The sequence below is a fragment of the Vigna umbellata genome, chromosome 8 (genome assembly GCF_029865625.1).
Source record: "Vigna umbellata cultivar VRB3 chromosome 8, Vumbellata_1.0, whole genome shotgun sequence".
Classification (NCBI taxonomy): domain Eukaryota; kingdom Viridiplantae; phylum Streptophyta; class Magnoliopsida; order Fabales; family Fabaceae; genus Vigna; species Vigna umbellata.
The window spans coordinates 46,529,849-46,601,937 of record NC_142172.1 but is presented as its reverse complement, the minus strand read 5'-3'; the positions used below and the strand labels follow the sequence as shown (position 1 = coordinate 46,601,937).

The 72,089-nt window shown below is 30.8% G+C and overlaps 6 protein-coding genes and 1 non-coding gene across 10 annotated transcripts; 1 reads left to right on the top strand and 6 right to left on the bottom strand.

Moving 5' to 3' along the window:
* Positions 1-455: 455 nt before the first annotated feature.
* On the bottom strand, positions 456-527 carry TRNAC-GCA (transfer RNA cysteine (anticodon GCA)). The gene has a single exon. It is a non-coding gene; the product is annotated as a tRNA-Cys (tRNA).
* Positions 528-6,873: 6,346 nt separating this feature from the next.
* LOC124834265 (uncharacterized) lies at positions 6,874-8,428 on the bottom strand. The gene is made up of 2 exons (XM_047308929.2): positions 7,719-8,428; positions 6,874-7,635 (listed from the first exon to the last, which is right to left on the bottom strand). The coding sequence occupies exon 1, from the start codon at positions 8,314-8,316 to the stop codon at positions 7,852-7,854; it is 465 nt and encodes a 154-aa protein (XP_047164885.1). The 5' UTR covers positions 8,317-8,428; the 3' UTR covers positions 6,874-7,635; positions 7,719-7,851.
* Positions 8,429-15,075: 6,647 nt separating this feature from the next.
* On the bottom strand, positions 15,076-16,936 carry LOC124834257 (uncharacterized). Its single transcript, XM_047308917.2, has 4 exons — positions 16,777-16,936; positions 16,084-16,280; positions 15,929-15,995; positions 15,076-15,784 (listed from the first exon to the last, which is right to left on the bottom strand). Exons 2-4 carry the CDS (start codon positions 16,221-16,223, stop codon positions 15,467-15,469), a joined length of 525 nt encoding a protein of 174 aa, XP_047164873.2. The 5' UTR covers positions 16,224-16,280; positions 16,777-16,936; the 3' UTR covers positions 15,076-15,466.
* A 4,927-nt stretch (positions 16,937-21,863) lies between these two features.
* On the bottom strand, positions 21,864-25,144 carry RPL15 (ribosomal protein L15). Its single transcript, XM_047308904.2, has 4 exons — positions 25,005-25,144; positions 24,603-24,930; positions 23,551-23,702; positions 21,864-22,385 (listed from the first exon to the last, which is right to left on the bottom strand). The coding sequence occupies exons 1-4, from the start codon at positions 25,062-25,064 to the stop codon at positions 22,167-22,169; spliced, it is 759 nt and encodes a 252-aa protein (XP_047164860.1). The 5' UTR covers positions 25,065-25,144; the 3' UTR covers positions 21,864-22,166.
* A 12,724-nt stretch (positions 25,145-37,868) lies between these two features.
* On the top strand, positions 37,869-40,520 carry LOC124834233 (zinc finger protein JAGGED-like). 2 transcript variants are annotated; one of them, XM_047308893.2, is made up of 5 exons: positions 37,869-38,236; positions 38,372-38,466; positions 38,973-39,104; positions 39,408-39,495; positions 39,700-40,520. In XM_047308893.2, coding segments are annotated over exons 1-5 (798 nt in total). In that variant the 5' UTR covers positions 37,869-38,234; the 3' UTR covers positions 40,181-40,520. The 2 variants fall into 2 exon arrangements, with proteins under 2 accessions (XP_047164849.1, XP_047164843.1); XM_047308887.2 differs by lacking the exon at positions 37,869-38,236 and having other exon boundaries at positions 38,349-38,466.
* Positions 40,521-59,677: 19,157 nt separating this feature from the next.
* LOC124834222 (Regulator of Vps4 activity in the MVB pathway protein) lies at positions 59,678-64,434 on the bottom strand. 3 transcript variants are annotated; one of them, XR_007028467.2, is made up of 7 exons: positions 64,276-64,434; positions 63,656-63,788; positions 63,454-63,557; positions 61,750-61,921; positions 61,505-61,645; positions 60,049-60,546; positions 59,678-59,879 (listed from the first exon to the last, which is right to left on the bottom strand). XR_007028467.2 is itself a non-coding variant. In XM_088097574.1 (7 exons), exons 1-7 carry the CDS (start codon positions 64,323-64,325, stop codon positions 60,172-60,174), a joined length of 1,008 nt encoding a protein of 335 aa, XP_087953700.1. In that variant the 5' UTR covers positions 64,326-64,434; the 3' UTR covers positions 59,893-60,171. The 3 variants fall into 3 exon arrangements, 2 of the variants coding, with proteins under 2 accessions (XP_087953700.1, XP_047164830.1); XM_088097574.1 differs by lacking the exon at positions 59,678-59,879 and adding an exon at positions 62,810-62,842 and having other exon boundaries at positions 59,893-60,546; XM_047308874.2 differs by lacking the exon at positions 59,678-59,879 and having other exon boundaries at positions 59,893-60,546.
* Positions 64,435-66,635: 2,201 nt separating this feature from the next.
* LOC124834202 (caffeoylshikimate esterase-like) lies at positions 66,636-69,735 on the bottom strand. The gene is made up of 8 exons (XM_047308850.2): positions 69,398-69,735; positions 69,220-69,249; positions 69,001-69,130; positions 68,300-68,446; positions 68,073-68,203; positions 67,402-67,539; positions 67,075-67,173; positions 66,636-66,993 (listed from the first exon to the last, which is right to left on the bottom strand). The coding sequence occupies exons 1-8, from the start codon at positions 69,683-69,685 to the stop codon at positions 66,784-66,786; spliced, it is 1,173 nt and encodes a 390-aa protein (XP_047164806.1). The 5' UTR covers positions 69,686-69,735; the 3' UTR covers positions 66,636-66,783.
* Between the last annotated feature and the right edge of the window lie 2,354 nt (positions 69,736-72,089).

The window sequence follows — 72,089 nt, the reverse complement described above, 5'->3', positions numbered from 1 at the left end:
TTTCATCAACATTTATAAAATACAAGTGTCCACAATTATAATGGATGAATTTGTTTATTTAAAAATATACTTTGAAGTGATTGTTTAAATTTCATGAAAAAAATGATGTTGAGAAAAGAGTTTTACTATTTAAAAACAAGTAGTTTCAATTTAAAAATACTTTTTATAATTGTAATAAAGAAAAAAGAAGTAATTTTTATTTTTTCAACGATTTGGTCTGTGATCCTTTTTGTTTCCAAAAATACTTTATTTAAAGCTTAAATAAACTCATCAACCAGTATGAAAAAAAGTATTATGTTCTATTAATATTATCTATAACGTAAGACGTGATATTAAATAAACTTTTTACTATGAAATTATTTTATATTACTTTTCCACCTTTGGCGAAACAATTTCTGTGGCCCACTGATTACATTTAAGAAACAGTAAAGAAAAAACAATTAAACTAAAAGAAAAGGGCCCAACCGGGTTCGAACCGGTGACCTCTTGATCTGCAGTCAAATGCTCTACCACTGAGCTATGGACCCCTTGGATGGGACTAAATTATTTTATTCTTGTTAATAAATATTTATTACATTTATACGGATTTCAAAATTATTCATCACGATAATCTATAAATATAGAATACGAATTAAAGATAAAGTTGCAGAATATGAATTAAATGAAAAAGAAAAGATTGAGAGAATTATGAGAAAGATGCGAAAAAGAAAAAACGCAAAGAAAAGGAGACAACGGCAGAAGGAAAACGGGCTAGAGAGGCGAGGAAACTGGACCGCGAATCGCGACACACTGTTTTGTTTGTGTCGAGGGTTGACGTGCGTAACAAGATATCGTATTTTTAATACATACAAATTATTAGATGACTTGGAAATTGAGTTATAACATTTCGAATTTCAAACAATATCCCACAGCTAATTATACATCGATGATCAACAAAATTTGTAAATCAATAACAATATTCTTTTAGTTTTGGCAGACGTCGATTTCTTACATGATAGGGATCGATTTCTGTATTAAGATTTGGCAGACGTCGAGAGAGGTGCACCACACAAGCATATAAGATCACTGCTTTTAGTAACAAAAGAAAAAAACCGCAGCTACAGTACAACACTCGGTAATCATAGTAATCATATAAGACCCAATTCTACGCAGGCAAGGGACCCACAATTTATTACTGCACCAGTGCTCAGGCTTCGATAATGAAATCCGTCTACCATGTTCATGTTCTTGTCTCTCTCTCTCTCTCTCACCAATCACTCGCTTCTTTGCTGTATTAATGGAGTGTGTTTATTATCATTACTCTACTACATCATTCTTATGTTACATTGTTTACATTTAAAATGAAGAAATATATCTATAACGGGAAACAAAACTTGAGTTATAAGTGAGAGGTAGCCAAAAATGGTGAGTGAATGGAGATGATAAAGAGAAGAGGAACAGAAGGTGCAGGTAGAGCAGAAAAAAAAGGATGCGTCACTTCCGATTGAGAATGAGATTAGACTAAGCACACCATCTTGACTTTTAGTGTCTGATGTTTGCACAGCAACAACACTATTTAACTGACACAAACGTACGAACGCTAACCAACCCTAGATCCTTCTTCCCATTCTCAATCACTTGTTACTGTCTTTATGCTTAATTAACCAAATTATCACCCCAACCATTAAATATCTCAGTACGATCAAGTCGAGATATATGAAATCTGAACGCTGCCCTGCAATTTCAGGCAGAAACTAATGAATGTAAAGTTCATGGTTTTTAGCTTTTTCTACGTACGTTTTTGCCTTTTTCTCCTTGGAATTTACCCTCTTTCTATTCCCCACCATTTTATGGAAATCATGAACTGATAAGACGTCTTCACTTGCCGGTTGCTCTACAAAAAGGATATCTTTCATCTTCCATAACACTATTTCATTACAAAACCTTATCTTCTTAAGTATTAAATTACGCATTATAGTTCTATTTACTGCTACAACAGGCCACATTTTACAGTCATAAACACATCATATTCTGGGATATTGACAATATTGTAAGGAACTTTTCTCAATATCGCCATTTATTGTTGCCCGCACTAGCAATAACATTATACAGCTAAAAGCTACAAAAGGAAAAAAAAGAAAAAGAAAAAAGAGTGGGTATCATTGTAAAATGAAAAAAAAAATGTTGATTTCTATAAGGTTATTTGCACTGTATTATGTTTCTTAATTCAAAGGAAAATTAAATATATTTGACTTTACACTTAGTGATTAAATTCTACATAAATTAAATATATATTTAAAATTTAATATATAAATAGATGTAAATATTATTTTACAAGTTAGTTTTATAAAATTAGATTATTTGAAGTCTAATTTTTAGAATGATATAGATTGTTATTACTAATTCAATAATTTTTATAAATAATAAAGGCTAAAAAGTTAATTAATAGCAGTAAATATAATAAAAAGATAAAAGTAAATATAATAAATTATTTTTCTATCATTTAATTACTCAATTAACTACTTATAAATTATAACTTTTTATACTTTTATACACTTAATTTTTCTAAATCAATAAAATATCATTCACTATTTCAACATAGAACAAAGTAAGTTTTTTATTAAAAGACGAAAACAATATTTTTAAAATTAAACAATAAAAGATTCTTTGTTGCTTTAAAATTTTATAGAAACTATAATATTTGTTCACTTATGTTAATGTTATCATTAATGATTTTTCTTTTAGGAGGGCTAGAGAAGTTAAGCAATTATTTATGATATATTTATATATCTTGTTTTGTGGATGACCACGAAATGACAATTTTAACATTACAAATAAATGAAATAAAATTTAATTAAAGAAGAAGGATAACACATCTAAAAATTAAATAAAACTTTGTTCTTTATTAATGCAATAAAGGGATGAACTCACCCCTGACCCCGGTCCATTTACAACGTGGCTTTGTGCTGGCCCGTTATAAATCCTTCAAAAGCCCATACAATTTATATTGAATACAACCTTTAATCACGAGGCTTCTTCCTGCACTCCATAATTTTCATTCTACACCCCAAAATTTTTCAAAATGGCCAAATTAACATTTGACTTTGAGCAGAGAAAAACCTTACCTTGCTGTCTACTTCAGCACCGCACCTCCTATACCCAGCAGCCCCTGCACCTCCTATTTTCGCTGTTCTGATTTCATCTTCCATCATTTTCTCTGATTTCATTTTCCTTTACCATTGAAGCTTCTGTTAGAACGATGTGAGACTTCCAACAGCTTCCATTACAGGGAAGACACATCCACTGAAGCAGGAAAAGATATCCCCGATCACCTGCACTTCCATTGTCTTGGTTGGCCAAGGTCTGGTGACCTCCATTTCAAAACCTTACTCGGTGAAAGGATGTGAAAGTGTTTTGGTCGGCGAACACACGAACAGTGAATGGCTGTGAAAGGGGTTTCGGTTGGTTGTAGGAGTAGAGAAGAAAATGCAAATGAATTAAAGTATTTAATAAATATATATAATTTCAGAGGCAAAATGGAAATTAAGAAAAAAATTGGAAGTGGAGGAAGAAAACACTGGGGTGCAGGAAGAAGTGTTTAAGCACCCATAAGTAAGGCCCACAGTTTGGAACTACAAACATTTTAGAAAGAAACAAATATTAATGTTTGCAAAGTCTTTGAAATTTTGTAGGTCCAACAGTGTTTACATAATTTCAACCCTTACCATGAAAAAGTATCCCTGATATTGCTTTATTAACCACGTTCAAAATTTGATGAAATCAGTCGTAATTGTTATATAGGCAAAATAATCAACTGTAAATAAATACATTTTAAATTTGACATATGTATTTAGTTTATGGAATTTAAAAATTTTAAATCAATATCTAAAACGTCTATTATATCTAATAATTTAATTTATACAATAATAATAATGGGTTTAAACATATATTTTAAAGTAAGAAATTAAATTTAATACTTAAATATATTAAATCACAAAAGTTTTCATATGTTAAAATAATAATTTACTCATATAACTAACACAATTTCATTGTTTGTTTTGATTGATATTTTTTATTTTATTTGACACACAACTTACTAATATAATATATATCTTTTAATATAACATATTTAAATTTCTTTTAATATAATGTATATTTACTAAATAAACATCGCAGACACAAGATTAAAAGTAGTGTTATGTTAAAATTACTATTATTTACACATGAAACGTATTTATTATTTAAAAAAAATAAAAAATATTAGTTTAGATTTTTTTCAAAAATTATTACATATAAACTTCCTGTGTTTAAATTAAAATCTATACGAGTTGATAAAATATTATTGTGGACAACTGTATATTTCGCAAATCATAAATTAACATATCCCTAATTTAATATAAAAAGAATACCAGCAAAAGTTATCTTCTTAAATAATATGGCATAAGAAGAAGTTATTGTGAACAAAATAGAATGTCTTCTACGAAAAGGTTCAAAAGTTTATGGAAGAAAGCCTTATAAGAGCACTTTCGAAGCTTGACTTAGAGGAATATACTTTTTGGGAAAATCCGGAACACTTTTTCTTCCGAGAATTATTTTATTAATATATAAATAAATAAAGATAAGTATAAAACATTAAATAAAAAAATCATTATCAATGTTTAAAGACAATAAAGAAATAATTTTATATGAAAATTTATATAATATATAAAAAACATTCTTAACTCTTTGATTTCAATTATACTCATACTTTTTAGAATAAAAAGTTTAATTATATCGATAAAGATTACGTATCAACGAATCTTGAACAAACACATTTAAAAGATGAAATATTTCTTTTAATCCAAAATCTTAAAATAATCATTTTATAAGTCTTAATATTTACTTATATATTATTTTTTTAATTTGTTATTATTTTCAAGACTTCTTACTCGTATTGAAGTTGTAACAAATCCTTATCAGTGCTACTGTTCGGCGCTTACCAAATACCAAAATTGTGCTCATGAGGAGAATTTTAAAGTTACTAAAAGATTTGTCTGAGATTTTCTAAGGCATTGCAAATTATGGAGTCTAGTACGAAAGATTGCAAGAAATTAACTTTCATGGATTTTCTGATAGTGACAGGTCCAATCGAAGATATTGACAAGTACACAGAAATACTATTCATAGAAATCTTTTGAGTTCAAATGAAAAAGAAGTCCATATTATCAACAACAACAGAAGTACAAGTTATTGCTATTGCAGGACTATTAATCAAGGAAGGAATATGTATTAGACCACCACTGGTTTATTTGCAGACGGAGAAAAAGAAACAGTAAGACAATCAAAGCACCATTATTTTCTTTAACATCAACCTTGTTTTCACTGAAACAAAAAAAAGAAAATCTTAAGAAAAGTATGTTGGATAAAATTCTCCATGATGGAGTAAGAAATATGAGTGTTAAGTGCCATGCACGATGTTCTGATTAAGTCAACTAGTAATCACAGAATAATGGGCGACTCGAGTTAATCTTAATTAGATTCTAGATGTAGTTATGCCATTTGAAATTTCACACTCAAAATGCAAACCTTTAGAAACGTGTGCTAACGAAGTCCATATATTAAAGTTTCGTGGACCTTACGCATCCAACTACTTGCCTAGTAATTAAAACGGCGTGAGTGAATAGTTCCTAAAGAAGTTGATCCAGTTGCATGGCTATCTCTGCCGACAAATAATTGTGGCCTTGAGTTTAGCTTGTGAGTGAAGTGTTCGCTTGGCTTTTGCCAGATACGGTGGAAAGATTTGGAGGCAAAAAAAAATTAACCCATCAAATTGTTGGTTGGTTATTGTATTCTTGTACCTATCACTTTCCCACGTCGTGTTATAAACAGAAGGGTGGTTGATCCAATCATTGTCTCGTCAGTGGTGACTTGTTTCATAATTGAGTTTCTGTCAAATACGAGGCTTCCGACCAATCCTCGGCATCTGAGAATGAAGGCTCAACAAGTGAGAACACATAAGAATAAACCAACAATTATAGTCGCATTCATGTTCCCATCCAACACATTAGATAAGACACTGACCCTTCCCACATGGAACTACAACTAGTGCTTGATGATAAGGCTACAAACTCCTTTCAGTGCCTCAATTAGGAACCTTTGCTACAACAACAAACATTATGCGATCAGCTGCAGCTTGCAAAACCAATACTCCTTCCATGATTTGATCTGAAGAACGTTTTCAATATAACTGCTTTTTCACCTTCTATGTCAAAACAGGATCATGTCAAGTTATCGATTACGTTAGAATAATGTATACCTGCTGTCAGAATATGAAATCAACTGCCAGATGTTTCACACTCACCCTAGACTGCCCAAAGAAACAGGGCACTCAACGTTGACAATTTCGTATTCACACCACATTGAAGTCCTGAACCATTATCAGAATATCGAGGAGCTTGAAATTTTTATTCTATATTTAATTCTAAAACTTGTTTATTTTGCCACCTATGTCACGTGTGGTCGCAGCTGGTAACTAGAATTTTGAAAGTTCTTCTTTACCTTCTACCTCTGTCCCCCCTCCCTTTATCATCCATTAGCTAAAGAAATTGAATAGCTTGGTTAGTGATTTGATATGCATATACACATTTGAAATCACAGAAAATTAGACAGAGTACGCTGATGTTTTGTCCTGTAGCTCTCTTCTTGATGTTTGTTTCATTCATTGGATTCCACTTAAGAAAAGGCTATTTCTGAAAAGTTAGATTCGTGATCACTAGCATGCTTATTAACTGGTTTGGTAGGGAATGACATTTTTTCCTGCAGTGAAATATGTCGACAATAGAAATGACAAACTGACATAACTTTGGCTTGTCCCACAAAATTAGCAAAACTCAGTAAATAAACCAGAAAATTGGATTGTTCCAACTTCAACAAATTTCCTTACTGGTCTCTTCCGTCAACAATACTTAAAAAATCAGAAGTACTTATACTTTAGTTTTTAGCGTAATAAAATCACGAGATCGTGTGTTAAAGATAAGATTCTCAAAGATAAGGAAAGGAATAATGTCTCAAGCTAAGTTTCTCCCCTACACGTCTAAAACAAGGGTCATGTTGTCTGACTCCATCCAGTAGCATTTCCAGGATTTGACAGGCCTAGAGATTCGTTTACTGCTAGAGATAGATATTCTTCGTTACAGTATTATGCTCTTTCAAGAGCCAGCATAGGATTTGGACGCATGCACCTTTACAACAAAGAACATTGTTGCTTTTACCAAATTGACCACCGAACAGTAAACAATAACACCGAGACAGAGAGAGCAATCGGACATTAATCTTGTTGAGAAGCCAGACAGGACAATCTGAACCAACAAAAAACAACCGTCTTGTAGCTGAGTTTTCTCTAGTAGAAATGCCGGGGTTTCCCATTTCCACATTCTTCGTGTGATGGGGATCCGGTTTCCAAATTTTAATGCTTTTTGTAACTTCCTATTATCCCACACACACGCCAAGATTTTCTAAGTGGAATACCAAATATTCTGCTGAAACATTTTGACATACTTTCCGATATTTCACATCTGCTCACGCGTACTATGATTGGAACCGATGGCAGCAATATTCGTGAACGTTTTTCCGTATTCATATCAGATTTGGGGAACTTTTTCATTTCCCACTAATTATCTGGAAATCATCACCCAGTTACAATTGCGAATAAGAATATGTACAAACTCAAATAGAAAAATTTACAGTAGGCGGTCACAAACCTTGATCAGCCAAATTAGCATTATAGGGAGAGAATTGAACATATAATTGAAAGAAAGCACTGAAATTCCATCCCTAACTAAGGGAAACACAAAGACGATGAGGCTTGAGAAACAGTGTTGTTTACTACAATCTCTACCCCCAATCAAACCTCTTTCTATCGAGGGGAATTGGGATTTGATTGTTGAGATTCCAGATGTCATCATCCCAAACAACATCATTGTAGAGGTCAGTGAAAGCATCACCCCCCAGGAAGTCCATGTCCCAAGCAGGGACCCAGGTGGAACCCCACGACATTTGCTCATCAACCACACCTCTCAACCAAGGGATATTCTGATTATTCTCCTCCCAATTCCAACCCATCATGCCACAGTCTCTTGCTCCTTGTTGGTGCTGTTGCTGCTGCTGCTGCAAGAACCCACCCACCATGTCTCTAGAACTTTCCTTTCTCTCCTCGTCCTCCACCACACTCTTCCCCACCTTCTGCTCACCCTCTTTCTTCACTTTCTTCTTCCCCGTTGCCGTGACATCTTCAACAATGGGAGGATTGTTCATGGGCATAACAACAGCGTTCACAGTCACACCTCTCTGCCTCTTCATGTTGGTAGGGAAATTACAAGGAGTCAAGCGATGGAAAAGCGAAACGAAACAGGTGGTATTTATAGAGGGGGGGTTACATTCGGTGGCAGCAGTTATGGAAATCTAGAGTGTGGACAATTTTGTAATCAAGTTGTGGTGGTGTGATGTGATGTGAGCAGTACCATGGATTTTTTTTTGGTCATGAAATGCATATTCATTTGGGTTACCGGCACCATCCTTTTGCTCTAATTTTGGAACATAACGACAAAAAAAAATCCCACCTTTTAGACAACGTAGGGGTCAAGTACCAAGTGCCGTAAGTAAGTTAGAAGCAAGTCAAACTCTTGATCTGGTCCATTTGTTTCATAGGTAGGCGTAGGCCTAGTGCAATGAATTTTTCGGTGAAAATGAGGTCCCTGTTTCTTTTTTTTATCAACCAGCGGTTCTATTTTTTTAATTTATTTTTACGGTTATCACTGTTTGCCTAATGAATCGTGTTGGAATCATACATCCACATGAGGCTGTTGCAAGTTGTTGCAACTTGCCTCTCTCTTTCATTAAATTGTTCTCTTTTCCCTTTTCTAAAGATACTTTGTTAAAACTTGCAAGAAATCGAAGGAGTGCTGTCAATTTTTCTTTCTCGGGAAGGTAAATCTTGTTGGGATGGAAGTTTCAAGTTTCCATAAACCATCACCGTTATTATTACATATACTACTTCTTTTCTTTTCCGTTATTTTTAAATTTTAAGATAACCTTTTTTAATTATACTATTAATTTGATCGATTTTAGGGAAAACAAATTTAAATAACTGGAGAACAAAATATAATAGCACAGAAATATATATTAAAAATTCAAAGAGATCAAGTAAGTCATTCGTGTAAAATTGCATTAAATTTCTTAATTTCAGTAAACAAACTTAAACAATTCTGAAAAAGAGGATACTCTAACGCCTAAAGTATGACTTTAAGTATTTAAAATTTAAAAGCTTACTTAAAAAATACTCTTATCTCTGATACAAAAAAAACTGTACTGTAATATAAGCAATTAATTAAGTAACGAAGATAAGACAAATAAAATCAGGAATTCATACTAACTTTTTAAAGAAAATTACTATTAATAATTTAATACGTCCATTTACTCTACTTAATTGGTAGGATTACTAACTTATTATAGAAGACGTTAAGATATTAAGGTCCGAAACGTTTTGTATTTTCTCTGTCTCGTAATAAGTGCAGCTTAATTTTTTTCACACACATTAAAACAAAAACAGTTATGTTACTTATAAAATATTTTTATTTTCCAATAAATATATCACTTAGGATCCTGAAAAAAAAGGGTAATAAATCACTGCGAATAATTTGTTTTTCAACTTTAAATGTCTAAACAAGGATCTCCCGCTTTTTCTATTGTTATCACTATTTTCCTAATATGGAAATAATCTATTTTTAATCTTTAAAGAGTTTATATGATTTTTATAGCTGTTATTTTTATAAAAAAATTCACCAACTCTAGTGATAAGTATCTCAGACAAAATATCTAGTTAACCTGAAAATATGCTAAAATGGTTAACACAAAGAAAATAAGAGAAATTAAAAGAAATCAAGATAGTATTAAGTAGTAGATAAAAATGGATGAAAATCTGAAAAGATGTGGCCATGACAGAGAGTATCTATGATTAATGGAGAGTGGGAAGAAGCAGCATCAATGGAATTGAATTTTTTGAGAAATAAATAAATATAAAAACAAAATAAAATATCTCAACACACAGATTTTTCTTTGAGAACATTTTTATAAAAGATATGTTATATGAAAATATTAAAAAAAAAAGATAGGAAGAATAGTATTTTAGTAGGTGAAGTGTGGTATAGGTAGCAGTGCAAGGGCAGGCCTAGTCTACAGCTTCAACTGTTGCATGCATGCTCTCTTTGCTCCACCGTCGGCATAAAGGCCAAATTCAATTGTGGGCCATTTTCCAAATAATCTCATAAAGCAGCTGGAAAGTGGATCCACCCTTTTCCACTCTTTCTATTCTTAATATCTTACAACTATATTTAACTTCTCTCATTTCGGTGGGTCAACCATGCACAAACCTTCCATCATTATTCACCTAATGGATTCTCATCTTCCCCCATTAATTAATAAATTACTTACACTCATTGAAACAAATATGGTTTAGTTAAAAAAAATTAACCTTTCAATTGTTTAATATAATTTTATTTTTTGTTAATTCATTTATGTGTTAAAAAGAAAGAACAAAATTATAATGTTTCATAATTTCTTTTTAACCATCTACCCTTTTTCTCCTCTTTGGTCTCTTCCTTTCCTCTTCACTAACTAACTTTAAACTAACGATTCAAAAGCAAACGTTTTTTGTTTTGTATAGAAAAAAAATATAATTTATAAGAACGAACAAAATTCCATTGCTTGATAAAAATGTTTAAATAATTTTTCTATCATTTTCGTTTGTTTTAAAAGTTAGATTCCGACATTTCTTCACGAATATTTTGTGAAAACTTTAGACAAAAAAGTATTGTTCTGTGAAAAATATATACTTTTTAATTTTAAATTCCTAAAGAATAAAATAAAAAACTTACCATGCACGTGGGATATATTATAAACTTTGAACTAATCTCTGACGTGTGTTTTTATTTTATAGTATAATGAATATTTTCAACGATGATGGCGGACGACATGCATGCACAGTAAAGCTCATAGGTAGATTTATGTTAAAGTATTATACAGCTGTAAGGATGGTGGAATCGAAGGAAGCAATTCCATAGATTTTGGACATTGTTTGCAATTCCTACACTTAATGCTCTCCTTTTCATTGCAACTTCTCCTCTGCTTACTTTTCTCTTATTGTTTAACAATAATTGATAAGGAAAAATTAAATCAAATTTATTTCTTCGAAAAAGTCATATTAAATACTTTGAATTTAATACTCTTTCATTAAAAAAATTATTAAATAATGATAAATTTTAGTGACTAAAAATATATTTAGAAACTAATGTCTTTATTATAAAACTCTTCATAACTAATGTGAGTTGACTAGTTTAGATTTTAATTGTTACTAATTTAGAAATTAATTATAATATATTTTTTATATAAAAATATTTTAATTATCAATAAATTTTCAATTTAAAAAATTTTCATTATAATTATTTTTAATTACTAAAATTGTCATTATATTTTTTTTATTTTTTGTTATTCATATGAATAAAAATAATTTGGCATATCTCAAATTACTTAACCAAAAGATCTTGATTTTTTATGTCACGTCAAAATCTATCACTGATTTAGAGACGTAAGGGGTATTCTTATAAATTTTGTAACGAATATTTTTCATTAAATATCTAGTACTAACAAATCATTAAACATTTTAAATTATTGGAAACTAAATATCAAACAATTAAAAATTGAATTAGCCTATTTCCTTTTAGTAAGTACCTAACATTCTTGATGATTGTCCTTTTTGGATTGGAAATTATGAGTTTTAAGTGGAACAGAGGGAGCAGTAATGATGATATACAGTAGCATTATTATACCATGGTGGCACCATGATATAAGTGAAACACCATAAATGAGGAAAGTTGGATACAGACACAAAGCCTTAAGAAATTAAATGGAAATGCCTCTATGGTTGTCGAACGGTGAGAATACAGTATCAAAGTTGTAATCATACATGCTATCTGTGATCACAAGATTCATATGCCCTGACAGATCATAGTGCTCTCTGTTCCTCAGAGGCACGAATTCATGGAACAGTAAGTGGGCCAGAGTTATTACACACAAAACCGTTCAGACAGAAAGTGACGCTTGTAATGAATCTCTGTTGGACCGAACAACCATTGTCAGATTGTGGGCTTCGCTTCACGGAAACCTTATTCAGTTTCGGCCCATTATGTACGAATTTTCTTCAGAGTGGGCCCAACAGTACCATCTTATTTAACAAATCTTACCCGCGTTGTCACTGGTTCAAAAACCGTTTTTCACTCAAAGCAAATATTCTATTTGACACCCTAGCGGTTAAAATCTTTAATTTCGTTAGCCGTTAAAAATATTAGTTCTTAAAATAAATTTTTTTAATTTATTATACAGATTAAGACGTACAAATTTTCAACCACTCATTAATTAATTAAAATGCTTTTCCTAAAATTTAATTTTTCATACCAGAAATAGATAGGTGATTAGTGAGAGCGCATCCCAAAGATACCCGAAAGCATAAATTCGGCGATAGTTACTTCCATTGTTTAGCATTTTGTCTGATTAGATAACCATCTTTTTCGATCAACAATGTTATTTTCAATTCTTTATTACACACAGCGAAACGAAAAAAAATTATTTTGGTTTTAGAAAATCAAACAAATTTTTTATAAATGTTGTCTCTGTTAACATAATACATAATAGGATGTAGTGTAATTCAATCACAGCTAGCCACAAAGGTGATGATGATACGTCAATGAGTATGTCTAGTTCCTGCAAAGCTACCTCTTTTATTTATCAGTTTTACCAAATCCAAATTAAGAACTGTGAATTTAAAAATTAAGTTTCTTCGAGGAGGAAAAAAAGTAGCTTGCTTGAGCTCTTTCTCTTGCAAACAAAAATGATGATTCTTTTAGATTTGGCTTTCTTAAAAAGGATTTGGGACTGCAAGATTGTCAATAATAAGAAAATGAGTTTTCTGTTTAGAATAAACTTTCTCAATAAGGTATGAGATGGTGGAGATATTAATCTTATTTTGTTACTAGAATATTTTTATAATTATTCTGATTTTTTTAGATTATAATATTTTAAGATAATTTATTACCGTGATACATTTCTATAATAATTTATTTGTTTCCTATATATTATTAGGTTTACTATTTATGATACTTAAGAATAAAATATCATTTCACTGAAAATTATAACAATTTTAATAATAATAATAATGATGATGATGATGGAAGAAATTTTCTTGACAACCTGCTCATGAATCACCCCTACCATTATAAACAGGGTAAAAACAAGATGATAATTTCAAAATTGAATTTTGTACTGAATTTTTTGTGTTATATTTAAATATATTGATTACAAATTTTATGATACTTGAAATTTTTATATATACTACTGATTTTGGTAAAATTTAAGGATAAAATATTATTTCACAGAAAATCATAACAATTTTAATAATAATAATAATGGAAGTAATTTTTTGAAACTTGAATCACCATTACTATTATAAATAGGTAAAAACATGACGATAATTTTGAAATTGGATTTTTTTTTAATTTACTTTCAAAACATATTAAATTTTGTTAATATATAAAAAAATAATATATTTTAAAACACACTACCGAGAACAACACTAAAATATTTAGCAGAAAATCTGAAATTGATAATTTTAAGTATTATGATAATGATAACAATGCTTCTAATAAGGACTCAATGACTTATGGAATAACCCAACCATAAATCTTCAAACTCCAGCCTAAAGGAGTAGCAATGGAATAATTTGTTTCCTATGTTAGTTTGCTTATTTATTAAAACCTTTCATAAGTTAATATCACTTTCATATGTATTTACCGCAATGAAAAAAAAAATCAATAATAGAATATTATCTCACAAAACTTCATATATTTAAATATTTATATATGGATTCATACTCTCAAGTAATAACCAATAACTTCAACCTTAGGATAGTTAAAAATATCTGGTTATGATGCATTGTATGGCAATGAGCCTGGGCTTGGGTATGGAGAAGCTTGTATTTATTTTTTTAAATTCATACATTTGACAACTGATGGATGTCGTGTTCAACTTTGAACCGGAAACTTTCATTCAGAACTGCTGGGTATTAATTTAGATTAATCCAAACATAACGTAGACTCATTTTCTTAAAAATGAAACAAGTTTATTCATCAAAATAAAATTAATATCTGCACCGTATAAAATCAGCAATATCCACCTATCACTCGCACTTCAATTAAAATAAAACGTTTCACATCCTAATTGGAAAAAGGTGTTAGAAGATAAGTATGTCAACCATCAAACTTGTAGAAATGACTCTATAGTGAGTCACAAATATAGATATTAGATTGAAACAAATAATTTTCTTTATGCAATTTTACAAGACTATATTCTCATTTCTTATTAATTTAATATATTAATGAATAAGCACAAAAATTACAAAAAAGTTACAAAATAATTAGGATAAATAAATATGCTCATCACTCATTATCACAAAAACTTTGACAAAAACTATTTGTGGAAACCAAAGTAAACTTAACATATAGAAAAAGAAACATTTCTTATGAGTATTGAATAGGATCACGCAGTCTTTTTCTTTCTTTTTTTAAAGAACATGATCTCAACCATTAAACTAAAATCCCATTTATATAAAACATTAGTAAAAATATAATTGAGAGAGAGAATAAAGATAAATGGATACTGAACCCTATTTTATTAAAGTGCAAGTATGTGGTCATCTTTCCAGATGCATATTAATCACTGCACCTAGTTAATACAATTCCTCACCCTGCTCTCAATCAAGAAATAAACGGTTGCGTTGAGAACAAGGACAATAGATTCCAGACAGTTTTGGGAACGCGACAACAATAAATAGCAAATTAGACAAATGTGACCGGCACAAAAAAGCCCTTTTTTTACTTTGACAATGCCCCCATCCCCAATTCTATTTCTCTTTAATTCTTTCACACTCTTTAATCCATGGCGTAGAGCATAAGCAAAGTCAGAGAGGCGTAATTTTAATTGAATAATATTATCTTTAGGACACAGTCAACCTCATTACAAAAACATCTGAACATTCTCATATAAAGCATTTTGTACAAATTTTCGATCTTAGCTGCTAGTAGTTACAATTTGAAGACCCATAAAAGAAAATCAAAATGAAGTTTACCATTCTCGTATAGACTTCTACTTACAAAGGAAGAGAATGGTATCTAAGCACACCTGCAATCCCAAATCAGTCCTCTATTTTATTTGGATACAAGATAATAGACCCAGTTGACATTTACACGTTATCAACTGAACATATTTACAATCAAGATAAAATTTATCTCTTCCTCTAGACTCAAAGATCCAAAAATTACTTTTGTCCGTGCGTGTTGTATGAAGTCTCGGTTATGTTTTGAACTGAATCTAATATTAAACTTGTGTGGTATGAGAAGAAGATCTATGCCAGGGCAGGGATGCTGCAATTTCGCCTATCCCTATCAAGGCAATCAAATCCCTCAATTCTCACGGCAGGATTGTCACCAAAATTAGCTCGAACACAGCCTCCCTTCCTTGCTGAGGATGAGGGAGATGGTGGGAGACCTGATGCAGTCGGAACCACCACCCACGACTGCGGTGAGAGCGGAGAAAAAGTCTCATCTCCAAATCGAGCATCCTGAATCAAAGGGTTAGTTGCTCTGCTAGGCGGCGACCCGCAGAAAAAAGGTGGCGAGGAGGCTGCCACAGGCCAAGAGTTCTCTACATCAAAATCACCATCCTGGAAAACCATCAACAAACAAAATCAATTAAATCTGAGCACAACCTTCATCACTAATAAATAAATTAACCTAAACCACACGACTCACAACAGAAGAGAAAACAAAATAATAACAAAAAAAAAAACATTAAAAAAAATATCTACCTTTGTGAGTATGTTGTCCAGAGGATTTGAACCAGAGGAGCTTGAATCACATGGCTCGACCTGGCAACTGCAGAGAAACAAAGGATGCAAAGTTTAGTAATGATAGAAATAATACTTTGAAATACAATAAGGAGAAGAAAGGAAAGCAGTTATACCTGAGATGCCATCGGAAGTTTCTAGCAGGGTGATCGTTGACGGGAAAGTTGAAGAGGCCGAGGCGGCGGGGCTTGGGGCAAACCACGCTAATCTCATCGTGGGATGGAACGACCGCGTTTTGGATGGCAAACTGCTTCATCTTCGTCCTTCGATTTTTATCTACGTATTTAATTAACAACTAAAACCTGCTCCACACCTATAGACGTAGCAAAGGAGAAAATAATTAGAAGAGGACATCAAACGAAAACTCAAAAACCGAAAGCAATAAACAAATCAAGCCTGTCAAACCAAATTCTGTAATATATTAAACGAGATCCTACGAGCACATGTAACTATACCAACAACTGAAGGTTGAGATCTAGTAAAATAGATAAAGGAAACAACAAAAATAAATTATAATCACGCGTAGAGTTTCTGAAATCTCAATCACCTAGCTCTACCATAGCTATACACCTCACCTACAGATCTAACAAAAACAATACAAAATTCGCGTATGCAAATAAAAAACCGTATATGAATTGATTCAACATAAATCGAGCGAGATCTAGAAAAGGAAAGTGCTGGTTTACGATAATTAAATTAAATTTGAATTTGAAGAACAGGAATTACAAATATTAAAAAAATGATAAGGAGAGAAGGTTAACGTTTGGGAGCAAAGAGATCTAAGAGAGCAGTGATAGTAGAAGCAGTACCTGTGAGGTAAGGTGAGGGTTTGATTAACTAACTGTACAGAGGTTGTGAAGAAAAGAGAAGGAATTGAATTGAAAGAAGAAGTTGGTGAGAGAAGGGGACAGAGAAAAGTGAGGGTGAGGGATGAAGAAGATGGAAGTATGGGTTGCAACCACACTTCCTTTATATTTATCTTTTATATATATATATAAAATTTATTTTAAGGTAGATTTTTATTCTAATATTGTATGGTTAATTCATGCGGGCGGTGCCTCCCGCGATAAATCACATCGATATTGGCACCCTCAAACTCTCTTTCTTCTACGGTAAAATCAAAATTTTATGCGCATCCATGAATCATGTATAATTTATCATGTTAAAATATTAAATATGATACTATGATGTGAAAATATCTTAAATATCAACCCATCCCTTGGGAATGAGAATGAGTCTTGTATGGTGTAGCATTGTGCAACGCGCAACGTTTAACCTCCTCCCTACACGTGGCGCCCTCTCCACCTTCTAGGACCCAAGGTCGGCAAATTCGTACTTTCAAGGTCCGCTCCTACCATTCACTAATTTTTATTTCACTTTAATCCTTCTCTTGCCACTGGATTAAGACTACATCAATCAACATTAATCAAAATAAATAAATAAATCTTTCTCTCTAACTATGTTTTTCAAACTTATTTCTGTTTTCTCTCTTCTTTCTTACAGGGCTAAAACCAGTTATTATCTCTTTTTAAATGCTTTTGCAGCTTTCGCTTTCTCTTTAACCTTTCTAACTCTTATTTCCTATAACCTCCTTTTTCATACCTATTCAAATAACTTATTTTAATTAATTTCCCGTTATCTACCTTAAATCATGTCACATCTATCTTTTCTTATGTAATTATTTATTTTTTTATTTTTATAAGATCAATTAATATATATATATATATATATATATATATATATATATATATATTTCGGTAGGATTTTATGAGACTGAGAAATTAATCTTTGCTGACATGTCTTATTCGTTTTCGAACACTTGAATCGTTTGAGTCACTCGTTTTTCTTCAGTTTGGACCGTTCGGTTACGTCGGTCTTGGTCGATCGGTTGCTTTCAGGCTCCAAGGAGAGATATATGTAAAAGATACTCCGACGCGCGTGTGATTTTAAGAGCCTCGACTCTTGGTTGAGTATTTAATGAAAGATTATCACTGATTGTTTGAATGTTATGAATGATGAATTTTCATTTCTGGCTTTGTATTTATAATTTATCTCATGGATCCTGAGCTTTACATGATCCTAAGCTGATTCAAGCCCAATAAAATATAAACAGAATAAGATATAAACAGATTACCTGAAAATCGGTTTGGTTGTTTATAACCTACTTTATCAATATCTTTAATTAGATATTCTTTGATTATTTTATCATTTACTGGACTATTGGTCCAATAATAGCTTAAGCACTAACTTCTTTAACCTGAGTGGATAGACCGAGCGGTGCTGATTATTAACAGGCCATTATATATATATATATATATATATATATATATATATATATATATATATATATATATATATTTGTTTTAACATTTTTGTTAGTCCTGTCTTTCTTCTATTGCTTCTAATAGTCGTTATCGTCTGATGTAACCAGATGGACACCAATTCCAGAGTACCGCCTAGAAACACCCGTCTCAGTTTATATTTTCAGTTTTCAAAAGCCAAAGACAAAATTATTGCAGTAATAAAATACGTTTTTCTTAAAAAATTAAATGTTTTTTTTATGTACGATGATCTTGAGATCAAACATCTAATTCAATATCTGGAGAGAAAATAGTCCCTAATCATGTTTAATGTCACTTGATATATCTTTCCATTACTTTGGATCTTTAAGGTCGGTGTCAATATTACTAAAATAATTATTACATTTTCGTTTTGTATATATTCATTTATTATATGTTATTTTTTAATTATTTAATAGGACTGTCGTTAAGAAAACTTCTACCAAGCGAAGATATAATGTTTCAACAAGTCAGTCTCCCTTGATAATTTTGACCCGGAAGGTCAACCGTTTTGCTTTCTCTAAAATTCTATCATGTTTTCGTTTTGTAAATTTTTTCATCTTTTGAGTTATTAATGTTTTTTGATAGGTCTGTTATTAACAAATTTATGTACTCTTAAAGATGTTTTCACTTAAAATTTCACTGATAAAGTTGTTGATTAAATATTTCTTGAACTCTTTTGTTTTAAAAAACTGAACCTAGAAATAGTTTTATTTATTTATTTTATTCTTCTTACCTTCTCTAATTTTAAAATTTGTGGACTTCCCATCTTTATCTTTTCACTATGTTTTTAGTGAGTGTATTGGTTATAACCATACTTACTTTATTACACATTTTTTTTTTAAAAGTACACACCAATGAATTATTCTTTTTAAATGTTTATTTACGATAGTTTAATTTCAATCTTATTCTTAGAAATTTGTTTGACAATAGAAATCTTTTCAAAGATGGGGAGGGCATGTTTGTAGGAAAGAAATTCTAATGTGGTTGTTTAGATAGATTTATTGTTTACATGGAAGAAAAGACGAACGAATATTGTGTTTACTTTAGAATATTTAAAGTGATTAGAGGTAAAATATTTACGAATTAAGAGAAAAAAAATCATCGCAAGATAAAAATATTTGAAGAGATTCACCATGGTTTTACTAGAGTGTCTTTTATATATTTTTTAAATAAGGTTATGTTATGCATGGAATTGGTAATGTGGTGGTGCAATTGTCTTAATTGTCTTGATGGTTGTCGTTAGTGATTTTGTGGTGCCAGAGTTGTGTTTTGTGTGAGGTGTTGGTCGTGAGAATAGATTCTCAAATCATTATGTATTTTAAAGAATTGATAGTTTTTTAATCTTTAAGAAATGGATCACTTTGAATTTTGTTTTTTATTATTAAAAACCTCAAACTTAATAATACTAATAATAACTTACATTCATTTTAATATAATTAACACTAATTATATTTTGTTTTAAATTATTTTTATAACTAAGAATAAAATAATAATATTTTATTTTTGTCCATTAAAATATATTTTTAATTTATCAATCTTTTCATTTCTCTCCATCTTTCTTTTAGTTTAAATAACTCTTCTACATTCACTATTTTTCTCTCAAATTCATTTAAATCTACTTTTCAGATCCACCCACAGCGTAAAAGTCAAAGAACCGAAAGAATGTTAGGGATGGACAGATGATGAGAGAACAGTGAGAGAATTTGAAAGAAGAAAGAAATATCGAAATAAGTCGAAGATGATGCAAAGAATTCGAATAAAGATAAGCAAATATGGTGACGCAGTGACCTTTTAGCCATTCGAATTTTGACCCTCAAGCTGACCCCAAGACACCATCTACAAAAAAATAAAAATCCAGTTAATGGATGAACGCAGTTGTTGCAATTTGGTTAGGATCTTGTCAGCGAATTCATCCTGATATCTCAGTTTATGGGCAAATGACATGTCACCAAAAAAAAAAAAAAGAACTTGTAAATATTATTAAAGAAGAAGACGAAGACATATTGATGAAGAAGGGAAATAATTGTAGACAAACCGAAAGACATATCTTTTCTTGCATCTACACTTCCAAAGCAGTGGGACACAGAACAGAATACTCCATCCTAGTAAAGAAGTGCAATCATATTCTCTATGAACTGTGTCCAGATTTTGCAAATTATTCTCATTTCAAACCTTAATTATCGGCAAAGTTTATTTGATATGATGGTTTTACTAAAATTTTTGATAAGAAAAGTCGCTTTGACGTGATTTACCTTCTGTCATCAACATATTCTTATTAATTATATTAAAAGCAGGTGAGGGTGTCAAAGTTAGGCTTACGATCTGGTGAAAAGGACAGTTTCGGTTTGAAAGGATTGGCATGCGTTGGTCCCAAAATCAAGTTGGTGTTCACACAACACAACCACCATGTGTTGCCTTTGCTTTTGGCAGTGGCTTTTAAGAGGAATAGATCCAAAATCAACACTAATGGGGAAGCATTATAAACGATGCCCATGCTTAGCATTACAGAATCATTTTGTTGACGTAAGTAAGTTCGTAAATAAAAATAAAAAAACAGAAACTAAGTGCGTGTCTTAGCGTCAACAATAATAGTTTATTTTCACGTGCTTTACATCCACTGGACATAGGGTAAGCGAACAATGATTTGACATCAAATTGCTAAATTTTGTTGACCATTTTGTTACAGATTTCAATAATGAAAGAAAATAAAAATGCTGGGTCTTCCATCATGAGAGGATTACGTTGTTTGTTTAACAAGCAAAATCAATGAAAGCTGTAAAACAACCAAGAGAAAAGCTTTTAAGAAAAAGACGTAGCCTTTGCTTGTTTGAGATAAAAGGGTAGAAGAAAAAGGATGGAAAAGAAAGGATATAATAGGAAAGATTTGAACTTGGAAGAGGCTATTAAGGATCATTTGTGATGAAAGGATTGTGAACCATAGGTTTATCTTTCTCCTGTCAAAGCATGGGTATTGAAAGTTTGACCTATTTATTATAAATCTACAGTTTTGTAACATAATTAATTATATGCTTAGATATAATATTTTTTGTTTGAAATGTCACATAATCAATTAAGATTTTTATAAAATTAATTTTGTAGGTCATCTTAAACATTAAAAATCCTTGTTTTTCTTTTCTTTTTCATTAAACATACAACTATTAGAAATTTCTACTCTTTTGCTTTTTCTTTCTTCATTCCCATTTATTTTTTCACACCATCCAAACGAAACAAAAGCATCAATTGTGTACAACCATAATTCACAACTTGTAAGATTTTGTTTGTGTAAGCCACACAAGAGAAAGAAAAAGGATAGTGGAAAAAGGAGAGGATGTGGAAGTCGAAGGTTATCTAGTTTTGGAAGACATTTTGTTGCCAGATGCCATGGTCAAGGAAGTAGTTGCTCCGTAACGTGTTGGGTTGGATATAACTGTATATGGAAGCATTTGCAGAGCCAAGAATTTTCAGTATACACCAGAAATAACAAACTAGAAAAAATGTCTTCACCAATTACAACTATTATGATCACCTCATAACAAAACTAAACACGCAAGAGATTTCCACAAAAAATGGCAAACCAGAATTTACATTTTCTTACGCTTTCTTTTTTTCCAAAACAGTTTCTGGTGATGGTTGAACAAAATGTTACAAGGTATACAACAATAAACATCGTTTGGAACCAGAACTAGAAAACATTTAAATGCAGAAAGAAGAATGAATTAATGCCTTAGGTAACACAACAGATTGATGAACCGAGAGAACTCTGAAGAACGACAAATATGTGAGGTAGTTCCTAAAGAAATCAATCTGCAACTCTCTTGAAGATTTCTAAAATGTGATGACACAGAAGTAGTTCAAGTTCAAGCAGAGGCTGCCTCGGTGGCAGCTGCAGCACGCTTCTTGGCAAAGTATTCTTCAGCACGAGCAAGGTTTTTAGCAACTGATGGCTTAACCCATTTCTTGCGGCCAGGAAGCAAGGTGAGAGAACATCCAGCACTCTCAAGTTTCTCCTTCGCTGCTGTGGAAAAGGCACGGGCTTTTAGCGTCAATTTCTTGCTCAGTTCTCCTTCACCCAAAATCTGAAACCAAAAGGCACAATAAATTTTGTTTTGATCAAATTTTAAGGCCTTCTGAGTTCGGATGATGCATTGGATGGGTAAATAGAATTAAAAGGCTAGCTTAAACATACAATACTATGTGGTTTAATGTTGTAAAGAAACCAATTATTTGCAAAGATTTCCTGATGCATTTATACAAATTGAATACAGTAAAATTTAATCCACAGATGCACGATGATCCAGGTATACAACATTTGCCAGAGCGAACTAAAGTTTCAACCATTAAATATAAGTAAGTATCCTCTCAAGTTCAAGAATCATTCCATTTCAAAAGCTTATTGAAATAAATGTCAATGTAGAGTGCAGTTTATTTACCTAAATATTAATTTTCTTTTGGTAGAAAAATTATCATTTAAAGATACTACTACACTGATGGGCATGTCTTTACATCTCATTGCTTATCCCACAAAGAATATTTCATCGGAATAATGAGTCTAGCATTTGGCCTCTGGAATAAAGATATGGAAAAAACTAGCATTTGGCCTCTGGAATAAAGATATGGAAAAGACCTTTTATTGTACGAAAAACAAAGGAATAGCATAAAGATATGGAAAAAAGGACATAAATAAATGACTTTGAATATTTGCCTCCTGAGCTGTAGGCGGCAAAGTAGTTATTGCTTGAAAAATCATCATAAAGTACGTTTTTAAAGGGAGTACTGACAATCTGAAAAACAAAACCACTGACCATAACCTAATTTATCCATGATGGATAAAAGAAATGGTCTAATAGAAGATTCACAATCAGAATAGATACCAGTATACGTAAATTTTGGTGTTCGGAACAAAGAATTTACAGCTTCAAACCACTGACACATCCACCTAAATATCATATGTTAGATCATACATGGCAAAAGGTGCAGATAAACTAAAATAACAAACTAGGAAGAAAGAACATCACAAAATTAACCGAAAGTAATTTCTTTCACAGCAGAGCAGGGGACTCTAAAGAATTGACCTTCATGATAGTTGGTGTTACTGCTAGGAAACTAGCATCCTCATTTACTTTAAAAAATTTAATCTCATAATACCTCCAGACATCCAGAAAACGATCATGAAGAAGTATGATTTAAGATGACAGCTAAGGAAGAAATTTATATGTCATTCAATCAAGAAGTAATATGTACCTTCAAAGGAAGTCTTCTTTCTCTTCCTGATGGGTTAATCACACCTTTAGCCTTCAGTGACTCGAGAGACACCTCTTCCCCTTCCTTAAATTTAGCATCTTCTATGTCTCTCAGATTTACATGGACATATTTGGGCAATCCCGCATGCATACCTTAATATAGGACAAAGGAAAAGAAAAAAAGTGGCATAAAAGAATAGTTCCGAAGGAGATAAATGCACAAGCATTGACTAAACAAGTTAAGAGAGGAAATAAAAAAAGAAGAAATATACAAGAGTGAAAAACCACACAACCTCTACTATTTATTGGTGAACTTTACTGGAAACTATATAATCATGTATGATATACATTAAATAAGTGAGACGCACACAATACTGTGACTTATAATAAATTTCAGCTAATAGTGTGTTCAAAAGAGCATGTTGCCAATATGTTTCAACATACAACAACATCTGAGATGAAAGGGGGCATATTAGTAAAGAAGTTTGACAATAACAACATCTGAGGAAAGGAAACTAAGATGCTACAGATTGATCGCATCCAAAATGCAACGATTCCCTTCCTACAATAATCACCATTTCCGGGCTCTTGTTTCCTCCGAGTGCTTCTTCAAATATTAGAGAAATTCATCGTGTGAAGTCCCACAATATATATACCTCGTCTCTAGGATGGATAACAGCTTGACGACAAACCAAATACAATGTAGCAACAATTTGTAACCAAATTGCCCACTAATATATAACAGTTTACACTACAACTTTTGACTTCTTCAATTGTAAAAGTCACTTAATGAAAAAAAAAAGGGCAATAAGACATCATTGGTCATGAAGGTATCGTAATGGAGTTTAAGGAAAATTACATATAACAATACCAGGACTAGAGCCTAACATACAACAATACCACAAGTAAAAGTAAACTAAGGTATAATTCAGTCACAATTTTCTCATCTGCATCAAGGGATTGCAACACTGATCTAAAATTGCAGTTTTAAAAGTAATGTTTTTCATGTTGCTACTGATAATGATAGAATCCCCAATTAATTGGGGGCATTACCTCCTGCGATTCCTCTGAGTTTGGGGATTCGTCGATAAAGGGGCATCTGACCACCTTCGAAACCCTTCCTAACTCCAGGCCCAGATCGAGATTTCTGACCCCTCATCCCAAAACCACAACTTGCTCCTTGCCCTGCAGATATTCCTCTACCCTTTCTCTTTGCCCTCTTCCTCGAACCCGGTTGGGGCCCCAAATTGTCCAGCCGAAACCGAACGCCGACCAGGGGCGTTGCCACCGGGGCAGAGGTAGACTTGTAACCTGCGAAAACGATGGGTCTTGCTCGCTGAATCTTCACACATGGTTTTGCAACTAAGGTTTTCACTGTTCCCTGCAATGCCCAAATGGTTGAGAAGAAATAGAGACGAAGAAGATTCTTACTTTTTTTGGAGGGAGATGAAAAACCTTGAAAGGAGTAGACAGCTGCGGTGACCATGAGAGTGGAATGAGAAAAGCAGTGGCCATTTCTGTGACGATGGATTCCCAGAGATGACACGATAACTGCACAATCAAACTTCAAATAACGGATAGGATAAGTTTTTCAATTACTCTTTTTATTAGAAAAAAAAAATCAACTTATTCATTTGCCTAACACTATAGTACAGAAATTATTCAACAGATTTGATAAATAATTGGCTTAATTAATTAAGTTTCACATTCATGATAAATACATTCATGATAAATTTAAGATTGAATTTTTATCAAATTTTTTATCTGTTAAATACTCAAAAGTTTTTTTATATTATTTAAGTTGAAAATTTTCACTGATGAGACCATATGATTATTGTTTGTCCATCATATTATTTAATTTTCATCACATTATTTAACACTTATTATATCACAGAAATTTAATACAAACTGAACTAAAGATATATAAATTTATACAGAATTTAAAATTTAATTATGCTTAAATAATTTACTTAAACATTAAGCAGTACCTTTAAAGGAAAACTAAATTCACATCCACAAAGGAGATGATAGCATAAATTTTTATAACAGTTTATTATTTTTAAAATAAAAAAGCAATTATAATGTGTAACAAAAGTTAAACATCAATTAAAATTATGATATTATAAAGAATATCCCTAGATTAGATAAAATATTTATCGTATGTTTATATTTGAATTTTTTTTATCACTAATAAAGGAATAATAATATGCTACTTTTCAAATAGTACTATTAAGGAATTTTGCTTGTATTTATATGGACGAAAAGATAATACAAATATTGATAGGCGAAAAAGTTTTTTTTTTGTACGAAAGAGCTTTGGTATGTTGATACAAATTTCACTCATTTGAAATTTTTTTCTTGATGGAAGAGTGAAAAATAAAGGTTAAAAAAATTGGTCAAAATAATTTTCTTTCTTTACGAAAATAGTATAAATTTTAAGACTTATAAAAAATAGTTTGATTTTTGAAAAGGTTGTGAAATGGACAAATTGAGTTAAGCACGTTTTTTATTAATAAATATTCATAAATATTTATTAATGAAATTGGGTTTGAAAATGCGATTTTATTTCTTAATCATGAAAATGTTACAATTAAAATACAACTTTGTCGAAATAATTTCAGAAATTCATAATATAGTTTTTGTATTTTAGATTATACATTTCAAAATAAAAAAATTTGTACACTAAATTTAGATTTTAAAATAAAAAATAAATTTGAAATTATATATTTTAAAATAAAAAATTCATATTTTCAATTTATATTGAAAATAAAAATTTTTCTGACGGTGTAAGATGAAATTTATAGGGGTTCAGGAAGAAACTGTGCTGAATTTATCTGTCAATTTTACAATAAACAATTTAGATCCATATTTTCAAAATTATATATTTTAACATATAAATTTTACATTTGGAATAATATAATTTAAAATATAAAATTCTATGATGATGCGAGAAGAAATTTATAGGGGTTCAAAAAGAAACTGCCCTTAATTTATAGGTGAATTTTACAACGGAAAAATTTGGACCCATATTTTTCATCTTGATTTGTTTGTAAGGTAAGTCATTGATCAATTCTTCAATTCTTGAGCCCTGAAGTTATTGGGCTTTTCTAATTTTGTAAGTTCGGGTAACTTATTATTACAGCAAAATGGAGAGTGTTACTTTCTTCACCACCCCATCTTCTTCCTCCACCTTCCCAACTTTTTCTAAATTCCAATCTTATTCTTTTTACTTTTACCTTTATCTATTTTACTTTTTATTTTTTAAAACCCTAATCCCCTTTCAATTCTTAGGGTGTTGCTCCCTCCACCTCCACAGCCTTCTCCCTCCACCTCCCCAATTATCTTTAATTCCAATTATATCCTTAAAGTTAAAATTTTTTATTTTTATTATTTTATTATTTTAATATTTAAATATAAACTAATATAAATATACATTATTAAAATACATTAAAAAGATATTCAAAAATAATAAATCAAAATATTAAAATATCTAATAAAATAATAACAGAAACATAAAATTAAAACAAAGCTTAAACGGAGGACATCCTTCAACGGATGTCAACATCCGTTTAAGGCGAAACGGATCCGTTTCGCCTTAAACGGATGTTGACATCCGTTGAAGGATGTTGACATCCGTTGAAGGATGTCATCCGTTTAGGCTTCGTTTTCATTTTACGTTTTAGGGTTAAAGGATTATTGGAAAGATTATTGGAAGGATTATTGGAAGGGTTTAGGGTTTAGGGTTTAGGATTATTGGAAGGATTATGACTACGTACCTGGAGAGGAACCACGACAAGCACATTACACCACAAACGCACTGCACCACGTACTGCATCGAAAGCAAGAGGAAGATTGCTTGATAATTCTTTTCACGATCACTGAGCTTTGCAGAAAAATATTTTACTCATACAAGGAACTACGTAGGTTATCAGTGAAATATGTTATAAATGAGTAAAATTAAAAAACAATAATTCCAAAAATAAAATTTTACTGAGGAGCAAAATAGTAAAGGGGAGGTGGAGGGAGAAGGCTGTGGTGGTGGAGGGAGCAACACCCCAATTCTTATTCATATTTTACTTTCTCTCTTTCTTTTCAATTTCTACATCCGATAACAATCTAATTAATCCCTACAATCTTCTTCGCTAACAGTGTCACGAGTCCTCTTCACCTTCTCTACGTCACCACTATGTATCATACCCTGTGACTTTGAATATCAGAATTAGTTTATTGAATCTACACCACATTCAGAAATCCTCACATCCATATATGTTGATGAACTACCACATGAAATTTATTGTTCAAACTGCCAACTTCTTTCCATTACTTTTTAAAAAATATGACAAAAGTGATCAAACCATATATAATATAAAGTAACTAAGCTTTCGAGAATAAAGAATGAAGAAAAGGCATAAATGGAGAATGGTGTTAACGGATGTGGAAATTGAAAAGAAAGAGAGAAAGTGAAAGTGGGTGGGGGAGGCTTGCCTTTAAGAAAAAGAGTGAAAGTGAAAGGGGATTAGGGAGGTGGAGGGAAAAGATGGGGTGGTGGAGGGAGTAACACTCCAAAATGGACATGCAAAAGTTATCAACAGTTGCTCCTTCTACCACCACACGGCATACTCTCTACACTTTATCAAATATTTTTTATTTTCAAAACTACACTTAGTTTAGAGGTTAAATTATTTTTACCACAAATTTTTAATTTATTTCTCAAACCCTAATTTTTCTTCATTCATATTCCCTGAACAGCAGGTGCACTCACATCCTATCTCAACTCAATCTTCTTCTACCTAGTTGTACCTAATTTGACAGATCCGTTAGTCACCATGTTATCGATTAAATATCTGAAAAAATATGATAGTATATTTTTTATATCACTAGATATCCACATATATATTTTATATTTTTTAATTTAAAAAATAAAATATAAACTTAGATTAGATTAAAAAAACTTAAGTACAATTCAAATCAAATTATATGAAAAATTTACAAATAAATTTAACTTTTTTAGAAATTAAATTTAAATAAATTGCAACAAAATATACATTCTAAAAATTCAATCTCTTACAAAATAAATTCAATTTTATAGGCCTAAATAAAAAATAGAAATATGTGAACTCAAATTTTAAATTATTCATAAATGATTAATAGGTTTTTATTATTAATTTTATTTTTATCATTCAAATTTAAAAATTAATTAACTAAAATTCAATAATAATTATTAGGTATAATCGAATACATGATAGTTTGATGTAATTCATCAATAAAAGATAATTAAATATCCATATATGATATGGATACAACTAGGTAGAAGAAGATTGAGTTAACATAGAGATGAGGTGCAGCGTTAAAAAATATGAATAAAGTAAAATTAGGGTTTGAGAAATAAATTAAAAATTTGTGTTATTAAAAGTAAAAAGGTTTTAACCTTTAATTTAAAGGATATTTTTAGAAATAAAAAAATTTGAGAAAGTGCAAGATGGATGACGGTGGAGGAAGCAACCCTCAAAGTTATTTTGATACATTACATCAACAGCTTTAATAACTTAAAGGTGTTCCAAGTTTATTTTTTGTTACAGGAGTCGGACCATCTTAAAGAAACACATGTTAACCTCTTCCTAGACAAAACCAAAATGAACCTTGAAGACTAAATAAAGATTTGTCGCTGATTTTTCAATATCACAACACTAAACTTAAGTTTACGTTTACTGGTTACTTTAATCACAAGGTTTGTCGCTGATTTTTCAGTTCATGGGATATTAAATGATGTAGAATTTGGAAAGCCATTTGTTCTAGGTTACAGAGAACAAGTGTTTATTTAATTAAAAAATAAAATACCTTAATACCTTCAAATTGGTTAATATATTTGGACCGAGAATAATAATATCGTTATATAAAGATGAAAAACCTATTAATTCATTTTTAAAAATTTGAACAAATAGTGATGTCAAACATTTTCTCCAAATTTTCCATTAAAACTTCAAAAACTAGCATTCCTTTAAAATATTTCCTTGAATTTTGTAAAATATATAAAGTATGAAAATTCTATGTTTGATAAGAGAGAGAAATATATTTAAAGAAATGGTAAAATTTACTGTGCCCTTTTCATCACTATGTCTTGTTTCCTCATCTTTTGTTTGTTTATGTTCTTCCAAAACTGTTGGAAGGTATCATGTTTTTGTAGAATAGGTGATTGGATATCATATAGATGGGTGGAGTACGAGTTACAATATATTTAGTTCTATTAAAAATATTGAAAAAAATAAAAATGTCAAGTTGCCATTTATCGTGGCTTGTACAAGGGTGGTCTATTTCATATTTTGCAGTAAGGTTATAAAAGAAAATTTCTGTAGAGATATACTGAGGCACATGACATTAAATTACATTTGTTTCTGCTACGAGGAAATACTACGGGCATGGACATGATAATCTCGGAAAAGACAGAGATAAAACCAGGGAGATAGATGTAGTGTCTGTAATAAACTAGCATACTTAAGTGAGGGCTCTTATTAGGCATGGAAGACGAAAATAAGAGTCTATGAAAATGGGAGCATATAGGATGGGAAGGAGGGTAACACTAACAGTGTTGGTTAGTGTGCCCTGGGGCCTTGTGCCTGATTATGCTATGTGTAGCTTACTTAGAGCATACCACTTAAGGCTACTTTTCGAAATTGGTCATAGTACTAATTTGAGTGTAAAGATTTGAATTGGTGCATTGTATAGGCAGCGAAATCAATGCAGAGCTAGGTAGCCAAAATAGAGGCACGACAATAGTTTGGTGTAAAATAGGAAGGAAAGAAAAGATGCCCTCACAGCAACCAATCTTTATGAAATACATATGGTTTAGTCTTGTTACTATGTTTAGTCCAGTTTAGTTATTTGTCTGCAAAAATGAGGCCACTTTGGTTATTTGTAGTTGGTATGGAACTTTATAGAGAGAAAAAAAACAAGAGCAACGAGGCTACAGATTAGCTGGTGTTTCATGTTTGAAGATACGGTTCCAAAAAGAAATATTATTTAATATGATAAGGTTTGTTCCCGGTTGGGAATGAAGGTAAGCTAGAATGAAGAAGAAGTGAGGGCATCTGGTAGCATTCTGGTGAAAGGAATAGGAGAAAGAAGCGGGAGTGAATCCAAAAGCATAAAGACATAATGCATGAGGTCTACTTTTTGTAAGAAGAAAAAAGGGTGTATATGCAAATGGAAACTGCAAGCTGAAAAATCAAAGTAACTAAACAGCTATTCAATCACAGAAAGTTTGAAGCAGCTGAGCCCATGATCTCTCTCTCAATCCCTCATTGTGGCAAGCACAGTACGTTGTTCAGACCTATCTGAGAAGAGTGAACAATAACTAGAGGCATCCATTTTTGGGGTCTGCATATATAAGACCAATCACCCTACCATCAATAATTTGGCACTGATTCAATCAGCTCAACCTCTGTGTAGTTCATGGAAATTCAATGCTAATAGGGATGCAGACAATTCTCTGATTCGTCTTCTCACCACCACCACTACTTGCTACCAACACAGTCATCTAACCCTCCTTGCTTCCGTCTACTAACTAATCTTTGCAACTCACGAGTAATTTTCTTCGTAAAATCTCTCTTTCTTTACCTCCTCCTCAAAAGTTCCAACTCTTTTTTATTTTCTTTCCTTTTGTGTGTCTCAAACCAGTCAGAGGGTTCAACTAAATTTGCATGATGTGTTTAGGTGTTTTAACATTTTTACCATGACAATCCTTTGTCTACCCTTCCAAGGTGAGAACTGACAATGAAACAAAAGATCATCAAAAGATAAGTGGCTTGAAGTAGAAGTAGCAAATTGTCAAATGTATCATATTTGCACTAACACACTTCCCATATACACCAAAACAAAACTAAATTTACCGTCAATTGGCTGATAAGAAAAGTACAACAATTAACAAGAAAAAAGAAGGGGATTTTTAATGAGTTTATCATAAGAGAGTAAAGTTGTAGACGTTCCCTTGAGCATTTATAACCCAAAGATTGAAGGAAGCTTTATTGAGGGAAGCTTTATTGATTCTTGATAGTGAAACTGACTTTTTTTTTTAATTAGAAAGTTGAGTTATGATCTTCTATCAAAAGGAAATTGAATTTTAGCACTCGGAGCATCATTAAAAATCCTAACTGTAATGTAATGAATTTGACTTCTGTATGACAACAGTTAGGCTAGTTCCACAATCCAACATCAAGTGACAAATTATTCAAATATAATCCGATAACTCTTACAATCTGACATCAACTCATTTTAACCTATAATTCGATGGTCAAGTTGGATTATTTCATTTTAAACAAGTTGGATCAGTCTCACACCTAAATATAAGAATAAGAAAAGAAAATTATATAAAGATAAAATTAATATAAAGATGGGATAATTAAAAGCATATCTTCTTAGCTATTTTATTTATGTAAAGAATGATTCATTACCAAGTATTTCTCTCTAGTAACTATATTATAATGGTAACATGTCATATCTAAAGTGAGAATTAAAAAAAAAACATGATTCTAAAATTAAAAATTGGAAATAAAAGATATTTTATCTGATTAGAAATAAACCTCATTTATTAACCAGAACAATAATAGATTTTAGAAAGATAAATGATAACACAAGTTATATATATATATAAACTCGTTACTTTTATAGAGACTTACAAAAATTTACTTTAGTCCATTTATTTATAACCTAAAAGTCAGACCATCTTTGTGGAATCCAAATTTAAAGGAATAACACTTAATTTTTATATACTTGATTTTTCACATACAACTTTTATTCATAATTTATATACTCATTTATAAAACTCATTATTTTATTTGTTATTTTAAAAGTAAATAATAATAATTTTGAAACTTTAAATTCATATAATTTAGCATATTATTCGTATATTATATTAATATGATTAATTCTAACTCTTAGATAATAAATTTGAAGCACATGTTTAAATTTTGGTGAATTTCAAAGAGTAAAACAGTAAAAAGAAAAAAAAAGAAGAGTAAGAAGTAAAAGGGAAAATATATTCATTCAGGAGGGTATTATCTATACGCATCTTTGCTTTATGAAAAATGTCTTTTTTAAGAATTTTTTTGATAACTTTTTTATAATATATGTGATAAAACAGATCAATAAAATAAAACAGTGTCCCATGGTCTATTGTTAAAAATTTTTGTTAAAATATTATGGTGCGTTTTATCATATATATGGATATGAGTTTTTCTATCAGGAAAAACTAATATTAATGATAGAGCACTTGGTGTTGGACACCTGCTATTAGTATCATGGTAATAAGGGTAGTTGAATTTATAACTTTTTTTACCTTTTAACTTTACATTAAGCTTGTGTGATTTTGTTCATCCTATAATTTTTATTAGTGTTTGAAAGAAAAGATTTCATTAGAATTTATTAGAGAAATAAAATATTTGATTAAAATTAAAAAAAAGAAAATAAAGAGACATTTAAAATATTTTAAAACTTAGATACATGTTTTTCTTTTGTAATTTTTTTGGAGACTATATTTTAATTTTATCAATTTTGTTTCAGTTTACAAACTTAATAAATATTTTGATTCTTAAGAATTATTTTGTTTTTATGTTTTTGTTGCTTAGTTTTTTTATTTTAAAAAAAATTAATTAATATTAAAATAATAAGAAATCAAGTATGAGATTGGATTAACATATATCTATTATCCGGTGAGATACGAAGATGAAATAAAAATGTTATATTCGTTAGGTAGGTATGGGTATGGATGTGGGAATGAAAATCATTTTTTTTTAATGAGTATGAGATAATGATAGTTTCTCTATTCTATTCCATTATGGAAACGAATATAAAGTTTGTAAAAGTTTTGTAATGATTTCATTAAATATTTTAATTTATTTTAATTTAGATTAGTTAATTTAATTTAATTTATTATTTTAATATTTCAATATAAAATATACTAATAAATATTAAGTATATTTTATTAATTATTTAATATTTTTACTTTATTTGTTCTTTTTATTATAATAATATATTATATTTATTAATGTATAATTATTATTTATTTTTATATTTTTTAATTATTTATTATCTTAGAATAAAAAATATTTTATTATAGGTTTTTTTAAGTCCAATAGAATAATCTACTTCTCTAATAAATTATACTTTGGAAATTTTAGTAATATTATTATAGTAAGAGGTTTTTTTTTTCACAATTGAAATTAGTGAGAAACTTTTTTTTTTTTTACAATAGAGAGCAGAAAGTATTGCTGAGAAATTTATTATTTTATATAATTTTTTTTTACTTTTTGGATTTAATTTGATTTTCCCTTGATAATTTTTCTCCTTGGAAACAAACGCACTAGTAGTATGTTTAATTTTAATTACGCTATCAAATGTGACATTAATTTGATTATATTATTAGAAGATTTACATCTAAAATTTTGTTTCGATCTTTTTCAATTATTTTTATTCAAATTTTATTTTACTTTTAGTTTGATTTTATGAAAAAACTATTTTTTACAATTTTACATGTATATTGTGTCAATCATAGTTATTTTATACCTGAGTTCCAGAATCATACCGGGAGTAATGTTTACAAATTTATCTATAAAACATTTTTTTACGACCAATCAAATTATTTATAATTTTTTTTTCATTTTTTCTTCATCACTTTCTATATTGCTTGGCTTAATCTAAATAACTTGTTTTTTTTATGAAGATGACTGATAAAAAACACACACAAACAAAAAAATAAAAATAAAAATAATATATATATATATATATATATATATATATATATATATATATATATATATATATATATATATATATATATATATATATATATATATATATATATATATATATATATATAACTGTAGAACCCAATCTTTAGCTGGTTTGGCTAGGTTATAGGCAACAGAGCCATTTCCATACCGAAACAAAAAAGTCTTGCTTGTTATTAATGTGTGAAGTCCTTTTCTTTTTCCATAACCTAGTAATGCATTTACATTTTACTTTGTTAATACAAAATTCATTAGGAAAAGGAACTATATTATGAATGACACAGTGAATAAAAAGTTCATATAATTTAAATCAAATGTTGCCCAGCCAACCTTTGTTAATTTAGTAAAAATTCTTCTACCATAACTAACGTTCAAACAAGTTTTAGCGCATTCTCAAAACTGTCGCAACAATGTTCGCAGTCTTAATTATAAGACTGATTCAACTCGCAAATAATTAACTTTTATTTATGTTAAGTATATATAGTTTAATAAGCAAATGTTATACTATTAACTACTAATACATTGTTCTTATTTAGGTTTTAAGATTACTATACAAATTAAAAAGAATATAAGAAGGAATGCCTCAACCTTTTACGTAAACTTCGGATCTAAAAGTGAGTTAGATCAACAGTGTAAACCCCATCTGGGCAAATCAAAGATAATATTTATAATTAATTGAATGATAATAATTTTTTTTGCACTGTCTTAAGTCATATAATTTTCTGTTTGTTATCCTCAATTTTGTTATATGGTAGTGTTAATTGTTTTAGGGCAATATCAAATACATAAATAAGATTTTGAGAAAGTAAATACGAGGAAAAATGTAAAATTTTTGAAGAAGAAACATGATTTAAATTTAATAGGAGCAATAAATTAAATGATGTAAAATATTACACAATAGTTATTTTTGGATATATAGCCAATGCTTCCTGATTTTAATTAAAGTTGCTGTCAGTATCTGTGTAAACATTAATTAATCTATCTTTTTAGCCAGGTAAGGCTATTCAAAAAGATACTTCTCAGAATAAAGATGATTGTATCTCAATTCTATCCGTCGGTACAAAGACAATCTATAAACATTTTCGCATGTTTGGGCGCGTTTGTTTATATTTTTGACGAAATAAATGTTAATTGTAATCTATATTGAAAATTGTGAATATTTTTTTTTTCAACAATCAAAACTAGAAAGGAAAAGAGATCCAAATGCGTATGAATTATTTGTGTTATTTTTCATGCGAAGAAGTTGATATGAATAGGTCTAATAATGGTAATTATTATATTGGTATGCACTATTTACTACTGCACTAGAGAGGTAAAGCTTGACCTAAAAGAGAAGAAAATTTGAATTGTTTGTAAATAGTTGATAGTACAATTATCGGGTTTGTAAACTTTAAAGGTTAATTTGGTTTGGTGAAAGAATGATTTGATTTAATTTGGTTTGAAAATTCTGGTGGTAGCGTACTGTTGGTTGGTCTCATGTATGCTTAGAATTGAAAGGTGTTGAGATTGCATCATTTAAGAGCTACCCCACGCTTCAAATGAATTTGTCAGAAAACTTTTTTACCTCTAATAGATATCACCATAATCTGATTTTGTAGTACCACGATTGGCAACAGGTATTCTTCTTCTCTCCACGTTTTCATCAATAGAATCCAAGAAGACTGTGAAGTTTTGAAGTGTGAAGTAGTTTTAACGTTTTATTTGCGTTGGTCGTGGTCTGAACATGTATGCAGTTTGCTAATTTGTTTCATTTCTGTCCTTAAAAATATAAGTATAGTTAAAGCTCTTGGCTTTTGTTTCCAGTTTACATTATTAAGCAGTACACATAAATGCAATGCACTTTCTGTCGTAATAGGAAAGGTAACAACTTTTCAATTTAAATTTTGACTGCTTGAAGGTGATGAAGACAATTTCCTCAACTGGTTTGTAAGTTTGCCTTGCTAGAGTTCTGAACACGGAAGTAATGTTTGTTGGATTTACTGCTTAAATTGGTGAAGGACCACTTTAAAGGTAATCATACATAGACACACACTTGCAAGAAAAAAATTCAGATAGTTGGGGCGCGGTCATATTGCATGAATCTTTGGGTCCAGGTTTTTAAAAATATGAAATGTGTCTCGCAACGTTTTCTTCTTAGTACCAACCAGCTAGTCAAGGCCAGCTGCAGTAGTGTGGTCCATGAATCACCTGATTTTAATGCCTAGCTAGCCCTCTTATTAGGCAGTGTCCTCTTTCTCCTTTATAACCATTTCAGGTGTGGTGGGGGAACCTCTCACTTTGTGGACAACAGGCCATATCTCTAACTATTCTTTCTTTTTGCCATTTCACATACATCCTGCTCCAAATCAAGAGGCACACCTTAATTACATTCAACAACGTTAATTACCTCAATCACCACCTAAACATCTGCTTAATTCAACCTCTTTGTTAACGCTATAGCTACTTTTTTTTTATGTGTACATATGTGTTTGGTGCGGTGTTTAGATTCTCAGAACTGTTTCAACTTTTAAAAAAATACATATGTATATGTATGAGTAAACTCCACAGCAGTTGTCAATAGCCCCACCACCACCGTTTAAAAAGTTAATTAAATGCTTCTGGGTATTAATTTGCAAAACATGTAAGCTAGCTCACTACTTAACTGTCTTATTAAGGAATCACTTAGAGACTAAGAGAACAGAGAATATAATGATGAAAATGATGAAAACATAAAGAAATTTGAAATCCATTTGTTCACTTTCTTCATGCACATCTATTGAAAAGGACTATGTATATGTAATCTATGAGATATAGCAACTTTCAAAGAATAAAACAATAAGTGGGGGTCGAGTCTATCCCAACTTAGATTGCAAAAAACCCTAATGATAGATACTGATAGCAACCCTTCGTGGATGCAAGTCTAAGTCCCCTGGATAGAATTTTACACCCAGAAGGAGGCATTGAGCTATTGTGGACCATACACGACCTGTTCTCAAACATCCCCCTCTTTAAGCACAATAACCACGCTAAAATGTCTACGTACGCTATGCCTTGTCTTGCTTTCTTTCTGGTATAAATGTCATCTTTCATTCTTAGGGCAACCTTTAATGCTCAAAGATTTGTACTATACATTTGATTGCCATCCTTTGTTGGTAAACATTTTCTTTTCGAATATTACTTAATCATTTTTTTCAATGCATTTGACTGAAATTATTTGAATATTTTTGAACCCTTTGTTGCCAGTTCTAGCTAGGGCAAAAATAAAAGCAAAAATAACAACAACTAGAGGCAGAAGCATCTATATAATTATACAATATCCACTACAAAACTCATTTTCTTTCTATCTATCTTTCTTATCGTATAATTCATTTTTATATTCATTTTTTCTCATACTTTGATATACAAATTGTTATATATATATATATATATATATATATATATATATATATATATATATATTAATATCATTTCCCGGTGTATAAGGAATAATTAATACAAAAGCAACATGTTTCTGAATCACATATCTAGCCCTTCCTAATTGCGTCTGTCATTTCCCAAGTCTCAACCGAACCAGACGAAGCTAGCTAGCATTTTGCAAAAACCTGATTTAAGCCCCCCACTACCACACTCACGCTCTCCTTTTAAAGTCACGAGACCCACTGTCCCATTGTTCATTCAATTTTTTGTGTGGGGGGAGATAAAGAGAGAGAAAGAGAGTGGCAGAGGAACTGATAGAGAACTTTCAAAGCTCTTTATCTTCTACCATCACTCAACTAGCCTCTATATTGCAGTCTCAAACTGAAAGTCTAACATATTTTGTAAAAAGCTTTAGTTTTATCCCCTCATCTGAAAGAAAGAGTGTTTGCCTCACATCGTTTTTTTTCTCCTTTCTCTCTTTCTGTCTCTCTCTCTCTCTGTCGGTACCATGTAGGTCTTCTCCCGCTACTATACCTTCACACCCTTTTCTGATTCAGTATCTTCTCCTCTTTCTCCTTCTTCTCTAACCCTTTAACTTTCTCTCTCTCTCTCTCTCTCTCTTATGGCTTTGTTGTTTCTTTACAGGAGACCAGAAGGAAACCCGTTAGATCTTAACAATTTGCCTGATGAGTACTCTAGAGATGGCAAACAAGTCCTCGAAGACCATACCTCTTCACCGGGTAACTTGATCACCATACCTATACTATCACATACACGCTAAAACATCAGAGGAACATATTTTTTCTCTCTACTTTCCGAATTCTGTTTCAATATCACTCACCGTGGGAAGAAGGATTTCGCTTTTCACAGGAAACAAATTTTAACACTGCTGTGATTTGTTACCCACCACTTGGGTATATTCTTTGACTATGAAACAGTGCTCATCAAACTTTCTTTTTTTATTTGATTCTTGGTTTTTGTCGTTGTACGCTTCCTTATTCTTTTTCCTGCTATTCTTCTTTGATGGTAAACATCATGCAATCTGGAAAAGTAAAAAGAAGAAAATGAAATAAAGGGCAGTAATAGTAGTAGTTCGTCAGCAAAACTAAAAATACTTGTTTTTTCTGTGGGCGGTTAATTAATTAATTAATTAAATTTATGTGATGGATTTGGGTAATCGAGAATGGGCTTAAAGGGAAAGAAGGGTGTCATGGAAGTTGCTTTAATTGGATGGTTATGGTTGCAGGTTGCAGGAAAAAGAAAAGCGGCGGGAAGGATGGAAAAGACGAGTGTGGGAAGGTCTACGAGTGTAGATTTTGTTCCCTTAAGTTCTGCAAGTCTCAGGCTCTTGGGGGACACATGAACCGCCACCGCCAAGGCTAGTACCACCTATACTATTACCATTATTAACACTTTTCTTTTCTTTTTATTTTCTTCCTCTTTACTTTATCCTCTTTCATTCCACTCTTTAAACCAAACCATTCACTCAACCAAGTCTCTACTGCCCGTTAATGATTTGCTCATCAAAGGTTGTCATTTCAATCACAAAAAGTTGAGTTGTTTTGTTGGATCGCTGAAATTCTAGAGGGCTCTTTTTGTTTTTTCTTCCTTTTAATTCTTTGCTCTTATTTATTTATTTATTTATCATTATTATTACTTGTTTTATGATTTTATTGGGCAGAGAGGGAAACGGAGACACTGAACCAGGCTCGACAACTGGTCTTTCGCAGTGATCATACCCTTACTGCACAAGGTGCACCTCACTTAGGGTATGTATACATGCACCATTACTTGTTTTTTTTTTTCCTTCTTACATTTTATCATTTGCTGTTTTTGTCAAATATTTGTATTTTGTTTTCTAGTTCTTTGTTGTCTTTCAATTTTGAAGAAGAAGCAAGGTAGCATGCAGACATAATATTAGGGTACACAACAGTGTTTGATATTGATAAAATTTACTTTGTGGTAATATTTAGATGCTGCCAACCGATAGGAACGGGTGGTTATCACCCATCGGGAGATCCATCGGCACCTCTGAGATTTCCGAGGTACTTCTCAGGTTCATCCTCAACTCACATGCCGCCAGCAGCACCGGCACCAGTAGCACCACAGCCATACCTGTATGCCTCACCTACAAGGCCAGTGTCTTTTGGGTCATCACACTTCCCTCATCAGCATGCGGTGAATGATTACTATGTGGGTCATGTGATGAGTGGGAGTCACGGACATTATGTGGGAGGAGGAGGAGGAGAGAGCACAAGTAGTTACACATGCATTGGTGCACCGGTGGGACAAGGCGGTGGGTTTGGCAGTGGTGGTGGTGGTGGTAAGGACGGGTCACTGCCACTGCATAATAATCAGGAGGAAGGTTTGAGTTGGGGAAGGGGGTATCCGGCTGGAGCACAGCATCGTTTGGATCCTCCGTCAGCGATCAATCGGTTTCAAGATGGTTTCTAATGAGATTCTTTCTGTGAAGGGTAGTGTTTTTGGTTTGTGTTATGTGGTATCATAAAGACACGCAATCCAGAGAGAGAGACATTACAAGCTGACACATGGGGTCACTAAGGTAGCTAAGCTAGGAATGAGAGAGAGAAAGAGAGGTGGTTTTGGTTTATCTACAGTAACCAGGGACAGCTTTTGAGCTCATGGACACCCTCAGCTACTTTGGCTTGGAGTTGTGGGGGTTAATGGCTGGGATTTCTTCTCTACATCGTCTTTTGTATTGGTACCTAGCTAGCTGGGACAACCAGTTAGATATGAACTGAAACTTTCAAAACCCCTTTTTGCATTTCTCACTCATTCACCTCCTTTTGCATGCCAAATTACAAACACTTCCCTTCTAATGCTTTTCCCTCATTATACTATATTATATAATACTAATATTTATCTATTTATTAGTACTTATACTTATATATATTTTGTTCTCTGTGTTTAATTTTGTGACAGTTTATTTACCATTTCAAAATTAATTCTCAAAAGTCCCGTCACTCTCTCACTCTTTCTATCCGAACCAAAATTGGGATCTTCTAGTTTCTTGAAATGTTTATAGTCTCAGTGTCACACCATGCTTGCACAATTAGGGTAATAAGGCAGAGAGGTTTTGGACTCCTCTTGCCAATAACCATCTTGCTGAATGCTCCTTGAATAGGATATTCAAACGATCAAACCTGTCAAATATAAAATTTCTTATTAAAGAAAAGTTTTATCTTCCTCCCAATTTTAACCATATAGTATAATGTAAATAATTTTGTACAAGTTTAAAATACATATTATTTATTGCAGCAGACAGTGAATGCAACTATATTTAATTTGTTTGGTACATACCGAACAAAACTACTACCCAAGGAATAAAAACACTCTTGTTTGTCAGCTCCAAGAGCTTCTACCAAATGCAGCAGCTTATAGAAATATATATATATATATATATATATATATATATATATATATATATATATATATATATATCCCCTTTATCAATCTCATCATCGTTATTGAAACAGTGAAACACGTGCAAATAAATAAAAACACATTAGCCTTTTTTTTATAGGTTGTGTTCCACTACGCATAGGATTTAATTATACGAAAAGTATCCTCCAAAAATATTATTTATCTTTTTAATACTTCTACATTGTCTTCTAGATTTTCACTTTGTTATGTAATTAATAATTTAAATTAACTAATTCGTTTTTTTATTCAAGGTGTATTAATTCCTTTACTTCATGTACAATAGAACGCACTTATTTGTGACTCTAGTCATAAGATTTTTCTTTTGCTGAAAAAATTTCGTAACTTTTTAAGAGAGGGAAATTAATGAACTTGAATTTTTCGTTGACCTTTTTATATTGTCTTTTAGTTATACTTTCAAAGTACAGTCATTTTGATATATTATTTTTTGTAATATATTTAAAATATCAATGTTATTGTATTTTGAATATAGATAAAAAAACATAATAGAAAATTTGAGTTATGACATATATATTAAAGAGTTTTTAATATATTTTAAAATACCAATCATTGTATTTTGAAAATAATAAGACCAAAGATTTAATGAAAAATTGGACTTGAGAATTAGTACCTATTAACATCTCATATTTGACTCAGAAAATTAAAGCATATAAAATTAGTAGTTACTTTTGAGGAGAATGTTAATTTTGTTTTCACCAATATAATTAGAGAATACTGTTGGGGTTTTTTTTTCACAAAAAGTTATTTTTTTTATAGCAATATAATTTTTGTTATAGAAATATATTGGGATATAAACTCCTGATATTTATACTAAAAAAAATTATTAAATAACAATTAATTTTAAATTTTAAAATTAATTAATCATTACCTACTAATTTATAAATTAAAATTTATTAGTATCCAAAACAGTCTTTATTATAAAAAATAATTATAATAAATTAGGTAATTACAGTTTAAATTGATTTCTAATATTAGTTATTAATGTTTTAGTTACTAAAAAATTAGTATCTAAATTAGTTAGAGACTAATTTAGTTTTTATTGGATAAAGATTATAATAAGAGGAGCTATTTTTTGTTAAATAGTTTATAAAGGAAAGGTTATTGTTTGACAGGGTTCGTGTGGTTGACCGTGACAATAGCAACATTGCTGATGCGGCAAGAATTTCGTTGCATGGGATTATGGCAAATGATACATTGGAAATCATAGATGAAAGTAGTGTGAGAGCATGGTTGCGGTGAAAGTTCTACAAAGGTCAATGTTATGAATGTTAAGGTTATGCGTCAAATTCTCTTATTTAGTTATAAGAAATTAACTTTATCAAAGTTGAAACTGAGTTTAATAAATTCAATATTTCCAAATCACAAATAACTCGATTTATTTTCAACCATTGAAAAAGCAATTATCAAACTGTGAGATGTTCAACTAGGTCGTGTAATATGTATCTAATATCTTGGAAGCAACAAATTCACTTTACTATTTTGTGGAGTTATAATATTTTAATAGGATCGTTAATGTTGGGTTTGCTTCTGTTTGTTAGATTTTTGGTTATTATATGATAAATTTGTAAATCCGAAAAAGACATGAAAAGATGGTTGTGTGTTTTAAATGAATATAAATAAAAATTGTGATTTTATTGATATAATTTTGTGGAGGTGAGTGAATGGGACCGGAAGAAAATTAAAGCAAAAGTGTATGTAAGCCCTCTTGTACTTGAGTCGGTCAGACTAGTTACTTCTGCCTGATCCAAAAGTAATTATCACACTGAGTTTCAATCTTGACCAGATCATTGAGGTTTGGGTCTGAGGGTCACAAATAATTAAAAAGTGTTTAGCAGTTTGGTTTGTGCATGTTGAGAGGCATTAATTAATGGAAGTTGGAAGTAGGAGTAGCATAATAGGTAGTTAGCTAGGTTTAGCTAATAACCTTTATATGCCTACACTACAGTGAGGTGGCTCTATTAGATATAGCTAGGTAGCTGATGAAGTGATTAGATAGAACCCAAAGATTACTGTGAGACATTTCAGGCTGCCTAAGCTGCATAGGGTTCAATTGTAGACCAAATCCATTTTTGGGCAAGCCATGGGCATGCATGAATTTGGGAACAGATATTAGGGTTTCAGGTGTGCTTAAAAGTGCAAAAACCCTGGAGGTTGTATTGGATTTGATAATAGTAGGTATTAGGTATTAGGTATTAATTAGGTAGGTACTTAGGAGCAAAAGGACAAAAAGATAGAGACAAATTAATTGAGTCTGGTATTGGTGTTTGTGTTGGTGATGATGCATAGCCAAATAGATGAGAAGAAGGAAGCTATAGAAAAAGAGCTAAGTTGGCATGGGATAACATGTGATCCATGTTGAGATGTGATTCATTAATAAGGTAGGTTTGTTGAAAGCAGAGTATGTAGCCATGCAACATGTCGCGCCACCACTTGGCATTCAACTCAGGTATATGTTACTTTGTTAATTAATGGAGAAACAGCTTGGGCCCATTCCCCATATGTTTTACGATTACCTTTAAGCACAAGAGAAACATCAACAGTGTCTAAGACCACTGATTGACATCTCATTCTCAAATGTTTTTTTTCGACATATTTTGCTTTTTCCCTAGTACTTCCCTTCGTGGGGTCAACCTCTAATTATAACACCACCCTTCCTCTTCACCACAAATCTCTGCAGATCACTAATTATCATATCGTACACCTTGAAAGAGAAACAACAAACCACACCACAGCTATGTTATTTCTTATTCAAACTTACTCTTGCGTAAAGGAGATATTAGATTAATTTAATCATAAAATTGGAAGAAAGAGTAAAAACAATATTATAGGTTAAACTTTTTCACTGATATTTAAAAACTATAAAATTGATTTCACAGGTTTAGAAAAAAAGATAACAAATATATATCTAAATGTTGACTCTCAAACCAAATTTCTAAAATTCAGGTTAACTTTCTTAATTTAACAGAACTTATTTTTTATTGTTTCAAATTCAATAGAAATACATGGTTGAAGACAAAATCAATCTTTCTAGCCAATGAACAAACAAACAATCTGTTTTTTTTTACCAAACCTGTAGGTTATACGAGATAAAATCAACTTCGACATTTTTCTCTCTGTAAAACACTAAATTATCAATATATCCTTCATATTCAATCTCACAAAACCGGCTTGTAAAATAAGATTTGCGTCACACACACACACACACACACATATATATATATATATATTATATATATATATATATATATATATATATATTAATTTGACATTTTTTCTCGTTGATGTGAGACTTCCAACACACCTCGTTCACGTCGATGTATAGACATCTCGAATGTGAGAGTAGAAATAATGGGTGGTCCGACAGTGACCCGACAACGGGTGGAACAAAATGTCCACATAGATCTCGCTAGGAAAGACTCCAACCTTGACTCTGATACCAGTGGACTTCCACCAAGAAACACCAAAATCACTTTATACTTTTTATTTGTCTAGTGTTTAAGAAAAAAAAAAGTCTTCCTTTAAAATTATCCTAGTATAATTGTTTTTCTTATTTTGTGTTATTGATTTTCTTCTTGAAATTTCAAAGAGAGAACTTTACCGAGAGTAAAAAACATAGTAAATCAGAATCTCTATATTAAAAAGTATCTCAAATGCTACCAATGCTAGGAGAAGTCAAACAAATAAAGATTATTGACACACGAGGAATGAGGAAATTATTTTCTATAAAAAATATATAGAAAATTATGAAATATTTGTATGTGATTTTAGAAATGTGTTTTGGGAAAGAGATGAATATGCACTACTAGAAAATTACTATAAAATAATTGTTAATTAAAATAATTTATAGATTGTCTCTAAATTAAATACTAATATTAGTTATCAAAATTGGAAAAATTGTCTCTAAAAGTAACTTTTGATTTTTATGTAAAATACTCAAATTCAATAGAAATAAGATTATTAGTTAACAACCTTACACTATATTAATAACATAGTAGTATATTATTATCTCCTTAGATCCTTTACAATTTGCCTTCCACATAAAAATAAGAAAAAATGGTTAGTAATATATAAGTTTAACTCTAAATTAAATAATAAAAAAGAAAACTATAACTTATTGTTTCAAGGATAGTGATAATAAGAGATATTACGAATTAGTTTAATTTCCAACATTAGAAGCCTCTTCACGATATAAATGACCTCAAGTAAAACGTTCCACATGTCAAAATAAACCTACGCACTAAGACACCAACAGGAATTTGCATGTAATTGAAATAAATATATTGAACCAGTTTGACAGTTTAGAAACCCGTGCAGACAAAGTTCAAGTAAGGATTTTTTTTTTTAAAAAAGAAAAATATGCAAAAAAGAAAAAAAGATTTAGAGAGACACTATAATGTTCTACCAATATATAAAACATAGAAAATAAAGGAACAAAAAGAACAAATACTAAGGAATTAACAGTATATATATTTATGATTTAGAAACATAAATACTTAGAAGTCAATGAAAATACCAACTGACAAGCCAACAAATAAATAATCTCCAATTAGCTCCTTGGAAGTAAGGATATCCACATCCTAAACTTTAAGAAAGTTGTGAGATATCTTTTTCCCTCTCAATTATTCAACTCCACTTTTTAAAAATTTAGACTATAAATAATTCTTAGGGAATATGAGAAATAAAAATTAGGTCGAATATTTCTATAAATAGATCAACAGATAATCACATAAATAAATTTAACATCATATTCAGCTCAAAAAGTTTAAGCACTAATTTGTTAAAACAGAAAAAAAATAGTAGAGGAAAAAGAAAATGGAAGGAAATAAAATGTCGGTATGTCTAGTTGTACACAATTAATGAGGAAATAAATTTCTGTGAAACGGTAATTTTATTTTCTATTAACTTTTTCTTATGTATTTAATTATTTCTCTTAAATTAAATATTCTTATTTGCGCTTTTTTTTTTTCTATTATACTTTCCAATTTCTTTTCTTGTTATCATATTTGCTCTATGATATTAAGTTTGTAGATATAATTTTATTTATTTATTGAGTTTATGCATCATCATCACTCCCATATTATTTAACACACTCATTTCTGTACCCATATGTATTTGTCTCATGCTTCCAAACTTTGGAACTTTGTATGAAAGTTTGAGGTCAAATGTTTTTCTATTATAAGAAAATAAGTCACATAAGTTTATTGAAATTTATTACCCTTGCATCTCAACATTTACTTTTCTATGTAGTAACAAAAAGTAGATCGGTTGTTAAATTTTAGTTTTTATTTTTTGAAAATCCATTTGAAATGAGAAGCATAAGTCGAATTAAACTTTTGTAATAAACTCGTAAAAATTTGCCAAATTTCCATCTAAACATATATATAGTAAGTTGTGGTGTTAAATTGAAATTGACTTGTGTAATAATTGAGGTCAATAATTGAAGGGATTTGAAGAATGAAAAAAATGTATTAATTTAATTTAAAAGAGGGTTTGGAAAACCCAGAAAAGCACAAACAAGAATGGAAAAGGAAAAATGGGAAGTCGTACACTATAAATACAGGCTTTGGCTCACAAGTCACTGAGTCTCTCCGGGTCCCCCTACTTTTTCATCTGAGTACTTTTGTTTTTGCACAAACAAACAGTACACTGATAAAAGACATTATCAAATTGCCATACTCATAATCTATAGTCTTTGACAAAAGATATTCACACACTGATAAAAGACAGTACTAGAGATCAAATTTTTTCTTTGATGCTGAAACACTGATCCCCAGTAAAACTACCTTCGTTCTACCACATTCCCTTTTCAACAGAGAATCCAAACATCTTTTCTTCATAGTTATCACCCACATTCTCTATATTTTATGTGCCTTTACCAGAAACCTACCATAGTATATACATCTATATGCATTCCTCCGTTACATAAATTCTTATATATCTTGCTTTTCCTTTTCATCTCTCAATCACCTTTATTTATTTCTCCCCCTGTAATGATCCTAGTCAGTCTAATGTACTCCTCAAACTTTAATGCCTCTCGGGATCAGAGTGAGAGAGAGAAGACCATTAATGTGCTGTGGATCTTGGTGATATATAGGGCCAGAACTACACTAAAAAAGTTGCATGTTATGCTGCTAAATACTGAAACGGCGTGAGAAAGACAGTATTGCAGGCCCATATATCTTACCTGCAGAAAAGAAAACAAGAGAGAAGACTTTTAACGAATGTATTTTCATATTCATTAAAGTTTTTTTTTTTAAATTACAAGTAAGTGTAACTAATCCTTTAATTTTACCATAATTTGTAATACATTCATGCTGTGATTCTTAATAATTTTTTGAAATTTATTAATATCAGAAACATTGTGTATAAATATCCTTAACTGTATTCAAAGGAATATAATGGAAAAAGAAAAGAAAAAGAACAGCCGCAGGAAAAGTTGATGAACATAAACCCGCTTGACTCAGATTTACCGACTGACCGTACATTGCATAAATGAGAGAATGTTTAAAGATGCTGAATGGCTTTAGTGTGAATTAATTCGTATCCTAGTTCTTCATCTTCTTCGATACTTGAATGATATTTCTCCATCTTTAGAAAGAAGAGGAAACTGCACTCTCCTTTTAGTTCTTTCCAATTAATGTTCAGAAGTTGTGGATAATTAAAAATCATGAAGATGCTTGCTTTGTAAGCCCCACCCAACAGCCCCACCCCAAATAATAATAATAACGCAGATCCATATCCCTTTTATAGCAGCTTTGACAGTAATTTTTTCTGTCCCTAACACCATGCTTTCTCTCGTTGTGTCTTAATTATCTCCTTCGTTAATGTTGCTCTAACTAGTCCTTGTCTCCGCTCATGACAAAAGAAACAAAAACTTTTTTATTTAATCTCCCAAAGCATTTTTTGTTTATTTCTAATCTCTAACTCACTTCGTTCCATCCAGTTCCTTTTAAACCTTCTCGGTTACGCTTTCAAGTTGTTGTTCGCATTATTAAATCACTCAAAATTTCTCTCATTTTAGAGGATTTTAGGTTTTTAATTTCAACCAATTCTTTTAAGAAGAATCCTTTCGAATCACAGAACTGAGAAGTCCCTCACACACAGTTGTCAGTTTTAGTTTTGGGATAGAAAAATTGGTTAAACTAGTAATATTCACTAAATTAGAGTTTTTTTTTTTACACTCAAAGAACGACCGAGGCATTTCTTACGAGGGAAATCTTAAATTCACTGGTACCTTGGATACCTAGTGTACGATAGAGTGGTGCTATATACATAGCTGCTTTGAACATCACTTGGCAACCTACATAAAAGTGTTATTGCATGTCTACAAAAAAGCCAAAAATTTATATCATATATAGGCCATGGAAAAACTTAGTTCATTATTGCCAAAGGTAAATACCGAAGATGGTAAAGAAAATATTGGAAAGTTCATTACAGAAACTCAATTCAGGTTCCTTCAGCATTTAGCTGAGATGGGTGCACTAGGAAATGAAACCGATACTGAGGGTTACCGGTTGTTTCTGAAATCTGCTCGATCTACATTTTTCCTTTAATTGTTTACCATTAATTTCACCAACGCTGTTAAAATGCCTACATCCTTACTTGTATAGAACCTTCATTAGGTTAATATGCGATTCCCTAAAGCATCGATGACACAGGTGACTTCATACTAAGGAGAAGGTTTCTATTTGCTAGCAGCGCGTGTGCCCTTTGGTGACCAAAAACTATACTTCAGACTAAGTGTATTACGAGATGGTGTAGTTTGTTTGGGATACTACTTTCTCGAGGTGTTTAGCTTTTGTTTGAACGGAAAGAATTTGGATTTTCATTACCTCTAATAATAATTTAACTTCACAAAATTAGCTTTTAAAAATAAGATTTGATCCACTTATATTTTATAAATTAATTTTATTTTTAGTCTCTAAATTTAATTTAACTTTACAAAATTAACTTTTGAATTTAAATACTATAAATTGACGAATTTAAATACTATAAATTGACGTGAGATTTCCAATAACTTTAGTTTAATTATAATAAAATTGTATCGTATTAACACGATTTTTTATGTTAAAATCGTATTACACTGACACAATTTACTTTTAAGTTATAATTTATTTAAAACTTTGCACGGGATTTGAATGTTAAATTATCCTATATAGATTTAAAAAAGACAAATTTTTCTTACATGGGACACTAACTAAGTAGAACTTAGAATCTGTTACATAATATTATCAAAACTAAAATTTCTCCCATATTGATTACAGTGACTTCATATCAATATTATATTGCGTAAAACAATTTGAAAATTTATGTATTTGGCAAAAGATCGTCACTTTCCTTAACGAGTTTGTTAATATATATATATATATATTCTTCCTGTAATGAGATAAGGGTAATTCGTATGTGTAGATCTTCCCGTATGCCGAACGTTTCTCCACTCTGAGCTCTGGTTACCGATCCGTGTATGTGGTGATATGTAGAATACATTCTGACACTCAAGTTAGAATTTTTTTTCTGTAGGCCTTTAGGAATTCAATAGTGAGTGTACCTTGACATTAAACCCCTGTTTATAGAGTTTAGAAGAATCTGACCAATTAATTTACCTCTTAATTGTCATTAATGTAAACCTTAACTACTTAACTCTAGTCGTTGTGACATTAATTGCGTTTTAACTCTGTTCAACAGTTGTCGGAACCGAGCGATCATGAGATGCTTTCTGACACGTCAACCGCTTTGTCTTTTACATCCAGTTTGTCACCGTAATCGATCGGTCAGCTATGAACCCAATAGCAACAATATATATATATATAAGCATGCAAACCGTAAAACTGTAAAAAACTAAAATGTTATCGATCAAAGTGCCACTTTATTATTGTTACTAAATCTTACGAGACGTTCTTTTCATATCTTGGAAAATTTCATCACCCTCCACAGCAAACACAACTATCAGAGGGCATGGTATGAACTACTGATAGAATACTATAGCACAATGTCAAACTTCTGATAATATTGCGTCGATCCAATGCATCTTATAATTAGTTAAAAAAAAGTTAAACCATTTTCTCTCCATCTCTCTGTCTAAACCAATAACTGAAAGGAACTATCACTGGGGTATATATGTTTTTTCAATTATGCTTCATTGACGAAAAAACACAACTTATAACTATCATGAAAGGATAATTATATTTGGTGTTCCAATTTTTCTTTTCAACTACACTATTCTATTTAAGTTACATTTTAAAATAAGAGATATTTCACTACATATGCCATTAACCTCCAGTTTCTTGGAGGAACAGAGAGTGCCTTTTTTTACCTCTTCAAGATGAAAATACATAACTTTTTTTGACCAACGTACACTTGATTACACATATTTGATAACCAATAACCAATATGTAATACTCAATCTCCATCATTTTAAAACTATACTAAGACAATATTTTCTTCATCAATTAGTCAAAACTAACTTATAATAATTTGTATGTTTATATAATTTCATAACCAAAAATGCCATTTACTAATAGACATAATTTAAATGTGAAAGCTGAAATATTTTTATCGGACAAAATTTATATCAATCGAAGTCTTTTTTATATATCACTATTTATTTTGTAGTGTAATGGGAACTATATGTTATGTCTTATAAGATAAATTTAAATGAAATTATTTTGTCCTTTTTCACAGTAACAAAATATGTTACGAAAAGAATTGCAGTCGAACTTTTGTTAATCCATCAAATTCTATATTTCTAGAGAGAAAGAGATGTCACTCTTGTCAAGTAATAATAAAAAGATAAATTCTTTTAATGGTTTCTATTATATAAAAAACGAATGGGAAGCAACACTTTACAATAATTGACGAAAAAAAAATTTCATACAAAGTATACTTTAAACCTAATTTAATTCCAAATCCAAAAAATCAATTTATAAAGTGAGATTTATACTTACTTATATATTTTAAATTAATCTTATATATTTTAAATTAACCTTATCTCTAATCACAAGTTATTTCCAAGAACTTCAAACAATCACATATTAGTTATGATATAAATTACCTAGCTGCATAAAACTTTAAATATTGTTTAAAAAAAATATTATTACTGCATATGCCACTGTATAAAAATTTTGTCGTTTTATCAGTACCTGCAACAACATGTATTATTAAGTTGTCGGTGCTAATCAGGATAATACAGAGATCAGGTTTTACTATATTTTTGGGTTGATTCCCACATTGAATATAATTACAGGAAAGATGAAAGTGGTGTGTGAGTGAAGTAATATATATAGAATTGTGTTATGGTTTTTGAGGAGAGTGTGTTAAATCTGAAGAGGAGAATATTTAATAATGTGGCGAATAAAGGAAATGAAAGAAGAAGATTGTGTAGAGTGTTTGTGATTGAACATTGAAAGGCAATGACACTTGGCAAATGTTGTAGGAATGGAAGGTTGGGCCGGGCAAGCAAAGATGGATGGCACAGAACAGTGTGTCTGTCTGAGAAGAGAAGACACTTTCCATTGCATTGATGTTCATGCAGGCAATAATAGTGTATAGCAGAGTTCCAATGGTGGACGCATGCAGATGCAGCACATCACAGCACGTATATATGTACGTACCTCGCAAAATTGCAAGGGTGGACCATGATGGTATGGAACCAACTTTCCCAAAACAGAAAAAGGAGAGCCAAGAAGCCCTACGCATGATCCTTTTTCCCTTGCTTATATCACGGAGTTTCACTGCATGAACACACTCACTCATCACAACACTGTCTTCAGTTGTCGGAAGGCCAAGAAGATAAAAACATGCAGACACAGGCATGCATGCAATGCGAGTAACTCATAAATGACTCAACCTCTATACCCTGGGGCCTCTCTCTGTCTTTCCATTGCATTGCATATCATATTTCATCTCATCATCAACACTCTGAACCTTACTTCTCTCTCTCATATCATATCATATCATCTGGTCCAACCATTGTACTACATTTTACCACACTACGACTATCACTATTACTATGACTATGACTACGTTTTCCAACTGTTCAGTCTTATTCCACTCAGCTTGCCCCACTCCAACCTAGCATCATTGTTTTATCTATCTTCTCCCGTTCAAACCATCTTATTTATTCATCTTACTAACACTACTTCTGCTTCTTGGAATTGCTCTAATTCAACAAATCAGGGTTTAATTCTTCACAACAAAATTAGGGTACGCATTTCTATGCTGTAGTGAACTGACGTACATTTCTATTCACGCCTCTTCAAATTAGGGTATAAAATTCTCTGTATCAACTGTTCAGTAATTTTAAGAAAGGAGTGCATTTTGGGAATTCAATGCTATATGTATTCACTGTGTCTGTGTTTGTATGGCGTTTTTGATAAATTAAGTGATGGTATATCACCATTTTTCTTTTAACACTGATGCGTGAATTAAGGTTAACTGGGAATCAACAAACCAAACTGATTTAAGAATATTAAATTGAGAGCTTAAAATCTAAAAGAGAAAATGAAAATCGATTTCCCTTTGTCCCCCGTTGAATCATCATGTCGTTAACCAGAACGGTATATATACCTCCATCTCTTAAATAACATAATATATTTGAATATTATGATAAAAAATGTGATTGAGAAAAAAAAAATCTCTAAGGTGGTCATCAAACACCTTAAATATTAATAAAGTTTGGCTGAAATGACATATAAACCTTAAAAAAAAATCTAGTTAGATTCTGAACTACTTCTAAAACGATAATTCAAAACAATAATAATACTTTTATACAGTTTTAGTTTTTATCATTTATATGACATGGAGTCTATTTTTGCTAAATTTTTAGATCATTACAATATATAACTTTAAAATTTAATCACATGTCAAATATGTATTATTGTCACGTTATCGTGTTAAGGTACCGCTCCTCAATTCAAAATGATGACAGTTTTGTTTATTCCAACAAATTTTATGTGCATAAAATAAACCATGGAAGAGTAAAATTAGAATTCAGTTGAAAGTTCAAAGCAACAATTTTTTTCTTTTGTGCAAAACCAGAAGATATGCATATACACGTACATATGTTGAATGCAGTGCACAGAGACAAAGTTTTATGCTGCCCAACTGTATATCTGTCAGTTCTCATTGGTATAGTTTAGTTTGATTTGTTTTTTGAAATATGGTTCTCTCTTTTCAATGCAAGTCCAGATGTCTTATTATTTATCCTCAGTTGGGGTAAAATATTAAATAAGTATTTGTTTGATAGTTTTTATCATATTTATTTACAAAATTTAAATATATACACATAAACAATAATATTTCACTTAATAAAAATGATTGAAATGATAAATTATTTATAAAGTTGGATATAAAACCTAATGAAATAAGATAAAGAAAAGTTACTGTTAGAAGTTTATTTTTTAATACGATAATAGAATTATGTGTTTAAATTTATCTTAACCTTTGTTGAATTTATCTCATCGGTTGATTATGCAAAGTTGAGTTAAATTTAAATTTCATTTTTATCAAAATAGTTTATTAAAATAAATTAATCATATGTAAGATTGAGTTAGATCATTATTTAATATGGTATTAGAGTAATGTGTTTAAGTTGATCTTTACATTGTTTGTTAAACATATCTAAACCGTTTTTGTAAGATTGTATTATATTTAAAATTCACTTTAGTCAAAATAATATTTTAAAATATGAAAGTGTTATATTATTATTAAAAAAAAACAATTGTGATGGTAGAAATATATATAAAATAAGAAAAATTCTTACACAAAAATATTAATGATAAAATCCATACATAACAGAAAATGATATTGTCTGAAAAAACAGATAACATAAAATATTTCAATTTGGTAGTAATAGTAATGTAGTAAAACAATCCGGTTTAAACTGTGTAAAGTCACTTCAAGTGATAAGTACTTCAATGAAGCATAGCGTCATTCAAAGTAAGACAAGAACATCTTCCTTAAAGGATAAAACACACTTTCAGATAACATATGAATGCTTTTGTTTAAATGTTATTTGTGTCACTCTCTAAGCAACGTGACAATAGTTAGTCGCTTACAACGTGTTTTAAGGGAGATGTGAAAAAAATCATCAATTGGAGAAAAAAGAAAGCACTGCAACAAAAAACAACAAAAAGTTAGTAACTTTTGGACTGTATATTAATCATTGAAAGCGACCTATTCTTTTATGTCAACTGTAAATTTTTTCATTGATTTAAGGAAGGGGTGACGAATCTTCATGATTCAATTTATGCTTGTTTAATAATTTGTAAACTTTATATATATATATATATATATATATGAAAGTACATGTAACCAACATCTTTACATAATAATATTTTAGAAGATGTAGTAATAACATGGTTATAGAAAAAAAAATTCAAAACACAATTTCACCACATATGTGGTGTTAATCTATATTTCAAACCTACTATCATCGAAACTTGTAGAACCTAGTCAATTTAATTTCTTTTATTTAAGTTGATTTTGGAAGAAGTGAGGACAACTTAAAGACTGTAGGTTTGACTATCTCATAGTCATTGTTGAAATAAGATCTAACTTAGGAACCTATCATCATTTTTGTGTTACTGTACTAGTGGCAATATTAGGTTACTTTGTAAAGAAATGAGTAAAACAATATACTTTCATGTATTCACTCTAGCTCTCTTCAAAGGATACTATAGCTCTTGTGAAAATTTATAAGAAAATGAGTATGATCTTGGTACCTAATGTTAGACAAATTTGTTGAATAGGTAGGAGATGAACTAAGTTTTTTCTATTTTTTAAGAGTAAAACACTCCAAATACCTTATTATTAATATATTCATTTATTTCTTGATAAAGAAAACATCTTCATCTCCATTCTCATATTCAATGAGTAATTTTTTTTTCATTCACACATGAGGATGGGTACAATAGTATTAACGCATGTATCAGGTCTCTTTATTGCTCCACATATACACTAAATACTATTTTTATAAAAAAAATAAAAAAACATTATATTATTAAGTATTCAAATGGTAAACATTTTTTTCAATATCAAATATTAAGAATTTAATTATAGTTATATGAATATGAAATGACAATTGAATTAATGTAGAAAAATTATAAAGAATAGTAAAAATATCAAATGTAGTTATAAAATAAAAAATAAAGGAAAAGTAAATATAATTTTTTTATATTATCTAATAAATTAAATTCATTTTAATACTTTGAGAAGGCACGAGTGTTAGAAAAAAAAACGGTAGAAAGCTAAATATATACATACCTATCCGACTTAGATTCATCATAATAATTGTACAAATTTGAACCGAAATGGTCTTATCCATCATAAAATTGTACTTCTGAGTCTTATTTCAAATTATTAACTTTTTCTTTAATGAAATTTACATCTTATTTATGATTACCACTTTTGAAATATTAATTTATTGTTTGAATACATTTCATTAATCCTTATGAAAAACTATAATGTTGAGTTCATTCTTTCTTACTTTTGTACATAGATAGTATTAAAATTCCGTTTTGCATAAAAGATATACTATTAATTAGCATCCATAAAAACTTTTAAGAATTTATAAAATATGTAGTCATACATTCACTAGATGAAATCTATGAAACAAAGTCACATGGTCATTTTTTCAATATGTTCAATTCACCCAGTTAATTAAATAATTTATTATTGTAAGCAAAGGCTTATTCTTTTTAATATGTATTATTACTTTTTATTTTATTTTATGTGACTTTTTTATTATACTTATACCAATATATAATTTATCTTATTTTATAGTTGGATAACTTAATTTGTATATAGTTTTAATTTGTAATAATATAAAACTATAAAACCATTGTAATAATAAAAGATAATTAAATGTCTATATTTCTGTTACTTTTTTATTATTATTATCTTTTAGAAACTATTTCTTCTCTTATCACTCTCATGAATATGAGTTTTACATTGTGATATTAAAATATTATTAAAAATAAAATAGAAAAATGATTTGTATAATAAAACCTTTTATTTATATATATATATATATATATATATATATATATATATATATATATATATATATATATATATATACACTAATGATTATATTATATATACAATAAAATCATAAAATATAAAATAAAATAAGATTATTATTTCCGCAATATATAGACGTGCGTTTAAATTAACCCGAACTCCCTTCAAACGATTTGAACAGAACAGAACCAGCCATGCCTAATTGCACAATCCCGAAAATATTGCATGATCTGATTGTACGACTCCACCAAGATATACATTACACTGTCATCGTACAGTTACATTATTTGTTTATTTAGGTCTGATTGCTCAAGGTTACTTGCACGTCATTCCTTTTTTTTATCAAAGTATGATGTATGAAAACAATAAAAAGTGTGCGAAAACAAGTATCAGCAGCATGTTTCTGCATAAATCCAGATGACTCTATGTTCTTTTTTTTTTTCAAAACCTGCTGTAATTCTTGTACTTATTACTTCAAAACTATATATAGCACAGTGATCATTATTTTATTTGTTCAAACGAAATGAAAAATACAATCTGTAACTAACAAGTTAATTATGGATGAATAGGAAAGATGCAAAGCAATAATGATTCAAATAGTAGAATGACACATGCTGCATATTGAAAATGTTTTGTTTAGGTAATGATAGTTTAATTAAAGATTATATTTGAATGTGTAATTTGACTAGGCATGGTCTAAAAGAGAAAACAAAAGGTTGTCAAGGAATTGCATGCAGAAAAATGCTCAAGACAAAAGAATGGAACAAGGGGCAAATCTAAAACCGACCAATCGAAAAATGTGAACTGTTAAACAAATTAAAGAGGAAAAGGACTCTTCGATACATCAGAAAAATTAATGTGGGTTCTTTCTTTAGGTGAAGTGTACACATCGCCTGGTTCAGTTGAATTTTCTCCCTCCTCATTCTCAGCCTCACACCTATAGATAATACCATGCATGCAGTCTCTGATCTATTGAGAGTTCTAACACCTTCAACTTCCTTTCTTTCTTTTCATCCAAAATTTGATTTTTAATTTTTAGCATTGATAAACAGATACTTTTTCTACAATCAGAATATCAGGGTGTGATGCAGAATTAATATAGCATTAGATTGAAATTGTTATAGCCAGACAATACAGTTAATAGTTAAGAAGATGAAAAGAGAGATTAAGCATATGAGTGAAAAGCATAAAGGGACCACGGATGAATAGAATGTGTTTGGGGTTGGGAGGCCCCTTCTTGGTAGCAGCAAGAGGAAGGTGAGTGAAGAGATAGCATCCCCACCAACTCCACCAAATTTTCTTTACCATTGGGTCTTCTTCACTTGTGTCCTTGTTATTTTTCTCCCTGCAAACCTACGTTACATCTTTGTCACACACAAACACGAACTTTCTCTCTCTTTCTGATCAAAATGTACGGTGAGTGTGGCTCTCACAGAACTGTTTGCTGAAGTTTCATGCATAGGTACTGTGTGTCTTTTGTGACTCAGACTAGAAGAATGGAGTTGCATGAGAGAGGGGTGGGGTTGAGAAGTGTGATTATGCACTCAGTGATACAATAGAAAACTAAAAATCTATTGTCTGAGAAAAATCTCTAGCTACAAAAAAGAAGTGAAGAAGGGTGGTGAGAAGTGACAAATGGGATGATGTGGATGTAATAGCGTGTAAAGGGATAGAGCTATAAGGGTCGTATGTGAAACCTAGAGACATTAGGGTTCAGCCTGAGGGTTCACTCTTTAGTCTGCTTCTGTGTGTGGTCACTACTCACCTAGCTCAGTAGTGTTTGGGAGTGCCAACAAGAATGTTTTGGTTCTTCTGACTCACTTGGTGTGTAGCCCTGCCACCACCTCTTTTGGTGCCCTTATAACCAATTATTCTTTTCTCTCTTACTTTTCTATTAACAATTTCATTTATTATCTTTTCCTACACTTCCCTACTTTGGATATCAAATCTCTATGCTAAGTACAAGTTTACTTAATGTAATATCTATTTATTTGTTAGGATTGTTAGAATTTAACAGGGACGTCGGTGTAATTTTATTTTTTCGATCATCTAATCACAAAGTATTGTTAATAGTATTTTAAAAAATAATTACTGTAAAAGTTATCTAGATATATGTTTTTTCATAACAGTATAAACAATTTTACATTTTTATAGACTTCTTACTATGTTTTCAGTTGTGTTCTGTTTAAAAGCCTCTCTGGGGAAACTTTAGAAATTCAATTTCTAAAAGAGACAAGAATTTTTGTGAATTTGATGTTTGTTTTTTCAAATTTCATTCACACCAAGCATAAAAAAGCCTACTTTATTCAGTTCCACTTTACTATTGGGCTAGTGATCCCCCAATAAGACAATAGAAAAGATAACCTATAACCCGCCGACTATGACTAAAACAAGTGAATTTCTTTTTAGACCTCATACTTTCCTTTTACCACCCCTATGAAAAATGCTCACTTTGCTCTTCTAATCTGTAAAAAAAATGACTCTCAAACAGCGAAATAGTGGAATGTAGAAGTTTTTTTTAACTTTTAGATTGTACAATCTAGAACTCATTTCTTACTTTTAACTAATACAATTCAAAAATCAGCAAAAATCACTTTTTACTTTTAGATTGTATAATTTAAAAGTCCATTTTTGTTTTCAAATTACATAATTTAAAAATCATTTTATTTGAAAAAAAAAATTCAAATTGTACAATCAAAAGGCTATTTCTTTAAATAAAAAAAACCCTCTGAATTGTGTAATTTGTGAGTGTCTTTTGGACAATTCACAAGTCATTTTTTGCATAAAAAATTCTAAATTAACACAGTCCGAAAGTCATTATTGAAAAATAAAAGGACTTCCACTAAAATACAGTGTGATATGTTCACATCTTTTAAGTTAAGAAAGTGAGAGGTAGAAAATGTTTAACCAAAAAAAGACAACTGGAAGAATGGCGACAAAAAAAGGACCGTGGTGGTGACAACATAGAAGGAGAGGACAGAGACCAAGGGCATTTTTGCCTTTTTACACATCCCATGAACCTGCATGTAGAAATATATAGGTACAAGAAGAAATACACTTGAAACAAAAATACACAAAAGTGATGAAAAACCTGATAAAAAAGCCCAAAACTTAAACTGGACTAGATAGAAAAAAAAATTATTAATCTAACTTAAAAATAATTTGAACTTGCCTACTTAACCTGCTATTCAACTTAACCATACATCAGCTCATTTTTTAAAATAAAAGTTACATTTCTAAATTTTTTTTAAAAATAATGTTACTTTATTAAAACATATACATTTTATATAATTAATATATTAAACTAATTCTTTATAAAAACTAAAACTGATTTCATTACAGTGACTTTATTTTAAAAGCTAAATAATTTATCTTTAAAATTTTAATTTAAAATTATTTTTATATTAATTTAAGTGAACCCAAATAGCACACCATAAGACCAGCTGGAATTAAAAATTACACCCAGACTGGAATATAACCCGGACTGCTCATTTTAGCCCACACATCTTCAAATAATAACTGATGATAACCAGCGGTTGTCAATAAAAAAAATCAATCCTGTCAAATATAATAGCACATGAAGGTCTCATCACACTTGCACATGTTGGGTTGGGTTGAAAAGGCCACAACACCTAACAAGTATCACAACTACAAAAAGTTTATCCCATACCTGCAATAAAACATGTCTGAGATGATAAGTATGTATAACAATTTTGAAAATGAACACAATTATTCGCTGTAGCAAGAATAAGGGCAGATTTAGAAAAGTTCGCACCCTTCAGTATTTCGTTAAGTTACAATGATACACATATACGAAATTAAGAATATACAATGCATACCGCACAATTCTTATTACTTGAAACAAGCGTATGAAGCTGTCACCTCCGCAATAAAGAACATCACTTTCTCCTTTCGCATTTAGTTCCTAACGTTTCTTTTCCGTTATTACGATCACTGAAGATTTATTTACCTTCCAGCTTCAATGATGCAAAACTACTCTGGACTAGTGCAGCAGCAGCACGAGCAGCTGCTGATGCACGATCTGCAGAAGCAATGGCAGCACGCGCCTTCTCCAGTACATCAGAAGATTGAAATCTTGTCTCACTTTGGGCATCTCCAGCGGGAACATCATTATTTTTGTGGGACTGTTCAATTTCATTAATATTCAATGCAGAATTATTGTTAGAAAGGCTGGGAGCTTCAAGTTGTTTATATTCTTGTTTATCATGCACAGACTTGTTAGAAGGTTCCTTAGTACGAGATGGTGAATTATTAGAACCATTTCTGCTGGGCGTATGAGAAAGCGTAACTCCAGCACTAACTTGCTTTGCTCCTCCCTAAGGTAACACGAGAAAATCATGATAAAAATTAAGAAAAGATGAATAAATTCCGGAGACCACAGTAAAGAAGTAGGCAACAAAGTATAATGACTTCAAAAATCTTGGAATATTAGTTCACAACACTTAGTTTAATCTATAAATAATACGTAGGTCAGTGAATTCAAGATTTGGATTTCCCTTGTCTGGAAACAGGCTTCTAAATGTCAAGTTCTAAGATAAACGTGTACATTTGAGTCGTATACAACTCAAAGGAACTCTAAGGCGCTGTAGACCCACATTGATTTATGACAAAGTTAAGCGGTGAGAATCATTTCACTAAATAACTGAAATTATGACTACCACTGATAATAAATGGACCCTCCCTGAAAACAATTTTAGTCCTGTATCATGTCTATGAGAAGGAAATCACCAAACTCACCACCATTAAACAAGCTACACTTGAAAAGTCCAGGAAACTGGAATAAAATAGACACATTAATATTTGAAAAATTGATGAAAAACAGATAACTTCCAGATCTCCTGCATTCACGGAATATCTCACTTATAAACCTGCCCACTTGGTCCTTGTTGCTGTTCTTTACATAGTCCCCAGCCCATATAAAAGGTGATGGTTGTGTTAGATAATCGACAAACAACCTAAACTATCTGACATATACAGAAGATGTGAGGAGATTTAAGACAAATACCCTCAATACCTAGAGTCACTTTCCAATGCTCATAGTAGAACAATCACACAAAGACCAAAGTACCCTGAGATTAGGATTAAATTCTCAGTAATTTCTGGGGTCAGTGTCAGCAATAAATATGGTAGTAAACCATTATAGTTACACAAGTGAGAGCTCATTAGTTATATAGATGCTATCTATTGTCAATGACATGTCATGAATCTAGTAGTAGATAATATTTTTAATGTAAAAGAATGAAGGAAGAAACAAGCATCTACTGATAAAATTACCAGAAGATCTTCATGATTTTTCCGAAATTCAGCCTCAGTTTTAGAAGAATCCCATGCTATATTGTATTCTTCAGCAATCTCCCTCAAGACCTTGAGTTTTACCTCTCCAGATGGAGCAGTAACTGAAAGCTTTTCAATGATCTGAAAAAACCATATCAGATGAACAGCTGGACTAATGATATTATGCAATTGTTTAGAAGCTGTAACAGTTTGCTACTCAGAAGCTGCAATTAGAGATATATCACCGTGCGGTTTACGCCTGAATCAGGACGAAGTTCTGATGCTGCAGAGACAAATTCTTTCCCATATTTAGTGGTAAACAAGTTCTTGATGTGCAATAAGTCTGGTACATCAGAACATCTAGGAGCAGCAAAAATTATACTTGCAATGGCTTCTCGCAATTCCGAGGGGCATTCCCTATCATGTGGAGAAGGAAGGCTTCAAGTTTGACTACAAATATTTTGCTTTAAATTGTATAAGGCGCAACTGTTAGTAAACTCAATTCAGTTATTGAAAATGAATATTCTCTGTTCTGAAAGTGATTTCGTACATGATTTATTTATTTAGTTGCTAATAAGTAACATGTATCATTTCAAGGTTCAGAAATATTAAAGTGCCACATATTACAGTATGCACAGGGTCAATATACTAACACAACACAAACAAATATAAAAAAAGTTATCAAGTATAGGTAAAGTACACTATTCCTCCCTAATGTTATGTAAAAAACAATTTTGCTAAACCAAGTTTAAAACCATACATTGTACCCTATTTAAGTTCAGAAACAAGGTCATTGAATCACAATTTATATTGCAAATTGTTATGCTAATTTTTTAATCATGATTCATAAATTGTGCAAGTGAAGAGAGTATATTCACAAAAGTCACTGAAAGCACCAGTGCGGAGAGTACATTATACAGTTTTTAGCCCCATGAAAAGCAAGAGACCAAGAAGGACATTGGAGAAAATGGTCAGCAGGGATCTCATGGTAAACAATATTATAAAAGATTTATTTAAAACAAACAGAATGGCATTTTGTAATCTAAGTAGCCAATCTCACCCTAGTGAAATCTGTTTTTGTTGTTATTTATTTGATCGATTCATAAATTGTATGAAATTGTACAGTTTGGTGACATAACAAAGAATAACTTGAAATACATCACTTAAATAATGGGCAGTGCTAAATCCAATAATTTTAAACTAGAAAGGGACCTAAAGTCCCACACAACAGAATCACGAGATATAGCTGAATGTTTGAAACCTATATTTAACAAGACTTAAAACAGTAAGGGAACAGCCAAATACCATAGATAATGAGTGAGTGACAATGCGGAACCCCTGTTTTAGAAGAATGAAACTAAAACATCAGATTCATAAAAAAGGATGTGTTTAGTAGTACTCCTTTAGTTTCTTTTCTTTTGTATTGGTGATATGGAATTGCATTGATTCATCCATGTATCGTAATTTATAATAGTCTTAGTCATCCCCAGCTTCATCTCTTTACGCCAGTAGCCAAATCATATCAAAGTCATACCAATTGTGATTCAAATTGCAAATCATAAGATTCTAAGACTATGTTCAAAAATATATATTTTACCCCCCTTGAAGATTCAAAAACGATGAAATCACAAATACTTGGGTTTCAACTGACAATAGAGGCCATCTAATATATTTTTCACTGTTACATTCACCAAAAAACTACCAATAGTGTACACAGACTTTCCCTGTTTCTGATTTCTAATGTATCGAGAAAAGCATATCACTGGTAAAGTTTAGTGAAGCAGAAAGATTCAGAAAGATTGATCAATTTCACATTTGTGAAAAATAGCATGGAAATCACAATCTGATTTGCACGAGTACTAAAGTTCAGGTCCGTTAACCATGGAGAAAATACACAGCATGACAGTATGCGATGTGCCAATAAGTACTCTAATGACCCGAGGACTTACCTCTGGTTCTCAATTATAGGTACACGCGCAAGAACAAATTCACAGAACAACTCCAAGATTTCATATGCAGCCCATATATTTTGTTCTCGTATAATATGCTCCACCTATTTAAATCAGCACATTTTACAAAGGCATGTCACAATACATGGAGAAAAGATCCAGACAGAAACTAACAACTATTAACCAACCCTTCAAGGATTACCCGGATTCTAGCAATTGCCTCTTGGCCAGCCTGCAAGAATTGGCTTATCTCCTTGCACATTTGTTTCAGTTGCACATCTCTTTTGTTCTGTAGCAGCTTAATGCGTGAAATTGCGAGGTTCAGGCATGTTTTGCTACAAGATGAAAAAACAACGAAAAGCCAAATGGTCACTGGTGTACTTCGTAATAGATAGATAGTTCAGTGAACAACCTATAGAACATTCATTAAAATCCAAAGTGCAAAGCAACCTTTTGAACAATCACAATCACACCAAGGACAGACATAGATACGATACATCAACCAAGGATCCGTGCCCTTATCTGAATAGGTCCCTTTCCCCAACAACCCAATATCTGGCTATACACATTGGATATACCTCAATATCTTACAATACATGTTTCAAGAAAGTAAATAAACCCTAAGGAGTCAAAACTGAAATTGAATTTGACACAAAAAAAACATTTCAATTACAATTTGAGCAAGCTTATGAAAAAAGAAGAAAAAATTGCAAAACTAGCTTGAGGAAAGTAAAATCCAGTCACATAGAAAATCCCAAAACCTAAATCATGTAGCTTTATGAGAATCAGAAAAGTGAAATCATATAAGCAATCGGAAATCACCATCGAGTTCCCAAAACGCCTCTGTTAAAAAGCTGGTTAAGAAGTGACATGGTGCCTGTTTCTTAGATACCACTGCCCGTGGTAGGGTGAGACCAATGGAAACAACAAATGTCTCTGCCCTTCAAATATATTTCTCTTCTCATCCATCCTATTACTGCATTGGTTTTTTCACATTTTTTTTAAAGGTTGAAATGCAATAATCACTGGCATATACATCTTGTGTAATACATTGTATTCTGTTAATAAATTTGAATTTAATTTATTTTATTTTAAGTTTTTTAGTATTTTAGTCTAAACTTATAATTGATTTTTAAAACAATATAATTGTATGTAGAATTAATTTAATATTTTTTGTATAGTAATCTCAATAGAAAGAATTACATTATTGTTATTTTGATAATATAGAAATATTATTATGAAAACGTTTTTTGAAAGGAAAGAGAATATTTTGAGAAAATATTATTGTTGGGAAGGAACACAATTGAATGGTTTGAAAAATAAAACTTTTGTAGTAAATTTATTTATAAATCCATTCTCAGTTGATAATTAATATTTTAAATTTCATTTGAAGTTAACTATAAATTTTTAATAATAATATTAACTTGAACTAAACTTTAAATATTATTCTTATTATTCCATATAAAACAACTATAAATCAAATAATCAATTAATATATTTATTTGTAACATCTGTAAACAATATTTGTATATAATAAATAATTAAATATTTCATTAAAAATAATAATTATATAATGAATATAATAAATAATGATTATATTGAAACATAATAAGATTAGTTTAAAATTGCATTGACACATAATATGAAGTGATTGATTAAAATTATATTAAAACATAATATTAAAATTGTATTAAAAAATTTAATCTAAATCTTAAAATACAACAAACCACAAAGTATTACTAAGTAAAATATAATAATTTTTAATAAAAAATATTATCCAAATATAAAAAATATAAATCAATTAAATGAATGGACAAAAAGATAATAAAATTGAAATTGATGACATTTTATACCATTACCCTCAATAAATAAGTTAATAATAATATTATTAAGAATAAAATAAAATAAGTAAACATGCACATAAAAAAAATGTATCATTTTTATATATATTGTTATAGATATAGTTATAGATAAAATGAATTTTAGTTATTAAAATAAAAAATTATTATAAGTAATATTGTGTAAATAAATTTTTTATTATGAGTACTTATTTAAATTTGAAAAGTAATTACTAAAATGATAAAGGTGTAAATAATTATTTTTAATGAGTAGTTATTTGAATTGAAAAAATAGTTACTAAAATGATAAAACTTAAAAAATTAGTTTGTTTAGTATTAAAATTATTTAAATTTTAAAAGTAGTAATTAAGAAAATAAAATTGAAAAAATAAAAAAGGACATAAAAGAGTTGTATCTTCTTTATATATAATTATAGATAATACATAATATATTAATATATAATATATAGTATATTGTTTGTGTTCAATATATATAACTTATGCAAATACTCTTATGGAAGGTTTGTGAAAAATAATGTTCCATTTTCTTAAAAAAAGAAAATTAATAAGAAGAAATTAATGTAAGAAGTTAACACAAACATTAAAAGTAAAATGGTGAAATGATTATAAGAAATGAAACATTTAAATTAAAATTATCTAATATCAGTAACAACATTACAGCCCCAGGATCAAGTGTTCATAATTGATCTAAAACTAAAAGCAACACCAAAATATTTTTAAGCAAAACACATGATAAATCCAAAAATAAAACATCATAACTAAGTAGATAGATCAATATAAATTATTTTTAAATTCTCTCAAACTTTATAGCCTTCTTAAAATAGATATGAGTTGAAATCACTTTTCTCTCAATCTTAATAGTCTTTTTAAGATTTTCTTTTCAATATTCTGTTTTGAGAGTCGAAAATACTTGTACCATTTTCTATCATAGAAATGAGAGTAACATCAAAACTCAAGTAAACACTTAAACACTGGATCTCATCATCAGAACTTAATGTGTAATTCTTGTACAAAATGAGAAAAATTTAGAAAACATATAAAGTGAGATTAGTTAGAAAATTTTTTTACAACCAGATATCTGCTGTCCCATGGAGATTAGTAATCAACAAAATAAATAGATATTCCATATTAACAATGTAAAAAGGAAAATCGCTTATTTTATAGATTTTAAATAGTGTTAATTTAAAATTTACTGGTACGAGTTTGAATAAATCTCTCAAATACACAATTCTGAAATTGTTAAGCAATTACATTAAACTCCACAATATTCAATCTGAGATTCACTATTTGTTTGACAACAGAATAGCAGCTTAGTATGAAAAGGTTGAAGAAATGACAAACAAATTCATTTAAAATAATTCACAAAAAATTGTGTACGAATATTCGTGTAAAATTTATATTATTGTTTTCCTCACTGAACTGTTAATTTCACAAATATTCTCACAAACAACTCACTATAAACCTCATTCAAGTTAGCACCTAGAATCAAGCCATGAGATAATGTCATTATGGACAGCAGAAATTCTGTCATCAGGTTCTCCTTCCAAGATGCCGTGGTAACCTCCTTCATAGATCTTCAGTGTCTTATCCTTGCTAGAAGCTTTCTCATAAAGAAATTGACTCACTAATGGATCTGTCACCTTATCTGCTGCCCCATGAAGAATCAATAAGGGAGCTGAAACCTGCATTACTCTCAATACATATAAATGTCCTCAATTTATATGACAGTTACTGCACACAAAAAAAAAGCAAAAACTAACCACCTTGTGTAATTGTAACTCGATTTCTTGAGTGGCACTTAGAAGCTCCATGCCAGTTTTCAATCGTGTTGGATCATCATAAGAAATAACATTGTAACCAGCCTACAAAGGAAAGAATCAAGTCCTATAATTAGTTTGTACCGTCGTGCAAACTTTTAGTGACTAGTTCTGCATGAAGTTTTTCAAAGTTCACAACAATCAATGATAGAAGATACTTTGGATCGGTTCATGCACTTGAAATCACTATATAAGAATTAAGGCAAGGGTGCATGTCACGACCATTTCAACTTGTAAGCATGGAACATTTAGGGGTTGACAAAAATTACCAACCACTTTTCTCTTGCGAGGTTCTCGGAAAGTTAGCTCAGATATATCTTTGTGTGGGAACAGCTTTGCCTTTGGCATCACTTTAGACAGAATACTTAATACCTTCAAAACTGCAGTTGGCGGTAGCATACCCTCTGCGATCTTCGCACCAAAACAAGAATAAATCGGGTTATCTGATACATATTCAAATATTCTCAAGAAAGGCTAACGGGTTGTTTCATTTTCCTATAGATTGATTTTGGACTCCTTTCCATTTTTAGACAAGCATTAACTTTTAAAATCCATTGAATGTATCAGATACAAATTATAAAGAAAATCACAAACATAAATTATTGATAAGGAAAACAAACTTTAAAACTAGATCCACTCATAATCGGATCATAAAACTCTGTGATACATATTACATTTTTCTTCTCTTTCTAATATTGACAGTGCCTATTGAATTAGGAGCTATTAGTCACACATTGGAGGGTGATGTTTGTCATGTCCGAGGTTTACTGCCAACATATAATTTTGAGGGTAGAACCTTGAGAAAAACAAAAACTGAACCTTTGAGATGACAAAGACGTGATGAGAATAAAACAGTTCAACGCTCTCAAACTATATAATAAGAACATGAAAATTATACTAATGAAGTCGGTGACATGAACTGCAACACAGAGGAATGTGCTTACTTTACACATTGGTGCAACAAGGATTACTCCATCCCAAGTGTTTGGTTCCTTCAAATGTACCTTAAGAGCAATTGCTCCACCCATAGACTGCCCCATAATATATCGAGGCAACCCACTCACCTCAGGCCTCTCTGTCAATTGAAATATAATGCATGCATTTTCCCATATGAAAGATTACAAATTACAATAGTGATCAATATGACATCATGGATGCAAAAAGGTCTTACCTTTGATTTTTGAATAATGTTCTATAACGTCATTAACCAAATCATCAAAATCTGGTATATAACCGTGTAATCCATCAGATAGACCAAAACCTGGATAGTCCATAGCATAAACACCATACCCAGAAGCAGCTATTCTTTTGGCAATACCTGAATAAAAAATCAAATGCTCCCCTGTTACATTTGGCAAGTTTCTAGCTTTGATTAAAAATTGATAGCACAACACACAACAAAGGAAAAATTAGCTACTTCTTAAAATGAAATTGGGATCAATTATATTTTTTACCACTCTAACTCGTGACTTTTCTATTTTGTTTACAATTTTTAAGAAGTTGTAATTTAGTCCTCGACAATATTTTTCTCCCCTGTACAGTCTCTGTTAATCTTTGTTTGCTTTGTCTATTTAAAGGGATCAAAGCAAAACTCATAACATTTAACAGGACAAAATCTGCAAGTAAAACAGACACTCAACTACATTACAAGTGTACAAGAACAAGAACAAAAGCTTTACTCACTTCTCCCAAAAGATGAGACGAGCTACATTGATCATAATACATCACTTGCCTCAACTAAAGACTAAAACTCGTAGTATTAAATTGCAATTTTTTTTTTTTTTAAATGAGAGACCAAATGACAATTATTTTATCATTAGACTGAATAAAAATATATCTAAGGGTTTAGGGCATGCAATTATGACAAACCACCTTCAAAGAAAAAAGTGCAAGTGCTGCCATATCCATGACAAAAACACAAAGCAGCCTTGAGTGGAACGCCAGATTCAGGCATCCAGCTTTTGCAGAAAATTTCCAATCCCCTGGAGTTCCTTTCGTACCACTAATAAACAAGCAACGAAATTGATCATATTTTTCACCAAACGAACAAAAGAACATAGAGATTGTTTGCCAAAAATAGAAAAGGCTTACTTCCTCAGTTTTGATCCCAGCAGGAGCAGCCTAGTTTGCCAACCCAAGACAAACAGGGGAAGAGATTGACACATCAAAATGAATGAGTGATTCTTTAACGAGGCAAAACTCTGAAAGATAAAACCGTGACAACCAAAGCTTTATTGTAAAGATGACAAATTGCCAAGTAAGAACTAACCTTGAACAAGAAATGGTCCAGCTGCTGGTGCACCTCAGTGAAAGCTGAACGAACCCGTCTCCGCGAGGGTGCGAAGTCAAGGTTCAGAGAGGCTATGGCGGTCAACTCTTCGCTCACACCTTCGATGCTTGACTTTTTCTTCGCCGTTGTCACCGACAGCCTTGTGTTTGAACTGAATTTTGGTGAAATGGGCATCAAATTGTGAGGGTGCTCAGTGGAAGAGATGGGTGCACGTGGGAAGAGGGAGAAGTTGTGTGATCGAAATCGGAGTGCCTCGGACATTTCCATGATTTCTTGCTTAGTGCGATATGCCAAGAGGACAACAGTGTTTTTAATCAGCGTTGACTTCAAAGTTTTACTACTTTTAATTAAAAAAATATGCCTTCTCCATAGAAATACGTTTGAATATTTTCTTTTATAGAAAAATAATGGTTAATTTATGTATAAGTTAATTTTTCTAACACTTGTGATTTTTTTAAAATTTAACTTTTTACTTAGGTATCCTTTTCAATAAATGTTTACATTGAATTTATTCAGAGTACGAAACTCTGTAAAATGATTTGGAATGATTTAATTTAAACTAACTTAGATATATTTTTAACTACATTTAATAATTTAAATTATTTTGGAATTATTTAATTTAAACGAACAAAATATATTTTTAATTGTATTCAGATGTAATTAAAAAAAATACGAATTTTAAGATCAAAGTCACTACCAATTGTATTTTCAAAGTTCACAATTCCTTAGACACTTTTTGTGACATCCAGACAGTGAGGAGGGCAGGAAGTGATCGACGGTGCAAGAGGCACAAAGTGCAAGGGGCACTGACAAGGAGTGGTTCCTGGCAGGCTTCCAGTGGAAGGGGCACATGGACGAATCGAACATACACTAGAATGAGAGGGATCTAGAGACTGTATAGGTACGGGACTATGCAGTTGAAGGATAGCTTAAAGGGATTGATTTGGCTACTCATATCATCAAATGCATTTGCTTTTCGGTAGCCTAACTCATAATAACTCCATGATTAAGCGTGCTTAGCCTGAAGTAATTTAGGGATGGGTGACCTTGCCGGGGTGTTACAAGTGGTATCAGAGCCTAGCCTCTCCCAGTACGGTGTGCTTAGAGGACAAACCACTGGGTGACCTTGCCGGGGTGTTACAAGTGGTATCAGAGCCTAGCCTCTCTCAGTACGGTGTGCTTAGAGGACAAACCACTACGGTGTCATAACAATGAATGTTAGAAAATATTTGAAAAATAAATGTCAAAATATTATAACACATAAATTAATAAATTTTAATAAAAAAGTAAATATCATGGATTTATTCATTTTGACGGTGTTAACTATTTGTTAGGTTTAAATGTCCAGTGAAAATTTTGTTCTTCTCTTGGGTTGGCAAAAGTTGACGGAGGGTTCAATTTCTTGATCTACATTTCAAGTTTGCCTAATATAGGTAATTAAACACTTTCATAAAACACTAATGAAGTTTTGTAGTTTTACTAGTTTTGATCAGAGTTAGATGTCTTCCCCTCAAATGAAAAATTCAATTTTTAAACGTTCTGTACGACTCTTCTTTTCTCATTAATTTTTCCATCAAATAGAATTGTTTTTTGGGTTAAATATGTTTTTAGTCCCTAAACTATTGACCGTTTCTGGTTTTCGTCCCTCTTCCAAAGTAAGGTACAATTTAGTCCTCAATCTTTAAAAAACGTTCGTTTTAGTCGAAAAAACGAACGTTTTGAGGACTAAAAACAAAATTTTGAGGACTAAAACGAACGTTTTTCTAAAGAATGAGGACCAAATTGTACCTTACTTTGGAAGAGGGACGAAAACCAGAAACGGCCAATAGTTTAGGGACTAAAAACATATTTAACCCTTGTTTTTTCCTTGACTTCATTATTGATAGCAGCTGATAACCATTGCCAAATTTAAAACTATGCAATCATTGACTTATTGAGAAACAATTTCACAATTATGATTGATTATTTCAAGAATATAAATCCAATTAAAACAAATTTTATTGTTCACGTTTTGATATGAGAAATGAACGTTAAAGGTGTGAAATAACCAAAGATGTTTGTGACAAGAGAGAGGATTGTAAACTTTTTTTTACTCTTGAGTAATGATAAAGTGATATATTTTTTCATTCATTTAACAGTCATAAATTTATTTTTTATCGTTTCAAGAAAAAAATACAAAATATGAAAGAATAGTGTTAAAAAATTTATATATATTAAAATATATTTTTCCTTTTATTTACCACAATCTTATATCCCACCACACTGATCACAAAAGTATATGTATTGTTTGCACCATCTTCCAGTAATATCAACTTTTATTCTCTTATAGCTAATACAACAGCAAGCCAAGATACGTGTAATCGTCTTAAGTTAACTACAGCCATTTACAATTAATTAAAAAAACAAGTTAATTTATAAAAACCAGGAAAATTACACTTGTATTGATAATGTTAAAATATTATGTGAAATGGCACTTCCATCTTCTTAAGATATTTTTATTTCTTACGATAAAAAAAAAGTTCAACTGGTTGTATTGTTATCAATGTTTTCATTAACTATGATAGAATTCTTCAAAACTCCAAATTGTTTTAACTCATTAATTAAAGACACACGAAGAAAGAAGAGAATCAACTTATGAACATAGAATAGGTAGCGATAGAGAATATACCGA

Coding starts and splice junctions, on each gene's coding strand:
- LOC124834265 (XM_047308929.2), bottom strand. CDS start 8,316: ATGAAGAGGCAGAGAGGTGTGACTGTGAACGCTGTTGTTATGCCCATG.
- LOC124834257 (XM_047308917.2), bottom strand. CDS start 16,223: ATGAAGCAGTTTGCCATCCAAAACGCGGTCGTTCCATCCCACGATGAG. Junction 15,996..16,083: donor AACTTCCGATGGCATCTCAG/GTATAACTGCTT, acceptor GTTTCTCTGCAG/TTGCCAGGTCGAGCCATGTG. Junction 15,785..15,928: donor TGGACAACATACTCACAAAG/GTAGATATTTTT, acceptor ATGGTTTTCCAG/GATGGTGATTTTGATGTAGA.
- RPL15 (XM_047308904.2), bottom strand. CDS start 25,064: ATGGCCACTGCTTTTCTCATTCCACTCTCATGGTCACCGCAGCTGTCT. Junction 24,931..25,004: donor AGCTGTCTACTCCTTTCAAG/GTTTTTCATCTC, acceptor TGGGCATTGCAG/GGAACAGTGAAAACCTTAGT. Junction 23,703..24,602: donor ACTCAGAGGAATCGCAGGAG/GTAATGCCCCCA, acceptor TCCTATATTAAG/GTATGCATGCGGGATTGCCC.
- LOC124834233 (XM_047308887.2), top strand. CDS start 38,349: ATGGCTTTGTTGTTTCTTTACAGGAGACCAGAAGGAAACCCGTTAGAT. Junction 38,467..38,972: donor AGACCATACCTCTTCACCGG/GTAACTTGATCA, acceptor TTATGGTTGCAG/GTTGCAGGAAAAAGAAAAGC. Junction 39,105..39,407: donor CATGAACCGCCACCGCCAAG/GCTAGTACCACC, acceptor TTTATTGGGCAG/AGAGGGAAACGGAGACACTG.
- LOC124834222 (XM_088097574.1), bottom strand. CDS start 64,325: ATGTCACTTCTTAACCAGCTTTTTAACAGAGGCGTTTTGGGAACTCGA. Junction 63,789..64,275: donor GGCGTTTTGGGAACTCGATG/GTGATTTCCGAT, acceptor TTCATCTTGTAG/CAAAACATGCCTGAACCTCG. Junction 61,922..62,809: donor TCACTCACTCATTATCTATG/GTATTTGGCTGT, acceptor TCCACATGATAG/GGAATGCCCCTCGGAATTGC.
- LOC124834202 (XM_047308850.2), bottom strand. CDS start 69,685: ATGGAAATGTCCGAGGCACTCCGATTTCGATCACACAACTTCTCCCTC. Junction 69,250..69,397: donor TGGACCATTTCTTGTTCAAG/GTTAGTTCTTAC, acceptor TTGGCAAACTAG/GCTGCTCCTGCTGGGATCAA. Junction 66,994..67,074: donor TCGAGTTACAATTACACAAG/GTGGTTAGTTTT, acceptor AGAGTAATGCAG/GTTTCAGCTCCCTTATTGAT.